The sequence below is a fragment of the Geotrypetes seraphini genome, chromosome 11, assembly GCF_902459505.1.
Source record: "Geotrypetes seraphini chromosome 11, aGeoSer1.1, whole genome shotgun sequence".
NCBI classification, from domain to species: domain Eukaryota; kingdom Metazoa; phylum Chordata; class Amphibia; order Gymnophiona; family Dermophiidae; genus Geotrypetes; species Geotrypetes seraphini.
The window spans coordinates 39,333,011-39,405,099 of NC_047094.1; the positions used below are offsets into that span (position 1 = coordinate 39,333,011).

Consider the following 72,089-nt stretch of genomic DNA (forward strand, 5'->3'; position numbering starts at 1 on the left):
TTCAGCTGGAAAGTCTAAGAATACGCTTGTCCTCTAGAACAGTGTTCTTCAACCACCTGTCCATGGACCAGTACCGGTCCACAGAAATTTCCTGCTGGTTCACAGGGCCAGCATCAGGGCCAGCATCAGGCCCAAAACAGTGTTCTTCAACCGCCAGTCCACGGTGCGATCAATGCGGCGTTATCTTTGAACCAGCTCCCTCTTCCTAACAGATTCAGTGCACAAAGGCACAGGCAGTGGCTCCTATGGGCATCCTGCGCCTGAACTGGAAGCCTTCTCTCCGACGTTGCAGATGAGGCACGGGATGTGCAAGGTGCAATTAGTACTATTATGGGGGCGGTGTCTGGGGTGGAGATTGGGTAGAGATGGGCGGGGTCTGGCCCACAACTTAGCCCAGTGTTCTTTAACCGCTGGTCCACAGACCGATGCCGATCCACAGAATAATTCTTTTATTTCTGCTGGTCCATAGGTGTAAAAAGGTTGAAAAACACTGCTCTAGAACTAACACACAGAAGCTGAATTCAGAATTTATAAAGTAATGTGCTCCTGGTAAATTCAGAATAACATACTTTCATCTGATGATATCCATTTCAGTTCCAAAATGAACTTATGTGGTAACCCCCCCCCCCCCCACCCCCATTCCCTTTATCAAGCTGTGTAAGCTAAATGCCGATCTGCCCATTCTATTCCTATGGACAGCTTGACAGCACGGCTTGATAAAAGGGGGAGGGAGAAGCTCCATGTCCTGTAAGGCAACTGATTTCAGATTGTGGCTCTTAAATAGTTTTTTAAAAAAATTGTGATGAAGACACTGTTAAAATCAATAGACTGAAATACTTTTTCTACATATTAAAGAAGTTACCAACTAACAAAATGTATTCCCTGAGCTGGTAAACCTAAAGCAGCTGCTTTCTCTGTGAAAATGAGAATGTGAAATGTTCCCCTCCCCCCTTTTACCAATCCACAAAAGCAGTTTTTAGCACAGGCTGGCGAGCTGAATGCTTTGCGATGCTCCAGACGCTCATAAACAGCGCAGAGCATTCAGCACGCCGTCTGGCACTAAAAAATGCTTTCGTGGTTTTATAGAAGTGGGGGGGGGAGAATTAGCTCTAAAAAAAGTGTATTTTTCTACTGTTTGTCTACTTGATTCATTTTACATCCGTTTGTATTTGTAAATATGATGGTTACAGTTAGGGCAATAATGATCAACATCCTGGCATGAGCCGACGCAGAAGGGAATGAGACAGCAACCCGCAATGCATCTGAAATAAACCAAAAAAAAAAAACACGACAATCAGATCCATACACAATACTGGTGGCTTATTCCAGCATTTAAGACAGAGGCGGATAACCTGAATGAACCAGACGGGGGTGCAACAATTTAAGGGAGTTTTGGGTCTAAAGAACGCCAAAGGAGTATTTGACTGGATCCTTTTGGTGCTCTTTAGGCATGAAACTTCCTTAAATTGTGGCACCCTACCTGGTTCATTCTTCTCGAGACATACAAGGTTTTGGTCCCCTGAGGATAAAGTGTTTTTCGAAACACGGACCGTGTCAGGGCCAGGTTTACGACGTGAACCACTTTAGGGACAACAATGGTTTCAACATCTTGTACACTTCTCCCTCCGTATTCGCTGTGATAGGGGATTAACAGACCCGCGAATACAGAAAAGCCGCAAATAACTTTTTCATATGTTATTCGCTTTTTTCTATTAAAAAAATCGTGAATATGGTGAAACCGCGAATAACATGGTGGGAGACCTGGCCTGTTTCTGAAGGAGAGGCAAAACACGGTGAAGAAAGTGCTGGGAATCAGCGATTTTTCTCTGTAAACGCTTGGAATCAGCTATTTCTCTATGCAAGCTGATGTAATTTGGGGGGGAGGAGCCAGCAAGCTAAAAACCGCAAATAATCGAAACCGCGAATGCTGAAACCGTGAATACGGAGGGAGAAGTGTACATCATTTCTGCAGTCTCTTTTGGCTTCTTTCACCACATAAAATTCATGGGCAATTTCAGAACAGAAAAATGAAAGTCAATGAGTGCTCTTTTTTGAGGGTTTTATTGGGTTTCATAGTTTTCCTCATTTTATAAATGATAAACAGCTCTGCATTTTGTTTTTGGGGTTTTTTTTAACTCTTTTATTTTCTTAAAAACTATGGCAAAATATTTTCACAAATATTCCTAATTTTAAGTTAAGATCTACACAGCATTCACAAATAGGGTTGACGATTCTTCGGATATCCTTGAACTGACATTGAGGCCGCTATAGAATCTACACATTTGAAATTTTCTCAAAATAAAATACTCACCCAACAAGAGCTAGCCCACCACATAGAAGCCAAGTCATTAGCCCTGGAGAGCGTTCAATCCTAGTTGTGATATTTTGGCGGCATGCAGGGCAAACTGTTATCGTAGGTGTATCTGTACAATTGTATCTAACAACAACTGTTGGTACCGATGTCACCACCACTGCAGGGCCACCATAAAGAAACAATGACAATGTTATAATACATTCATTCTGTGGTGAATAGTAAACAAAATCTATTATACTGTATTTTATTTTATGTCTTGTAAATCATTGCGATTTGGTTGTACTATGATTTGACGAGCCATCAAATTTTTAAATAAACATAAACATATTAATGATTTTTGAGAAGCTCAAGCTTTAATTGAAAAGTTTTACATAAGATGATGAGGGAAGAGTTGGGACGTCCAAGTCAGGATGTTCACAGTTCGCCCAGTGTTTTTCAAAATGCTCTGCTGAAACTAGAGCCTTTTGTAAAATACACATCAGGACAATGACAGATGCCAGCCTGTACAGAGAGATCATTGATTTCTGATAGCAACGTATGCATAGACTGACCATTGTAAATAACAGCAAATAAATTTATAGGTGCTGAATTTTATTTTTTGACATCTGTGGCGCTCATTGTTAAGGCAGATGGACTTCTCAAAATGACCCTAAAAAAGTCCTTCTGCCAAAAAATGTCCAAAACGTTATTATTGAAAGGCAGAATTTGAACATTTCCTACACTACAGTTTGTCCAAATAGCAAAGGGGCATGTTTGGAGTGGGACTAGGGAGGGCCCATATTTAGGACATCCAACAGTGATGATCGAACCAGAATAAATGTCCAAATCAAAACAGAAGGGTATCCTAAGTTAGACTTGTTTCAATCAAGTCCAGGGTATAAAAAAGTGCCCTGATTGAGTAGTTAACTACTGGAGGGGTTAAGGCATGACCTCTCCTTAATCCCCCAGTGGTTACTGTCTCCCTCCCGCACCCCTGAAAGTGATACCACAAAGGGAAATTAAACTACCTGAGCATTCTGGTATTGTGGGCATTCTGAACACAGCAACAAGCAGGTCTGAACAGTAGCATAGTAAGGGAGGTGCGAGGGGGAGTCTGCACCAGGTGCCATCTCGGTGGGGGCACCGTGACCTGTCCGCCTCTCTGCCCCCCCCCATGCCGCATGCCCCTTCCCTTGTACCTCTTTAATTTTCCAGGTTTCCTGCGTTGGTGTCGGCTCTCTCTGACATCACTTCCTAGGCACGTGACCCGGAAGTGATGTCAGAGAGAGCCGACACCAACGCGGGCAACCTGGAATATTAAAGAGGGAGAGCTGACATCAAGTTCGTAATGCCGCTCAGGCTAGGAAATTTAAAGAGGTACGGGGAAGGGAATGGTGGCGTGCGCGTGCATCAGGAGAGGTCGAGAAGGAGCTGGGGAGGGGGAAGCCACCTCCCCGGGCACCACTCACCCTCGCTATGCCACTGGGTCTGAAGGGTAGTCTGGTGGTCAGTGCAGTGGACTGTAAACTAGATCTCCCTTTTTTTTTTTACCTTTAAATTGTGAGTCCTCCAGAACCAGAGATATACCCAACTACTAAAGATACCTCTAAGCGAGTGGTCTCAAACTCATGGCCCGGGGGCCATATGCAGCCCGTCAGGTACTATTTTGAGGCCCTCGGTATGTTTATCATAATCAAAAAAGTAAAATAAAACAGTTTCTTGATCAAATGTCTCTTTAGCTATAAATTACAATATTATTATTAAGACTTAGCCAAAAGGAAAGATTTATAAACTATAAAGAGTTTTACCTCATGCAAAATTGTCATTTCTTTAATGAGACATTAACTATTTTTTCTGAGGCCCTGCAAGTACCTACAAATCCAAAATTTGACCCTGCAAAGGGTTTGAATTTGAGACCACTGCTGTAACCTGAGGACTACATGGAGGTGGTACACAGTCAGGCACACTGGCCATTTCCTTGTTTCTGGAAGGTGCACCATTTAAAATAACAGAATTGCAGTGAAATTCTGCAATTGCAGTGGAATTCTGGATTAAAGTCCACTGCACTGACCACTGGGCTGACTCTCTGCTTTGCAGGGATGTCTGTGTGGCATTCATAATTTGGATGCTTTATTTTGGTTAATGGATGTTCTCATGTAGTAACGGTGAACCAAAGTTAGGCGTCCTACTGCCATCTAACTAACCAATCGGGATGCACTTAAAAAAAAAAAATAAAAAAAAGAGCTGATATGGTGAACGGTGCCTATGTTGAAGGCATTGTTCGTACGCCTACAGAAGCATCTAGGCACACCTAAGGATGCCTGAAGCCAGCATGGGGGTGGTTTATGCTGGAAGTGGCCTTAGGCGTCCTTAGGCAACCCTAGACACTTCCATAGGCACTTGACATGTGATCGGTAGCCATTTTTAGGTAGCACCGTTTATAGAACCTGGGCCTCAGGGCCTAAGAGTTCACATAATAATCCTGTTTTAATCATTTAGCATGCAGTAATGTGGCTATGCCAACTGATTTGTGCTGTTATGCTCCCTCGCTACCCCCAGAAACGCCTCCTCCCCCCCCCCCCCAAAAAAAAAATCTGAAATATATTTTAGTGTGTGGTTTGCTCTTACACAGTGGAATTTACTGCAGGATGGCTCAGCACATCCCACGATAAGCTCTTATAAGCTATAGTAAGCGCATGCTAGAATTAGTAATAGGTAGGGTTACCAGATTTTCCGTTTAGAAAATTCAGACTCCCTAGACCTGCCCCCAGGCCCTGCCTAGTCCTATCTCCACACCCAATCCCACCCTAGTCCCGCCCCAATTCCGCCCCACCCCTGCCCTGCTGCCTGTTCTCGTCAGACAGGATGTCCACGCATGCGCGGATGTCCTCCTGCCTGACGCGATGTGGAGGAAAGCTTTTCAAAACCTGGACAAAGCGCTGGGTTTTGAAAAGCCATTCAGACCCCGGGACATGTCCGCAAAAGGAGGACCATGTCCCGGGGAAATCCGGACCCTAGTAAAAGGAGCCCTAGTGTAATACGTCTGTGATGAGCATTGGAATTATAAAATGCCTGGAACATTCTTTCACAGCTAAGCCCACATACCTGTTTCATGAGGTTGCATATAAGGTGGTGGTGGAGGATATGTGGCAGCCATCCCTGTTGTGTCCATGTAAGGATATTTGTCGATATTCATCTAAAATAATGAATGCTTAGAGTGATTTCTCAATAAAAGGCTCACTGCCAGGTGTTCAAAATGGATTGTAGGTTTTTTTCCTCCTCAACAATTATCTATTAAAATATTTGGATACAATTCTTTCCTATTAGTTCCATTTTTAAGGAAATTTTTTTGTGCAAGGATGATATTTTTCCCCTAAGAAATGGAATCCTGACAGATGCTTTTGACCTGGATTGAAACAGGATACTGGGTTTGATAGGATTTAGTCCGACCCAGTATAGCTGTTCTTATATTCTGATGGAATAATTTTTGATTATAGTATTTTACACTAAGAACAATTATTTTTCTTACCAAGAACTGAAAAGCAATAAGAGAGAGAGAGAGCAGGGGTGTGGATTAAGAAGCGATTAAGCAAGATATGTTATCTAGTTCCAAGAGGGAGACATTTTGGCCAGTCCTGGTTTAATCTTACATCCTAAAACTGTGGGTACTCGTTATCCCCCATTCTACCAACTGAAATCATGTTATGTGCAATAATGCCTAATAATGGGGTGGTCAGAAATGCGGGGCTGGTCTAAAATCGCACTCCTGGAACTGGGTGACTTTCTGGGAAGCTCTACTTACTCTACAGTAGATTCCTGACTTGCGAAGGAGAAAGAAAATGCCAAGTTTCCTTGTAAGCTGAATTGTACTGATTCTTTGTTGCTTAGAACAGAAGAATAGCCTTACTGGGTCAAACCAATGGTCCATCAAGCCCAGTAGCCCATTCTCATGGTGGCCAATCCAGCTCCCTAGTACCTGGCCAAAACCCAAGGAGTAGCAATATTCCAGCATCTTAAAAAATAACAAGATTCCAGAACCCCAATGAGAGCAACATTCCAGAACTGAGATTGTGATGTCATAATGCCTCATTCCACGGTGCCTCAGAGCCAACCTCATCAGTGATGTTACAATGGCTTAATTGTCCTATACTTGGCTCACGTAAGAACATAAGAATAGCCATACTGGGTCAGACCAATGGTCCATCAAGCCCAGTAGCCTGTTCTCATGGTGGCCAATCCAGGTCCCTAACCCAAGGAGTACCAACATTCCATGTTACCGATCCAGGGCAAGCAGTGGCTTCTCCCATGTTTTTCTCAATAACAGAGTTTGAACTATTCCTCCAGGAAATTGTCCAAACCCTTCTTAAATCCGGATACGCTATCCGCTCTTACCACAACCTCTAGCAATGCGTTCCAGAACTTAACTATTTTCTGAGTGAAAAAATATTTCCTCCTATTGGTTTTAAAAGTATTTCCTTGTAACTAGTATTTCCTTGTAACCTAGTGCCCCCTAGTCTTTGTAATTTGTGACAGAGTGAAAAATCGAACCATTTGTACTTGTTCTACTCCACTCAGGATTTTGTAGACTTCAATCATATCTCCCCTCAGGCATCTCTTTTCCAAGATAAAGAGCCCTAAGCTTTTTAGTCTTTCCTCATACGAGAGCAGTTCCATCCCTTTTATCAACTTGGTCACTCTTCTTTGAACCTTTTCTAGTGCTGCTATATCTTTCTTGAGATAAGGAGTCCAGAATTGAACGCAATATTCAAGATAGGTTGCACCATGGAGCGATACAGGGGCATTATAACATTCCTAGTTTTGTTAACCATCCTTTTTTAAATAATTCCTAGCATCCTGATTGCTTTTTTTGGCCATTTACAGTGAACAATGTTGTTAAGTTATGATTCCTTTTTCTGTAATAAGTTATATTAGCATCTTTTGCAAGCAAGTGCTTTTGCTTAAGGTTTGAAGCAAGAAGTTCTGCTTTTTCTTTTGAAAGATTTAGATCAAGAGTAAGATCATTGAGCTCAGCTTGTGTAAAGGTCTCTGGTTCTGAATCTTCATCATTCACATAATCAGGATCAGATAATTCTGGATTGTGACCAGCTGCTGTATCATCATCACATTCCTCATCATGTTCACAGGAGGAACAGGGACAGGCAGTGAGTCATCATGAGGAACAGGCCTAATAGCAGAATCCAGAGTAGATTATATCATTTTGTGTTTAGTTTTAGCTGATAATCTACTTGTGTTCACAAGGCAAAAGTAGCAATCTTTAATATAGTCTCATGGTTCCTTCCATATCATTGGGATTGCCTTTTGTCGATTGTGTCAGTCACAAAGTCCGTTGGGACAACTGGTACAGATGATATGTGGAGCCCAAGACTTATCCTGGTCACCCAGTGGACATTCAAAGTACAATTTGTACACCTTCTTCAGATCTATGGTAATTGGGTGACGTTGTGCTTTCGTCATGAATGAACCACAGACGTAACAACTATATGGATGATTAGTACAATGTCTTGGCATGATAAAGACTGATATTAATCACCATAAATAATGTCTGTAGCATAAAAAAACAAAGACAACGGTCGTCAACCCTCCTTATACATTTATCCTATAAACGCATGCAGTGGCGTACCTAGCATATGTGACACCCGGGGCCCATCATTTTTTGACACCCCCCCCATCTGTACAGAAAACATGATTTTTAGTAACAAGCCACACGTCACACATGAGTACCTAGGAAAAGGCAGCATCTTATATATTGCAGTGAGCAGTACAACATCAGTACACCCATTGTAAAACTAAACAAGCCAGACTAGTACAGATCAATCCTGCAGTCAAGCCTAACAAAAAACCTTGTCTTTCGAACACACAGAACACAGAAAACACCTTCGCCTAGTATGGAATATGTCATCACAAACTAACCCCTCCCCCTTTTACAAAACTGTAGTGTGGATTTTAGCCACGGAGGTAACAGCTCTGACACTCATAGAATTCTGAGCATCAGAGCTGCTACCACCACGGCTGGCGCTAAAAAATACTCCACAGTTTTGTAAAAGGGGGGATAAAATAGAAATACATAGACAAAGGTTAAATTGAACCAGCAAGAAGCTGGACTCTGCATACAATGCTCCACAGAAACAGTGACACATGTCTCCTAAAGCAATAAATAAATAGAAAATTTTTTTCTACCTTTGTCTTCTGTGGTTTCTGCTTTCCTCATCTTCTTGTAACTCTCTTCTTTCCATCCACTGTCTGCCGTCTCTCTTCCCCTATATGGCATCTTCTCTCCTTCTATGCCCCTTCCAGAAACTGTATGCCTCCCCCTTCCATCTCTCCTTTCACCCCTATTGGTCTGGCATCTCTCTCCTCTCCTTCTCTCTCCCACACCTCTCCTCTGCAATCCCTTTCCCTTTTTTTCCTTCATTTTCCTTTTCAATTTATTTTCTGCATCTGTCTAGATTACATTCTTACTACCCTCTCATCAATGTTCTTTTTTACTGTCTACCTAAAGCTTGCCACCTCTTTACCTCACCCCTTCCAGTATCTAACTCTATCCTCGTCCCTCAATCCAGCATGTGCCCTTTTTTCTTTCTCCTCCCCACTTCCTTCCAGCGGCTGCTCCCCCTTCCCCTCACACTTCCATTCAGTGGCTGTCCCTCCTCTCCCCCACACTTCCATTCAGTGGCTGTCCCTCTCTCTACCTCTTCCATCTACTGTTCACCTTCTGCCTTGCCCCTTCCAGTCACTGCCCTCTTTGCCCTTTCCATCCAATGTCTGCCTTCTCTCTCTTCCATACATCTTCCTTCTTTCTATGCTCCTTACATAAATATCTATCCTGTGCCCCTTTTCTCCTTTGTACATGATTAATTTCAGCTGTGCCACCTCTCCATTTTTTTCTGTCACCAATCCATCCCCTATGCTCTGGCATCTCTCTCCTTTCCTTTTCTTTCATCTTTTCCTCTATGCTCTGACATCTCCCCCTTCCTTTTCCCTTAGATGGGATACCTTCCTCCTTCCCTCCAAGCCCTGGCATCTCCTTTCATTCCCTCCCTCATCTTCCTTCTCCCTCCAGCTGGGAACAGCAACACTCTCCCCTGCAGCTCTGGACTTTCCCATACCTGCTCCCCCAAAATTGCCATGCTTCGGTTCCTCTTCTTCCTTCCTCCCTCCCCCCGTGGGACTCTGCGGCACCATCAGCTCTTACTCCCCCTAACCTTGCTTGCCATGGAGAATGGAGATACCTTCTTCCTCTGCTCCCTTACAGTTAGACCCGTACATGCAGTGATCAGGCCTGTAGTTCCATTGGCACGGAAGAGCATAGACTCGTTCTGGGTTAAAGTGAAATATGATGTTCAGTAGATCCTGATTGCCCCACTTAATGGTGTTTTTATATTTTTGGTATAAAGGATAATATCATTTCTTTCCACGTCAAGCCTTCTGGTCTCATGCTATTCGGAAGAAAGAGCCACTGAGCTCCACAAGATTTCAACAATATCTTCCATTCCTGAGCATTTCCTACTGAAAAGGTGATAGGGTAGATGGTGTAGTCAAAGTCGATTCTGTGAACTTTGCCATTTTTGCAACTTCTTCTGGAGCTCGGGCGTTAAGGAATTATCTGCAAAAATGTGGAATCTAAGGCTCGTCTTACTGAACAGCAGAGCAGATTTAAGCACGGTCAAAGTCTCTTCCAGGCGCTGACCACATGCTACAATAGCTAAATGCATCCAGTTGGGCAGGGCTGCTACCTTCACGTATTTGAGAGCACTGTTTTTCCTCGGCGTATCCTTCCTCCGGCGGCTGCTCTTGCCTTTCAGACGTCGTTCTCTCCCAGGGGGAGCCCGAGCTTCTGGCAGAGGCAGCCGGCCAGTGATCGGGGAGGCGATGCCCCCGCCTGGGGCCTTCGCCGACGAGATGGCAGCCGGATCCGTCCACCAGACCACTTTGGGCTGCAGAAAGAACAGGACGGAGAGGGCGAGGCAGAGCAGCGGCAGGAGCAGCTTGCAGTCAAGCTTCATCCTGGGCCCCCGGGGGGGCGGGCAAGCTCTAGGCGCTGGGCTGGGCCCCCGGGGGGGGGCAAGCTCAAGGCGCTGGGTCGGGCCCCCAGGGGGAGCAAGCTCAAGGCGCTGGGCCGGGTCCCCAGGGGGGACAAGCTCAAGGCGCTGGGCCGGCCCCCGCTCCTTTGCATTGAGTTGGGGGCGGGGGCTTCAGGGGAAAGAGGAGGGCCGGGGGCAGCCTCTAAAGCCGTCCTTGCAAGGCAAGGAGTGCATGGTAAATGTTATGGCAGCCGCGGCACTATATCCATCAGAGGAGACTTCTAACCTCGGCCTGCCCCGGAACTCTTCCTGCAACAGTGACTTCCTGTTCCTAGGCGGGAACAGGAAGTCACTGTTGCAGGAAGAGTTCCAGGGCAGGCCGAGGTTAGAAGTCTCCTCTGACGGATACAGCGCCACGGCTGCCATAACATTTAAAAAATAATAGCGATCGGGGGGTGGGGGAACAGGTGTGGGGAAGTCTGGAGCTGCAGGGCCGGCATTAGAAGCAGTGAGAACAGCCGGTTGTGCACCCCCACAAGGCGTGCACCCGGGGTGGATTTCCCCCCCCACGGTACGCCACTGAACGTATGATATATCGCCCAATTAACTTTTATAATTACAGTCAAACCTCGGTTTGCGAGTAACCCGGTTTGCGAGTGTTTTGCAAGACGAGCAAAACACTCAGCAAACTTTCGTCTCGCAAAACAAGTGTTGACTCACTACATGAGCTCTCACTAGGTTGGCCCAGGGGTGGGTGGGTACCTGTCTGTGGGTGCTGCAGCCCTTGCAGCGTGGTAGTTTCCTTTCCCTGAGGTCCCCATGCGGCTCTCCTCCCTCTTCGGCGATGCCTTTGCCTTTAACCAGTGCCTCCCGGCTTCCGATTCAAGCCGGCCATCCTCCAGACGCATGCGCAGAACCTCTGCACTCCCCTGTCAAGCCGGCGCCGTTCCAACAACACGCGCACCACGTACAAGCACGCAGGATGTCCTGTATTGTTGTATTGTCCACTGTATTGTTGGAGCGTATTGTATTGTTGGAGGTACCACTGTGTTGTTGGAGCGGCGCCAGCTTGACGGGGGAGTGCAGAGGTCCTGCGCATGCGTCTGGAGGATGGCCGGCTTGAATCGGAAGCCGGGAGGCGCTGGTTAAAGGCAAAGACATCACCGAAGAGGGAGGAGAGCCACACGGGGACCTCAGGGAAAGGAAACCACCACGCTGCAAGAGCTGCAGCACCCACAGAGAGGTACCCACCCACCCCTGGGCCACCATAGTAAACCTTGGTTGTGGAACAAATTGTTTCAGTTTACATTGTGGCCTACGGGGACATGTGCTTTGATATACGAGTACTTTGGATTACGAGCATGCTTCTGGAACGAAATATGCTCGTAAACCAAAGTACCACTGTATATATAAAGAGCCTCATTACAAAAATGTGACATGCTAGTGAAAAACTAAACACAGATTTGAAATCCGCATGAAAAATACTACAAACCCCACCCAACATTAACTCTGATGAAAATGTATTTAGCCGCAGCTATCAATGTATAATTCGGAAAGGCTGAATATACATCTAACTTGGAACAAGCAGATTAGATGTATCATTGCACATGCAATTTTTGTGGCCTGCCTAAATGTTTAGACAGTTACCTCATCATTGTATATACTTGCAAGCCCGACTTGATGATTAGTGTGTAAAGTCGCATGCCCAAGCGGTAGAATAAGGACAGTTACGTACATATCTTAATTGAATAATTAGATGCTTATTGCCTTTAACCAATTACTAGCTATAATTGGTATTAATATGTGCTAATTAGCAATTATGCATGTATTCTACATATTGTGTGCGCGATTTCTATAGTGTGCAACTGCAAGTGGACATGGGCGGTTCAAGGGTATGCTTGGCACTTATGTGTGCATCATATAAAAAATTGTGGTTGTGGTAAGAGTGGATAGCGTAGCTGGTTTTAAGAAAGGTTTGGACAAGTTCCTGGAGGAAAAGTCCATAGTCTGTTATTGAGAAAGACATGGGGGAAGCCACTGCTTGCCCTGGATGGGTAGCATGGAATGTTGCTACTCCTTGGGATTCTAGAATCTTGCTACTCTTTGGGATTCCGGAATCTTGCTACTCTGAGATTCTGGATTGTTGATACTGCTTGGGTTTTGGCCAGATACTAGTGACCTGGATTGACCACCGTGAGAACGTGCTACTGGGCTTGATGGACCATTGGTCTGATCCAGAAAGGCTATTCTTATGTTCTTGCAGTTATGCACCTAACCGCTTAGAATTAGGTGCAAGCATATAAACCAGCCATTAACTAGCACGAGGACTTGTGTCTAAAGTTAGAAACATAGAAAAAGCGGCAGAAAAGGGCTATAGCCCACCAAGTCTGCCCATTCCAAGTATCCCCCCCCCCCTGAGTTTACTCCCTTAAAGATCCCACGTGAGTATCCCATTTTCTCTTAAAATCCGTCACGCTGCTGGCCTTTATCACCTGGAGTGGGAGTCTGTTCCAATGATCCACAACTCTCTCGGTGAAGAAATACTTCCTGAAGTCGCCATGAAACTTCCCTCCCCTGATTTTCAGCGGATGCCCTCTGGTGGTCGAGGGTCCCATGAGCTGGAAGATATCATCTTCTGACTCGATGCGTCCCGTGATATACTTATACGTTTCAATCATATCTCCCCGTTCTCTTCTTTCCTCAAGTGAGTACAGCCGCAATTTCTTTAGTCTTTCTTCATACGTGAGATCCTTGAGCCCCAAGACCATCCTGGTGGCTGTTCGCTGTACCGACTCGATTCTCAGCACGTCCTTTTGGTAGTGAGGTCTCCAAAACTGAACGCAGTACTCTAAGTGAGGCCTCACCATGGCTCTGTACAACGGCATCATAACTTCAGGTCTCCTGCTGACAAAACCTCTGCGGATACAGCCCATCATTTGTCTTGCCCTGGAGGAAGCCTTCTCCACTTGATTGGCAACCTTCATGTCCTCGCTAATGATCACTCCTAGATCGCGTTCCGCTGTGGTCCTAACCAAGGTCTCACCATTTAGTACATAAGTTCTACGCGGGTTTCTCTTTCCCAGGTGCATTACCTTGCATTTTTTAGCATTGAAGCCAAGCTGCCAAGTAGTTGACCATTGTTCCAGCAGCAGTAGATCGTGTGTCATATTATCAGGTAATAAGTTTCTGCCTACTATGTTGCATAGTTTGGCGTCGTCGGCGAACAGCGATACCTTTCCCCTAAGTCCTTGCGTCATATCTCTTATGAATAAGTTGAATAGAATCGGACCCAGGACCGAGCCCTGCAGCACTCCACTTATCACGTCCGATGCTTCAGATGGGGTACCGTTCACCACTACCCTTTGATGTCTGCCGCTCAGCCAATCCCCAACCCATGTAGTTAGAGTGTCTCCTAATCCTATTGATTTTAGCTTGTTCAGTAATCTTCGATGAGGGACGCTATCAAATGCTTTACTGAAGTCCAAATACACTACGTCCAGTGACTCTCCAGCATCCAGTTGCGCAAGTTAGGCGCATAACTGCAGACTTACACTAATGGCAATTATAGATGAGTATCCTAATGGTTAGTGCGGTGGGCTGAGATCCTGGGGAAATCTTGAGACCCTAGGCAAGTCACTTAAACTTTCAGCCCCGCTAGTGCTACACTAGCATTGTGGCTTCCATTTGGAACATGTAATTTTTATGGATATTTAATTTACTTCACGATGCTCACTTGAGTTATATATTATAGTATCAATTTATTGCACACGCCAGCAGTGTCCTATTAGAGAATGACACGGTGACAAAATTCATCACCGTTCCCGTCCCCGCGGGAAACCGTCTTCATGTCATTCTTTAAGGAGAGAGGGAAGAATCAGAGTATGAATGGCCACAACCACTGACCCTCAAGCTTTGCTTTGAAGAATGCTGGTGTAGAAGGACTGAGGTTGAGATAGACACTACAGAATGACAGTCTCTGGTATCCAGAGCAGATATTGTGATGTCATAATGCCTCATTCCACCAGTGCCTAAGAGCCAATCACATCAGTGATGTCACAATGGCTTCATTATCCTTGGCTCACATAAGCACAGCCACTGACCAGCAAGCTTTGCTTTGAAGAATGCTGGTGTAGAAGGACTGAGGTTGAAACAGACACTACAGAATGACAGTCTCTAGTATCCAGAGCAGATATTGTGATGTCATAATGCCTCATTCCACCAGTGCCTAAGAGCCAATCACATCAGTGATGTCACAATGGCTTCATTATCCTTGGCTCACATAAGAATCAGAGTATGAATGGCCACAAGCTTTGCTTTGAAGAATGCTGGTGTAGAAGGACCGAGGTTGAAATAGACACTCGAAAATGACATGGGATTATTTCCCGCGGTTATCCGCGGGGACGGGAACGGTGATGAATTTTGTCACCGTGTCATTCTCTACCTATGATGGTGTGCTGGGCCAAAATGTTAAAACTTTATGTTTCTGGGGTCCGTGGTAATTAAGCTAAGTGCCTGCAAGTCTTCAATCTGTGGCCCTCTTAGCTTAAAATTTCACACCGTGGACACTGCCAAATAAAAATATACACTTCTCCCTCCGTATTCGCGGTTTCAGCAATCGCGGTTTCGATTATTCATGGTTTTTAGCTTGCTGGCTCCTCCCTCCAAATTACATCAGCTTGCATAGAGAAATTGCTGATTCTAACCATGTAGAGAGAAAATTGCTGTTTCCCAGCACTTTCATCACCGTGTTTTGCCTCTCCTTCAGGAACAGGCCAGGTCTCCCACCATGTTATTCACGATGGTTTTTAATAGAAAATAGCGAATAGCATATGAAAAAGTTATTCGCGGTTTTTCTGTATTTGCGGTTCTGTTAATCCCCTATCACAGCGAATACAGAGGGAGAAGTGTATGCAAATCTTGTTCTATTCAATTGCACTGTGGTCCAATTAGGGGTCTTGCGTAGGGTATGATAAATGAGTCTCTTCCCCCAGAACTCTATCTCTAGCACTCTGTCTCTAGTAAGTCTCAACAATCTTCTCTCCATTAGTCTTTCTCTGTCTCTTTTCAGCTTTGTCCAAGCCTTTCTTCGGCAATCTTCTTCTCATGTCTCAAATACTACCCCTATCCCACATCATGATAGGGAGACAGAAAGACCCTAGTGTTAGAGTGCTGAGAGATATGGTGTGACACAGAAATATAGAAACAATTATTATCCCAGGACAAGCAGGCAGCATATTCCCACATATGGGTGACGTCACCGACGGAGCCCCGCAGCGGACAGCCTCGAAAGCAAACTTGCTTGAAGATCTCGAACTTTCGAGTGCTGCACCGCGCCTGCGCGCGTGCCTTCCCGCCCGAACTAGGGGGCGCATCTCCTGAGAGGATCCTCAGTTCGTTTATTTCCGCGGAGACAAGAAGACACGTTTTCTTTCTCTGCAGCATTGCCTTCTCATCACCGCGGCTGTTTCTTTTCATTTAAAGTCGGTCGCTGTGTTCATTTTCATTTTATCTTTTCTTTTTAGTGTAATAAAAAAAAAAAAAAAAAGTTTCTTCTTTTTTTCCTTTCAGTTCGGCCGTCGAGCTTTGGGCCTAGGCCTAGGCTCCTTCGTTCGACACGGACTTTATTTTTCCATGTCCCGGCCTCTTACCGGGTTTAAACGTTGCCGACAGTGTAATCGGGTGATTTCGGTCACCGATCCCCACTGCCGTTGTTTACAGTGCCTGGGTTCCTCTCATTCCCCAGAAGATTGTCATCGCTGCTTTACTCTTACTCCACGAGCTTTTCGGCGGCGTTGTGCTCAATTTTTTCAACTTTTTGGTATGGAGCAATCTTCGGAGCCGGCCTCGACCGTGGCGGCTGCACCGGTCTCGAAGGCCTCGACTCCGACGACCTCGACACCTGTGGTCTCGAAGGCCTCGACCCAGACTCCGGCTGGAGTTTCGGTCTCGAAGGCCTCGACCTCTTCTACTTCGGTTGCCTCGAAGACGACGTCTTCCACGAAGCCTTCTACGGGGGGTAAGTCTCCGAGTTCCCTTTCAGGTGCCGTATCCAAGAAGCCACCAGAGTCCTCGGCGCGACCACTTTCAAAGCGTACCTCCAAGATAAGGGAATACTCACCTTCGAGGTCGCCCTCTTCGGAGCGTACTGCTGCACCTACGAGGTCAGAACCTTCTGTCTCGGTGCCGATGCTGGAGGACATGTTAAAATCTATCCTCACTACTCAAATTACTTCTTTGGTAGCTCAACTGGTCCCGTCCTCGACCTTGCCTCGGGCTGACCAGCCTGTTACTCAGCCGGAGCTTCCAGTCTCTCGAAGCCGATCCCGGACACCGAAAAACATTTCTTCATCGGAGTCGTCTCCGGGCTCACCTCCTCCGAAGCATCGGTCGAAGCATTCCAGACATGTAGCCTCCAAGCTTCGGAGAGAGTCTTCGACGATGGATACCGAGGCTTCTTTGTCTCGTTCTTCGAAGGCGAAGCAGGGTTCTCGACATCGAGCCTCCACTCGAAGCCCTTCTCGATCCAGAACCCCATCGAAGCCAGTCCGTCGAGACAGTTCTCCACACGCCTCGACTCATTCTCTACCACGTACACCAGGTACTTCTCCATCCAGGAGTCTAAAGAGGAAACATTCTCTTACTCCACTTCACAGTACAACTTCTTCTCCTACTGTGCGTATGGAATCAGACATTTCCACATACTCTAGAGAAAATTCTCCATCCTACTCAGTACAACATAAATCTCGCAGTGGCTCTCCTGAAGAATCATCTGACCCAAAATCAGTTTCTTTTGCCAAATTTATTTTTGACATGGGCCAAGCTCTCAAGCTAGACCTTCATTCAGACTCTAAATATACTCCTGAGTACTTGGCGGATATGGAGCTTCCCCATCCTCCTAAAGAGTCACTCAGATTGCCTATGACTCCTGTTCTACAGCAGACCTTCACTCGCAACATGGAGACTCCTTATTCTATCACTGCCATCCCCTCTAAATTGGAATCTCGTTACAGAACGGTTCCATCTAAAGGATATGAAAAGTCTCAACTTTCTCATCAATCTCTAGTGGTAGAGTCTTCATTGAAGAAAGCACATCCCTCCAAAATTTATGCTTCAGTTCCTCCTGGTAGGGAAGGCCGTACCATGGATAAATTTGGTCGACGTTTATACCAGAATTCTATGATGGCAAATAGAGTTCTAAATTATAATTACATTTTTACGTCCTATTTCAATCATTTTTTAAAGATTTTGTCTTCCTTTTACCCGGATGTCTCCACCAATCGTCTATCGGAATTTAAAAATATCCTTAAGACTCTTTCCCAATTGAGACTATTCATGCTACAAGCTTCCTATGATGCCTTTGAACTCTCGTCTAGAGTCTCGGCTTTTGCAGTAGCCATGCGTAGATTAGCATGGTTACGGATAGTGGACATGGATCCAAACCTTCAGGATAGATTGGCTAATCTTCCTTGTCAAGGAAATGAATTATTCGATGACTCTATTGAGGCAGCTACAAAGCGTCTTTCAGAACATGAGCGCTCTTTTGCTTCCCTCATCCGTCCAAAACCTAAACCTGCACCAACTAGAGGTTTCAAACAAACTCCACGTCGCTATCCACAGAAAACAACTCCTGCTTTTTCTAGACCTCCTGCTCGTCGGCCTCCTCCACAACAACGACAACAAAAGTCACAGACCCCTGCTAACACTAAGCCTGCTCAGTCTTTTTGACAATCTCCACTTGAGCATTCCAATTTCTCTGTTTCCAAATTCTCCCCTCCCCATAGGGGGTCGCCTGTCCAAATTTTATCATCAATGGGAGCTCATAACATCAGATCTCTGGGTACTTACCATTATCAGAGAGGGATACTCTCTTCGACTCCTTCAGGTGCCTCCAGATCGCCATCCAAGAGAGTGTCTTTCAAATCAGTCGCATCTTCCTCTTCTTCTTCAAGAAGCTCGGGCTCTTCTTCTCCTGCGAGCTGTGGAGGAAGTTCCTCTCTCCCAAAGGGACTCGGGATTCTACTCCCGTTATTTTCTAGTTCCCAAAAAGACGGGGGATTTGCGACCGATTTTGGATCTCAGAGCTCTCAACAAATTTCTAGTCAAAGAGAAATTTCGAATGCTCACTCTGCCAACTCTATATTCTTTGATGGATCAAGGGGATTGGATGTGCTCCCTCGATCTCAAAGAGGCCTATACTCATATCCCCATTCATCCAGCTTTTCGCAAGTACCTCAGATTCAAAGTAGGAAATCTTCATCTTCAGTACAAAGTTCTCCCCTTCGGTCTGGCTTCTTCCCCCAGAGTTTTCACAAAATGCCTTGTGGTTGTAGCTGCAGCTCTTCGCAACCAGGGTCTCCAAGTATTTCCATACCTAGACGACTGGCTCATCAAGGCTCCCTCTCTTTCAGGGGTTATTGTAGCGACCCAACAGACTATTCTCTTTCTTCAAAGTCTGGGATTTCACATCAATTTTCCCAAATCTCAACTGATTCCTTCTCAGTCTCTCCAGTTCATAGGAGCAACTCTGGACACTATCAAACTGAGAGCATACCTTCCACAACCACGTCAGGATGCACTCCTTCAAATTTCTCAACAATTCTTCCAACTTTCCACTGTTCCAGCAAGGAAAATGATGGTTCTGCTCGGTCACATGGCCTCTACAGTTCATGTGGTTCCTTTTGCCAGGCTTCATCTTCGCATTCCTCAATGGACACTGGCATCTCAATGGCAACAATCAGTGGATCCACCAACTCGACTAATTTCCATCACTCCTTCATTAAAGAAGTCTCTCCGTTGGTGGATGCTCTCTTTGAATCTTTCAAGAGGTTTAATGTTTTACCCTCTTCCTCATCAGAAGGTCCTCACAACCGACTCGTCAATGTATGCCTGGGGAGCCCATGTGGACGGTCTTTGCACTCAAGGGCTCTGGACCCAAGCAGACCGGAGGTGTCCTATAAATCTGTTGGAACTCAGAGCGATATTCTATGCTCTCAAAGCTTTTCAGCATCTTCTTCACGGCATGGTGATTCTAGTACGTACCGACAACCAAGTAGCCATGTATTATGTAAACAAACAGGGAGGGACGGGATCTCACTCCCTCTGTCAAGAGGCTCTGAAATTGTGGCAGTGGGCGATTCTCCACAACATTTTCCTCAGAGCAGTTTACATTCAGGGTCAACACAACTATTTGGCGGACAAATTGAGCCGTCTTCTACAACCTCACGAATGGACACTCAATTCTCCTACTCTTCGCCAAATTTTTGCTCGTTGGGGGACTCCGCAGATAGATCTGTTTGCGTCACCTCTCAACTTCAAACTGCCTCAATTTTGCTCCCGCATCTATACTCCTCAACGTCTCGAAGCGGATGCGTTTCTACTGGACTGGAGGAATCAGTTCCTTTATGCTTTTCCTCCGTTTCCTCTGATTCTCAAGACTCTAGTCAAGTTGAAATCAGACCGGGCCACCATGATTCTGATAGCTCCTCGGTGGCCCAGGCAACCTTGGTTCTCCCTTCTACTTCAACTCAGCACCAGGGAGCCCCTACTTCTACCAATATTTCCTTCTCTACTCACGCAGAATCAAGGATCTTTGCTTCATCCCAATCTACAGTCTCTACATTTGACAGCTTGGTACCTTTCTCTGTAACAGACTTTTCTCAATTCTCTCCGTCTGTACAAGATATTTTACTTGCTTCTAGAAAACCATCCACTAGGCCAGGGGTCTGCAACCTTTAAGACATAAAGAGCCACTTGGACCCGTTTTCGAAAAGAAAAAAAAACTTGGAGCCGCAAAACCATTATAAAACAAATCTAACACTGCATATATTGTTTCTTATCTTAATGCTATATACAGGATCACTAAATTGAAAATAAAATCATTTTTCCTACCTTTGCTATTTGGTGATTTCATGAGTCTCTGGTTGCACTTTCTTCTTCTGACTGTGCATCCAATCTTTCTTCCTTTCTTTCAGCCTCCTGTATGTTTCCTCTCCTCCAGACCTCATTCTCTCCCCCAACTTTTTCTTTCTGTCTCCCTGTTCCCCCTTCTTTCTGTCTCCGTGCCCTCCCCCAAGCCACTCGGTTTGCTGCCACCGCAATTGGGGAACAGCCCCCAAGCCACCGCCGTCCCAAGCTTTCCCTGCAGAAGTGTTGCGCTGACCAGCATTCCGCTCCCTGACGTCAATTCTGACGTAGGAGAGGAAGTTCCGGGCCAACAAGGCATTTCTCCTCATTCCATCCAGCCTGAGCCCCATCTCTCCTTGATCCCTTCTGTGTCTGTCAGAATTACCATTCCACCTATTTTCCAGCATCACCCTTCTTTGTGTCCATCTCACCTATATCCCTATCTCACCACTTTTTCAGAATCTTCATTTGTCTCTGTCCTTATCTTTACGCCATGTTCACCATTTGCCCTTTCAATGTCTTTATCTCCCCCCCCCCCCCCCCCCACTTTTTCAGCATTACTTCTATGTCTCTATTTCACCTCCTCTTCATGTCCCCTCTGTATCTCTATCCTTATTCAGTAGGTCCTGCTTACCCTTTCTCTTCTTTGTGTCACTATCTCCATTTTCAGCTTCCCCCCCCCCCTTTTCCTTTGTTACTGCACCCTGTAGCTAGAATCTTTCCACCCTCCCTCCACTCCGGCCCAGCCCAGTATGAAAGATTTCCTTTTGTTTCCCTCCCCTCTCTCTTTCTCTCTCTCTTCTCCTCCCTCACCCACGAGTCCTGCATCTGGCCCTCTCCCTTCTACCTGCACCTGGCAACACTCCCCTGCTCCGCGGCTCTCTTCAGCAACTCTTCAGCAGTGATCAAGACAAGCTGCCGACATCGAGGCCTTCTCTCTACGAGTCCCGCCTTTGTGGAAAAAGGAAGTTGAAACAAGCGGGACTCGCAGAGGGTAGGCCCCGACGTCAGAAGCTGCTGCTGAGTTGCCGAAGAGAGCCGCGGAGCAGGGGATGTGGCCGGAAGCAGGTAGAAGGGAGAGTGAGATAGGAAGGCTGTAGATCTCCGGAGCATGACACCGACCCCGGCCAGGATGATTTCTTTTTCAGGCACCTTACAACTCCAGCGTCGCGGCGGGAAATAGCCATGCTGAGCAGGAGCTCAGCACTACACAGATGAAAGCCTTGCTTGCTGATTGGTCCGGCGGCACGGCGGGGCGGGGCCGCCGGACCAATCAGCAAGCAAGGCTTTCATCTGTGTAGTGCTGAGCTCCTGCTCAGCATGGCTATTTCCCGCCGCGACGCTGGACTTGTAAAGTGCATGCCTGCGTGACACACTACCGGAGCCGCAGCAAAGGTGGAAAAGAGCCGCATGCGGCTCTGGAGCCGCAGGTTGCCGACCCCCGCACTAGGCAATGTTATGGTCAAAAGTGGACAAGATTTTCTGCTTGGTGTTCTACGCATAAATTACCACCCAGATCTGCTTCATTGACATCAGTTCTGGACTATTTACTTCATTTGTCACAATCTGGACTTCAGACTACATCTATCCGAGTCCATCTTAGTGCTATAGCTGCTTTTCATCAGCCTTTGGAGGGCAAATCCCTTTCTGCACATCCTATGATTTCTCGTTTTATGAAAGGACTTCTCAATCTACATCCTCCTCTTAAACCACCTCCTGTGGTTTGGGATCTCAATGTTGTTTTAGCTCAACTTATGAAATCTCCTTTTGAACCACTTGACAAAGCTCATCTCAAGTATCTCACTTGGAAAGTTGTGTTCCTGATTGCTCTCACTTCTGCTCGTCGTGTCAGTGAGTTACAAGCGCTAGTGGCTGATCCACCTTTCACAGTTTTTCACCATGACAAGGTTGTTCTCCGTACTCATCCTAAATTCTTGCCTAAAGTCGTTTCAGAATTTCACATCAATCAGTCTATTGTTCTACCTGTATTTTTTCCAAAGCCTCACTCTCACCCAGGAGAGGCGGCTCTTCATACCTTGGACTGTAAACGTGCTTTGGCTTTCTACTTGCAACGCACTCAGATTCACAGAACGTCTCCTCAACTTTTTATATCCTTTGATCCAAACAGGTTGGGTCGTCCTATATCGAAGCGTACCATCTCCAACTGGATGGCTGCTTGCATTTCTTTTTGTTATGCTCAGGCTGGTCTTCCTCTGCAAGGTCGAGTGACGGGCCATAAAGTTAGAGCTATGGCGGCATCTGTAGCTTTCCTCCGATCAACTCCTATTGAGGAAATCTGCAAGGCTGCCACTTGGTCCTCGGTTCATACTTTCACCTCTCATTATTGTCTGGATACTTTATCCAGGAGGGATGGCCATTTTGGCCAATCTGTTTTGCATAATCTTTTCTCGTAAATTGCCAACTTCCCTCCATCCCTTTTTACTTAGCTTGGAGGTCACCCATATGTGGGAATATGCTGCCTGCTTGTCCTGGGATAAAGCACAGTTACTTACCGTAACAGTTGTTATCCAGGGACAGCAGGCAGATATTCCCACAACCCTCCCACCTCCCCTGGTTGGCTTCTTGGCTAGGTATCTGAACTGAGGATCCTCTCAGGAGATGCGCCCCCTAGTTCGGGCGGGAAGGCACGCGCGCAGGCGCGGTGCAGCACTCGAAAGTTCGAGATCTTCAAGCAAGTTTGCTTTCGAGGCTGTCCGCTGCGGGGCTCCGTCGGTGACGTCACCCATATGTGGGAATATCTGCCTGCTGTCCCTGGATAACAACTGTTACGGTAAGTAACTGTGCTTTTAAGTGACAAGTGGGAGTGTGTGGTGTAGTGTTTGGAGCTACAGCCTCAGCACCCTGAGGTTGTGGGTTCAAATCCTGCACTGCTCCTTCTGACCTTGGGCAAGTCACTTAATCTTGCAACAAAATGGATCTTCACTCTGTAGGAAAATTCTTTCCAGAGCTGAAACTCTTCTTTATCATAAATCCAGACAGGACACACGGTGATTCTTAATCTTTATCTTTATTATTCTTAGAAATTGCTTGCCCCAACATTATGGCCCGACGGGACCCGTTTCGCCTCACAGGAGGCTTTCTCAAGGGTTCCAGCTGCTCCTGCCCTGTGAGTGAGAGAACGCTAATGGAGTGCTCCCCCTGGAACCCTTGAGAAAGCCACTGTGTGTCCTGTCTGGATTTCTGGATTTATGATAAAGAAGAGTTTCGGCTCTGGAAAGAATTTTCCTACAAAGTGAGGATCCATTTTGTTGCAAGATTGTATATCACCTCACTTTCCGTCTTCACCATCCTTGCTCAAGTCACTTAATCCCCATTGCCCCAGGTACATTAGATAGAGTGTGAGCCCGCCGGGACAGTTAGGGAATAATGCTTTAGTACCTGAATAATTTGTAATCCGCATAGAATTGTAGGATAGGCGGAATGTAAATTATTAAAAAAAAAAAAAAAGCTGACGTCATCTTACACTCTTTTATCCCCAGGCAACCAGGGTCTCCTTATCTGCTTTCTGAATTCCATGGCTCCATTTATTCCCACCCCGTAAAACAACAATTCTGGTTGCACTTCCTGTGGAGAGTTTTCACAGCAAACAAATCTGCTACACGGAAAGTTTAAACAACAACGCCCAGACTAAGCCAGTTTCAGACACGGCATAGCACAAACCCTCATCTGTTCTCATTTTTGTTTGGGCTTTCATCTTTGTTTCCTGGTATCTCCGTGCTCTCTCCACCTATCTTCTGGTCTGAAACCAGCTTTCTAAACCACACATAACTTTCCAGCACTGTCTCAAAATGTGCTTGATTTTATGTTAGAGGTGACCTTGTGGCTACTGCTGGTTGAGATACGCCTAGAACTACTACTGTTTATTATTTCTATAGCGCTGAAAGGCATACGCATTTTAGCATAGACTAGACAGTCCCTGCTCAGAAGAGCTTACAATCTAATTTAGACAGACAGGACATCTCAGGGTGGGGAGATTATGGTAGAGGAAATGATACAGTGGGTATAGGTATATAACAGCAGTGAGTGGGAGTTAAGAGTTAAAAGCAATTTCAAAAAAAGTGGGCTTTTAGCTTGGATTGGGAGGCTAGTGCTAGCTGGGATACACTTAGAACAGGGGTGTCAAAGTCCCTCCTCGAGGGTCGCAATCCAGTCGGGTTTTCAGGATTTCCCCAATGAATATGCCTGAGATCTATTAGCATACAATGAAAGCAGTGCATGCAAATAGATCTCATGCATATTCATTGGGGAAATCCTGAAAACCAGACTGGATTGCGACCCTGACCTAGAACAACTGGATGTATGGTAAAAAGGGAAGTTACATAAACAATGAGCAAATTAAAGCAATTGAAATGTGGTGACCCTCCAAACTCGTATAGCTGGCTCACTAGCACATTTTTGGTAAATGAAAGTTTATCCATTGCAGAAAAGGAATGGGATTCGGATGTGGAGTGCTGACTTAACAGGGTGGGCACAGAAACCAACTAGGCCAGGGGTAGGCAATTCCGGTCCTCGACAGCTGGAGCCAGGTCAGTTATTCAGGATATCCACAATGAATATGTACGAGATGGATTTGCATGCACTGCCTCCTTGAGATGCAAAATCTATCTCTTGCATATTTATTGTAGAAATCATGAAACCATGACCTGGCTCTGGCTCTCGAAAACCGGAATTGCCTACCCCTGACCTAGGCCTATGAACCAAAAGGCTGGGCAGATGTGAACTGCGAGGCACAATGTTGTCACACACATGGAACTCAGTGGTCTCACATTTACAAAGTGATCTAACACAACTCAGGTTGTCCAAGATTTAGAATGTATACCCACATCGTTTATAGGGTGTTTGCCTTTTTTTTTGGGGGGGGGTCATCTATATGATTATGTTTATGTAGAAAATAAAACCCCAAAAGTTTCTCTGAATGTCCAGTCAGTATGATTGACAGTAAAGCTAATTAAGCTGGTCCTCTGAGTATACAGATATTTTATCTGTACAAAGCTATAGGTATCTTCAAGAGTGGTGAAATATGGATATGGAAAGCTGCTGAATTTCACCACTCTGGACTAGCTTTAGTAAAAGGCATCCAAATTTGGGTACTGAAATAATGAGCACCAAGTGCTATTCTGTAAATCGTCACCCATTTTCTGGCACAAGGATTTATACTAGCTGAAACCTGGTGTACAGTGCTCCCCCGGTCATTCACGTTCGGCAATTCGCGATCCCGGTCATTCGCAGTATTTTCCGACCACAAATGACCAGGCAGGAGAGGGCAGCCAGAGAGGCAGGAGAGAGCAGCCAGAGCGCCAGCGAGTGAAGGAAATCACTCGCGGTATGCTCCGACCACCTCTTCCTGCACTAAAGTCAGGCCTCACCAATCAGGAGCTGCTTTGACGCGCTCTGGCTGCTCTCTCCTGCCTTTCCATCTGCCGTCTCCAGTCTTCCCCACTAAAAACCGTATTTGCAGTTTTTCAAGATTTGCGGGGGTTCCATTCCTGGAACCCCCGCGATTATCGGGGGGAGTACTGTAAATCCTCACATCTAAATTAGATATGGATCCCCCAAATTCTAAAATACTGCTTGCCTCTCTAGTGAACACCTTTGACCCGCCCATGCCCTTCCCATGGCCACACCCCTTTTTCAGTTGCACACTGAAAAATTGACATGCACATCTTTATAGAATAGTGCCTAGCAAGATGCCTATGTAAATTCATATTGTTGGCAAGGGCTGGGCAGTGGGGGCTGTCCATAAGGGTGCAGACAGATGGGAGGGGGGAGCAGTTGTGGGGCCTCGGTCCATGAACATGCGGCTATCAGCTCTACTGCCTCCCTCCCCCCTCTGCCATCAATTTCCTGTTCTAGGGCAGGGGACCGACAGAGCCAATGGCCGCACACCTGTGGACCATGGCCTGCAACTGCTCCATGCAACTCCCTCCCCCCCACTTCCTGGAGGAGGGGGGTGCTCTGCCCCATATGACTGCCAAGCCAGGTATGCCACTGCCATTAATCATTAGAACACTGTGATGGCATCATGCCATCACAAACCTGAACTCCAAAGAGAGCAAAACATGACTAAAATATGCCCTTGAGCAAGGCTGTAGTGATGCAAACAGCAGGACACTAGCTCAGTAAAGGGTGAGCAAGGAGTTGCATGGATGATAATGCCTAGCCCAAGTTATATAATAATCTTGTTTATAGGAACAGAACTATGAAACATTTACAGTCAGGATATCAATACTCGTAGTGGGAAAGTGTGGCGCATGGTTAAACATAAGAACATAAGAAATGCCTCCACCGAATCAGACCATTGGTCCATCCAGTTCGGTGACCCGCACACGCGGAGGCCAATCCAGGTGTTCCCTGTTTACGTCCTAGGTGTTCCCTGATGAAGACCCTGTTTTCCCGTATCCCTCAATGTGATGTGCAAGCAGGTGTGCGTCCAACTTGCACTTGAATCCCATAATGGAGATTTCCGTCACCACCTCCTCTGGGAGTGCATTCCAAGCGTCCACCACTCGCTACAGCTTCATCACCCTGAGGTTGTGGGTTCAAACCCATGCTGCTCCTTGGACAAGTCACTTAATCCCCCACTCCCTCAAGTGCATTAGATAGATTGTGAGCCCACTGGGACAGACAAGGAAAATATTCAGTACCTGAATAAATTCATGTAAACTGTTTTGAGCTCCTTGGGGAAAATGGTATAGAAAATTGAATAAATAAATAGTGTGAAAAGTTTCTCTCTGGTAACCAGAGCTGATATTGTGATGTCATAATGCCTCATTCCACCAATGCCTAAGAGCCAGCCTCATCAGTGATGTCACAATGGCCTGATTGTCCTATACTTGGCTTACTACATTATGATTTATAGAGCGGTGCAGTGGTTAAAGCTGCAGCCTCAGCACCCTGAGGTTGTGGGTTCAAACCCATGCTGCTCCTTGTTACCCTGGGCAAGTCACTTAGGCCCAAATTCTGTAACCAGCGTCTATTTTGGAGGCGTCCAACTAGATAGGCGCCTATCTAAATTGAATAAGCTCAATTAAGCATTTTAATCAGCACTAAATGAAACATTGGCACCTCAAAATTTAGGCGGCCTTTCAAAAATTAGGCGCGATGCATGTTAGACGTGGGCGTGGCCACTTGTTGGGCATTTTGTTACAGAATCGCTGCTCTTAAGCGTGCGTAAGCGCTCGCGGGGCCGCCTATCTTTTAGTTGTGCCTAGAGCTGTCCTATTTATTAAGCGCCTTCAAAATAGGTGTCCAATTAGGTGCCGCTCAGCGCGATTCACCTAAACGGCAGCCAACTGTGCCTATATTGGTGCCTAACTTTTGGGTGCTTCTTATAGAATTTTCCCCTTAATCCCCCCATCACCCCAGGTATATTGTGAGCCCACCAGGACAGACAGATAAAAATGCTTGAGTACCTAAATAAACTCAAGTAAACTGTTCTGAGCTTTCTTGGGAGAACAGTATAGAAAAGTGAATAAATAAAAAATTACACTGTATTACAAAATACATCCTATGACACTGCCATGAATAGTTATGACAATTACAGCACAGGTGTCATAAAACTTGACATCACAGATTACGGAATAGGGGCAGCAAAAGCTGGTCCAAGGAGGAACAACCAAAGTTGAAATCGTATTGGTTTTATTGAAGCTGGACCCAACTTGGCCAGGTTTCAGCAAATGCCGTTGTCGAGGGTCGTCAAATTCTTCCCAAAGTACTAAAGGGACACAGATATTCACATATAATAATAATAATAATAATAATAATTTTATTCTTATATACCGCCATACCCAGCGAGTTCTAGGCGGTTTACATTAAATTAGATTAGGATCCGCATAGACTTGTAGATTTACAACAAATTTATCGGATTTACAACAACTGTCGCCAAACTTGGCAGATGAAAAAGGGAAATTTACAACAAATTTAGCCAACTTCGTAGATGAAGAGGGCAGAATTGCAACAAATTTATCGGATTTACAACGGATTTGGTCAGACATTGGTGGATGAGGAAGGAAGTGGGTAGGAGAAGCAGGGGGAACACTGCCGAAAAACAATAGTAATAACCACTCTCAAAGGCAGATGCTATTGTTTTTCGGCAGTGAGACTATACATGTGAATATCTGTGTCCCTTTAGTACTTTGGGAAGAATTTGACGACCCTTGACAAAGGCTTTTGCTGAAACTAGGCCAAGTCGCATCCAGCTTCAATAAAATCTTTATGGTTGCAACTTTGTTTGTTCTTCCTCCTTGGACCTACTTTGCTGCCCCTATATTTTGCTTCATTTGCCAAAGGTTATAGTCCTGTTTTCGGTGACAACATTGATTAGACAGACTAAGATGACTCATTTCAAGGATGACTGTGCTGGAATGTGAATTTCTGTCTCACTTATTTGGCTTAGGAGAACAGTTCCGCAAGAAAGAGAGTGATAGGTATGGCAAAAATTATTTTTTAAAAATCTAGAGAAATTCTGTACTCTTTTTTTTTTTTTTTTTTTTAATTCTTTATTTATTTGATTATTCATTACAATATCTCAGTAATAAACATTCATGTATGAGCACAAAAAATGCAAATGTAAATTCCATACAAGGAACAACAAAAATATTTAAGGAAACTAATCAACCATGTCCTAGTCCACATTATTGCTGATCGCCAGTATTTAAAAAATAAAACATCAAATCAAATCTATCTGTCCACTATCTAAGAACAGGCCAATGGCTTTTATATATATCATACATCATCCTCCAAAAGTAAAATCAATATTAGAAATTAAACTTTCAGCAAAGGTTTCTCTTTAATAAAATCTTCCAACTGGACTGGATCAAAAAACACATATTTATCACTACGAGATCAGGCATTTGCATGGAAATTTCAAAAAGAAAGTTGCTCCAACTGCCAAAACCTTGGGCTTTAGCTGAAGGAACTGTTTCCTCTTAAACTGAGTTTGTCTAGAGACATCTGGAAAAATTGTCACCCGTTGACCACAAAACATCTCTTGTTTTTTCAGGAAATATAATTTTAAAATATCTTGTTTTTCAAGCTCTGTCTTAAAGGTCACGAGAAGAGTTGCTCATTTATCAATTATGTCTTTAGATGACTCCAAAAACTGTGATACATTCAAACTATCAGGTAACACTATTCTATCCATTCCACCTTCATCTGCCTTTTCCTTGGAGTCTCTTGAGATGTAATATAGGTTATCAACCTCAAAGATCTCCACTTTAGTATAAAGTAATATCTCCCTCAAATACATTCTCAAGAGCTCCATCGGAGACAGATAATGTGTAATTGGAAAATTTAACAAACGAAGATTTTTAACTCTGATAGAATTTTCCATTTTTTCTAATTTAGCATGTATCATCATACTATCCTTTATATTAGAAACAGCACTAGCTTGTAAAGTACCTGATCTAGCTTTTCAACCTTCACAGCTGTTTCTCCAATTTTAATATCTTGCTCTTTAATTTTCACAGTTACATCAGATGAGAATTGACATAAGTTCAAATCGGTTTTTTGCAATGATGACTCTATTCTATTAATGCTAAGCCAAACATCATTTAGAGTGATCACTTTATCCCTGGGGAGAGCGTCCGATCCTTGCCCAGTAATCATCTGTACTGGGGTTAGTTCTTTAGCTTGCCCCAAGGATTGTCCTGAAACCTCCAGTCCAGATAATAAGGATAGTTGAGGGGAAGAAGAAATTATTCCTTCCTTAAAAGGGGAAGGAGATTTTTCTAACCGTGAAGAATATAATGGTTGAGGAGGTGGTGTTGGTTCCCCAGAGGATAAAGAGACAGCTTGAATGTTAGAGGTTACCTGTTCTTCAACATGTGGAAAAATAGGAACCACAAGATGGCGATCCATCGGGCCTGTTGTTCCGGCAGATGGTATTGCTTTAGTTTTCCTCTTACCCATGTTGAAGATTCGATAGCCCTACTCCCTACTCCTCTTGGGCTCCGAAGGGGCTCAAAAGGGGCAAGCCCCTTTAGCCATGCCCCTTTAGCCATGCCCCTTTAGCCATGCCCCTTCAGCTCATGGCCTGAGGCTCACAACCACGGGCCGCGTACCGTGGCTGGACCGTTGTTAAAGAGTCTCCCAAGGACCCTCTCAGCTGGCTGGTTCGGGTAGCAGCGGGACTGCCTGTCCGGTTTTTGTGGAGTGCTAAACAGCACTAGCGACAGGCTCCCTCGCGGCTGGACCGTTGTTGAAGAGTCTCCCAAGGACCCTCTCAGCTGGCTGGTTCGGGTAGCAGCGGGACTGCCTGTCCGGTTGTTGTGGAGTGCTAAACAGCACTAGCGACAGGCTCCCTCGCGGCTGGACCGTTGTTAAAGAGTCTCCCAAGGACCCTCTCAGCTGGCTGGTTCGGGTAGCAGCGGGACTGCCTGTCCAGTTGTTGTGGAGTGCTAAACAGCACTAGCGACCGAAATTCTGTACTCTTAATCATTTGGCATTGACCTCAGGACCTGTCTAGCCAGAGTGATTTTCAGAATGTTCACAAAAAACCAAAAAACTCTGTGGAGTGACGATGTTCCCAAATGGACTTTATTTGAAAGTATCAAAGTTCCAAAGGTACACTAAAATCATCCACATAAAATAATTCCATCCACATAAAAGTAAATCATCCACATAAGAGCCTTAAAGGACCTAGTCCGCTAGGGATACAGGACCCAACACGGACCGCGTTTCGACAAAAAGTCTTCTTCAGGGGTCCCTGAGGGTCCTATAAAGGTGAGTACGTGGGAAACAATTGTGTGGTGAACCGGAAGTGAGACACAATTGTTTCCCACGTACTCACCTTTATAGGACCCCCAGGGACCCCTGAAGAAGACTTTTTGTCGAAACGCGGACCGTGTTGGGTCCTGTATCCCTAGCGGACTAGGTCCTTTAAGGCTCTTATGTGGATGATTTACTTTTATGTGGATGGAATTATTTTATGTGGATGGAATTATTTTATGTGGATGATTTTAGTGTACCTTTGGAACTTTGATACTTTCAAATAAAGTCCATTTGGGAACATCGTCACTCCACAGAGTTTTTTTGGTTTTCGCTGGATTTTCTTCTTTGTGGATATTTTGGGGTCAATTCCTTTTGTTTTTTGCAGAATGTTCACAAAAAATATGCATGAGATATATTCTATTCACCACGTAGCACTTAACTCCTTATTATAATTATTTTATGAGGATCACCAATCACAACCTCATCAAATCCAATTTGTAGTCTCCAGCTCCTCAAAAGTACCACCTGGGCTCAAATGTTTTCACTGCCCTAGGATTTACTTCCTCACTGGAGCTAACTTTTTTTCAAATGATAATATTTTTAATGGATTCAACATGTTTCACCCAAAACTTTTTTCAAGGCTAGTCATCCCTTAATAAGTTTTACACCTCTGTATAAGATTACTGAATGTAAGGTAATTACGGTGGTGTAAAACTTATTAAGGGATGACTAGCTTTGAAAAAATTTTCAGGTGAAACATGTTGGCTCTAATATCCCTGAAAGGTAGACCACATTTCAAACTAAGTACTTTTAATATATAAGTACGCTACAATAGTGTTTAAAAATTAAAAATTATTATTATCTAAAAAAAAAGTTAGCTCCAGCGAGGAAGTAGTACTTAAATCCTAGGGCAGTGAAAACATTTGAGCCCAGGTGGCACTTCTGAGGAGCTGGGGACTACAGATCGGATATGAGGAGTCTGTGAGATATGCACTAAACATGTGTGCATTTTTTAGTGAGGTTGCGATATATTCTGCAAATATCCAAAAGCCTGAATAAATAAGGAGAGGTCAATCTCGTATGCAAACCAGTCCTAAAGACCTGCCCCTAGTACTTTGTATTCTATCTTTCCACATGCAAATCTACTCTTCAAGTGAAGGATAATTAGATTTGGATTGAGTTTTTGTATGGTAACACAGGATGACTAATCAGTTCATGGGAACTTCCTCATAATTTCATAAGGAGTTCACCTGGATATATCCTCAGTGCATGAGCACAAAAAGTGCCCTACAAGGTTTTACCCACAATCACCTTCCGTCACCCTGGAAACCTTTTAAGTGCAAAAGTGCCTTATTATATATAAAAATAATAAAGTGCCATGTGCAAATCTAGAATCAAAGAAATCATTAGTGTATCAGTAAAAACGTTCAAGTCAGACAGTTCTTCATGATAGCACTTTCCTCTACTGAATGAAATATAAAGGAAAACTTAGCTTTCATGAGTCCACAAGGAGTCCAAGCTCTTTCTTTTAGGGGGGTGCCTCAGCCGCATGCCCTACAGAGTCCCCTGTTTCGTTCTCTTCCTCAGGGGCAATGTCAAGGGCACATCCCACTACATATCTAGGGGTAATCATTAGTGATGACATGAAGGTTGCCAATCAAGTGGAGAAGGCTTCCTCCAGGGCAAGGCAAATGTTGGGTTGTATCCGTAGAGGTTTTGTCAGCAGGAGAGCTGAAGTCATAATGCCGCTGTACAGATCCATGGTGAGACCTCATTTGGAGTATTGTGTTCAATTCTGGAGACCACACTACCAGAAAGATGTGCTGAGAATAGAGTCGGTTCAGCGAATGGCCACCAGGATGGTCTTGGGGCTCAAGGATCTCACGTATGAGGAAAGGCTGAATAAATTGCAGCTGTACTCACTTGAGGAACGAAGAGAAAGGGGAGACATGATTGAAACATTTAAGTACGTCACGGGCCGTATCGAGTTGGAAGATGGTATCTTCTGTCTCATAGGACCCTCGACCACCAGAGGGCATCTGCTGAAAATCAGGGGAGGGAAGTTTCATGGCGACTCCAGAAAGTACTTCTTCACCAAAAGAGTGGTTGATCATTGGAACGAACTCCCACTGCAGGTGATTGAGGCCAGCAGTGTGTCGGATTTTAAGAGAAAATGAGATATTCACGTGGGATCTCTAAGGGAGTAAAGTCAGGGGGGCGGGTATTTGGAATGGGCAGACTTGGTGGGCTATAGCCCTTTTCTGCCGTCATTTTCTATGTTTCTATAAATATATCCTTGTCTTCTCTCTGAGATATATTCTAAATAGAGAATGACACGGGGAAAAAACCTGTTCCAGTCACTGCCCCATCACCGGACCTCCGTTCCCTTCACTGCCCTGTCCCCGCCGTCCCCTTTACCGCCCTGTCCCCATCCCCTTCACCGCCCTGTTCCTGCAGCATCCACCCTTCCCTCTGGCACCCCTCATGCGGTCCGTGCATCTCCCTCCCTCCCCCTTACCTTCATGGCACGTTTTAAGGTTTCAGTCTTGTTAAAAGCCGCCGGAGTGTTCGTGCAGTTGCGTGCGTGTGTGGGTGGAAGCTTCTCCTCTGACGCAACTTCCAGTTGCGTCAGAGGAGAAAATTCCACCCATACATGCGCGACTGCATGTACGTGCCAGCGGCTTTCAACAAGACTGAAACCTTAAAGTACCGCGAAGGTAAGGGGGAGGGAGGGAGATAGATAGATAGATTTGGGTGGGTAGGTAGGAAGGAGGGAGGGGGCCACACATGATCGGTGACCACGCACGTTCCCTCCCTTAACTGCGGGGACAAGGCCATTCACCACTCAACGGGGCGGTGGATGGCCTAGTCCCCATACCTGCGGTGAGCACCTTTCCCCCCTCCTTCATTTTGGCGGGTTACTCACAGCTACTCGTGGCTAGCCGCGGGTAACATCCACCTTGTCATTCTTTAATTCTAGATACTGTAGCTTCTTTTGTGTGTGTGTGTTGTCAGCGCTCTGGGACTCAATATCTCTCTCCCCAACACTTCTTGTTTGAAACTGTCTTAAAAACTCTTTTTTTCTCTCTCTCTCTCAAACATTTGACGACTTAGACCTTGTGGACGCCCACGGCTCCTATTCTTCCTGCTGTTTTATTCTCTTCTTTTTTCTGTCTAAACCCTCTATGCTCCCTCTCGTCTTTTTCTGCCCTCTTCAATCCTTCTTTAACTTTCTATTTCTGTCTAAACCCTCATAATTCTCTGCTCCCCCCTCTCGTCTTCCTCTGTTATTTATTTAATTTTCCATACCGTTCTCCCATGGGAGCTCAGAACGGTTTACATAGATTTACCGTATTTTCATGCATATAACGCGCACGTTATACACGATTTTACAAACCGTGCATAACCATGCGCGTTATATGCGTGAACGCGATTTACAACTTTTTTTTTACATAGTTCCCCCCCCCGACGCCCGATTCATCAACCGGAAAGACCGCTCGCACCCCCACCCCGAAGGACCGCTCGCACCCCCACCCGAAGGACCACTTGCACCTCCCACAGCCTCCCCTCCTCCCCCTACCCCTCTCGCATGGAGAAGCTGTCTACCTTGTTTCCGGATGCCAGTGAGCCCAACTGCTTCCTCTGCCGGCGGTCCTGCCCCTTCTCTGAGCCCTGCGCTGCGCTGCTTCCTCTTCTGGTGGTCCTGCCCTTTCTCTGATGTCAGAGAAAGGGCGGGACCGCCAGAAGAGGAAGTAGCGTAGCGCAGGGCCCAGAGAAGGGGCAGGACCGCCGGCAGAGGAAGCAGCTGGGCTCACTGGCATCCGGAAACAAGGTAGACAGCTTCTCCATGCGGGAGGAGGAGGGGGAGGGGGGGAGGCTGTAGGGGTGCGAGCGGTCCTTCGGGTGGGGTGCGAGCAGTCCTTCGGGGTGGGGGTGCGAGCGGTCCTGCGGGGGTGGAGGGTGAATCGGACGTGGGGGGGGCATCAGGCTTTCAGGGTGGGGACAGGACTTCAAGGGGGGATAGGACTTCAAGGGGGAGAGGAGAGTCGTGGCGGGCGAAAGGAGAGTCGGGGCGGCCAGAGAAGAGTCGGGGCAGGCGAAAGGAGAGTCGGGGCGGCCAGAGGAGAGTCGGGGCGGGCGAAAGTAGAGTCGGACGGTGATGGGAGAGTCGGGGCGGCATGCGTGGTATACGGGTGTGTGCAGTAATTTCTCTACATAAATTACAGTTTCCCGCACGCTATACCCGTGTGCGCGTTTTACACAGGTCCGCGGTATATGAGTGAAAATACGGTATTCAGGTACCCAAGTATTTTTTCCTGTCTGTCCCGGTGGCCTCACAATCTATCCAATATACCTGGGGCAATGGAGGACCAAGTGACTTGCCCAAGGTCACAAGGAATAGTGTAGGTTTGAACCCTCGACCTCAGTGTGCTGACGCTGCAGCTCTAACCCCTGCATCACACTCTTAGATATAGTATAGTAGAAGACAGCATGGCAAACATTGTCTGACAGAGATGGCAAAACAGTTAACAAAGCAAGGTAAAGTAATATGACAAATCATGGCACAAGGGTCATTTCATAAATAATGCACACTATTTTTTTTTTTTTTTTTTTTTAATTTACTTGGTTTACTTTTTTTCAAGTATTTCTTTACAGTCCTTAAATATGGTCTCCCTGTTTTGCAATGACCGGGAAGCTTCATTATTCCATCCAAGACACTGTTTTAGTTCAGTTGCCGAATGGCTCGGGTACCGGTGGAAGAAAGCTCTTCTAGAGATGCAAAACGATGTTCACGTATAGGTTGTTTCAACTTTGGAAAAAGTTCGAAGTCTGGTGGACTCATGTCTGGACTGTAGGGAGCATGAGGTAACGCCTCCCAGCCGTATTGGTGTAGTTTTGCATTTCTGGAAGAACTTTCTTCTGCCGGTACCCGAGCCATTTGGCAACTGAACAAAAATGATGTCTTGGATGGAATAAGGAAGCTTCCCGGACATTGGGACTCAGTCATTGCAAAGCAGGGAGACTATATTGAAAGATTGTAAAGAAATACTTGAAAAAAAATAAAACATGGAATTAAAAAAAACCTAGTGTGCATACGATGAGACATTTCATGGCGAGCATAGTACCGCAAAACATAGCACGGCACGCATAGTATTACAAAGCTTGGCTAACATATTATGACACGACTTGGTAAAAATGGTAAAGCCAGTGTGCATGACGAAACATAGAAAATTCTCTTCTATCCTTCTTTAATTTTATTTTTCTGTCTAGACTCTTACTTCTTTGCTCCCCCATCTCTTCATACCATTTACTGTTCCAAACTATGTAGATTCATCTGTTTTCTTTATTCTGTTCTGATGAATTGTTGGAATTCGTTTCTTATAAGTCTTATTTTTTGTTTTGCTTATAAACTGCAAAAACACTCCTTGATTTTAAATGTTTACAAAATCAAAGCTTATTGGAATTATGTTTATAAATAAGATGACAGCAAATACAAGTCCCAAAAAGCACGGTTAACAAGATCTTACACAATCGCTTGAACTTATAAGCTGCAATTGGTACAGAATTCAGACTATACAATGCAACAAAATGACCAGGTGTTCCTCAATTGTCCCTCCTTCTCCCCCCCCCCACCCCCCGGATCACCGGACATTACTGTTTGTGACTTTTTCCTTTGAGGGTACTTGAAGGACAGAGTGTACGTACCTCCACTACCCGCAACTATGGATGATCTGCAGGAACGCATCACTGAAGCTATAAATGCGATCACGCCGAATATGCTTCGGAGAGTCTGGTCCGAGCTCGATTATCGCATCGATGTTTCCCGAGTAACAGGTGGGGGCGCACATCGAGTGTATGTAACCAACAGATACCATATGAAACTTTATGAGTTGATGAAACTGTAGCTTCAAAGGTGAAAGAATATTCCAATAAATTTTGGTTCTGTAACCACTTAAAATCAAGGAGTGTTTTTATGGGTACTGGGGTTTAAGAAAGGATTGGACAATTTCCTGCTGGAAAAGGGGATAGAGGGGTATAGATAGAGGAGTACTAAACAGGTCCTGGACCTGTTGGGCCACCGTGTGAGCGGACTGCTGGGCACGATGGACCTCAGGTCTGACCCAGCGGAGGCATTGCTTATGTTCTTATGTTCCCTGTATATTAAGCCTGAATAAACACCAACAGATAAGCGGTTTATTATGCCTGAATAAACACTAACAGAAAAGTGGTATATTAAGCCAAAATAAATACCAACAGAAATGCACTATCTCCATTGTACTCAGGTGTATCTCACCTAAACATATCCTGAAAACGTGGCTGCTGGGCAAGTCTCAAGAACCAGGCAGAGAACTGGTATAGTAGGTTTAGTCCCAACAAGTGTTCCAAAAATATTTTAAAATCTGCCTAGTGCCCAAATATCGCCATAACTTTAAATTTTTGAAGTTGTAATTCAAGGCAGGAGATCTGGGAGCTAGACAAAATGAAGGGTGCGCTAAGAGGAAGGCAGTGGAATGTCGCCATACAGGAAATTCAAGTAAAGAAGCTTGCCTTCCATGGCACACGCATCCATGTGGACCGAAGAGGAAAAAAAACACCACTGTCGGAGGCTTCACGTCTCCCCCGACATGTTCTGAAACTCTGGTGTAGAAAGGACACTAGAAAAGGGGACCTTTTTTACTAAGCGGTGGTGAGTCTTGTGGGCAGGTTTAAAACCACTACTGCATGGTGTGCTCACGCATCTCGCACTAGCATCCCACATGCTGAAATATACCCCCTCTTTTGCTAAGGTGCGCTAACCGAATAGCATGCGCGAAACGCTAACGCGCCCATAGACTAGCATGCAATCGATTTAGCGCACACCAAACGCTAACGCGTGCGCGTTAGCCTATGGATGCGTTAGCGTTTGGTGCGCGCTAATCGGTTAGCGCACCTTAGTTAAAGAGGGCCATAGTTTTTATATTTTAGTGCGGAAGCAGGTCTGGGACGGAGAGTATAACATTAGAACCAAGACTTCTCAGAGTAAATATCCAAAAGGGAGGTTAGATGAAATTCAGATGCAATAAAGTAAATGCATTTGTACATACACTCAGATATGTGTAATCCGACCAAGAGCCGTGGCTCCTATAGCCGAACCCACCGTCCCATCACTGTGTAGGACTATAATGCTAATATTAGGGTGCTTCTTAAATAATAAAAGTATTTTTCAGTGGCAATAAAGGAAAAACAATTCCCCTTTAGAATCACTGAGATCTGGAATAACCTCCCCTCCCCTCTCCGAACCTCAAGCTCCCTCCAACTCTTCCGCAAACACCTAAAAACCTGGCTATTCTCAAAACTGTAACACTTCCCCCCTCTTAGGCCTCTCACCCTTCCTGCCGTTATCCCTCTATCCTGGAACTCCCCAACCCCTACTTCCTCCAGATCCTCCCAAATTTTTAAACTATCCTTCCCTTCCATAAAAGGTATTTCCCATGTAGGCAAACTTGGGTCATCCCTCCCCTTTAGAATCACTGAGATCTGGAATAACCTCACCTCCCCTCTCCGAACCTCAAGCTCCCTCCAACTCTTCCGCAAACACCTAAAAACCTGGCTATTCTCAAAACTGTAACACTTCCCCCCTCTTAGGCCTCTCACCCTTCCTGCCGTTATCCCTCTATCCTGGAACTCCCCAACCCCTACTTCCTCCAGATCCTCCCAAATTTTTAAACTATCCTTCCCTTCCATAAAAGGTATTTCCCATGTAGGCAAACTTGGGTCATCCCTCTCCTTTAGAATCACTGAGATCTGGAATAACCTCACCTCCCCTCTCCGAACCTCAAGCTCCCTCCAACTCTTCCGCAAACACCTAAAAACCTGGCTATTCTCAAAACTGTAACACTTCCCCCCTCTTAGGCCTCTCACCTTCCCCCTTTACACCTAACTCTTTAATCTCTCCACTGTAGTTCCTCTCTCATCCTTCTTCCTGTAAACCGTGCCGAGCTCCGCATTCGTGGAGATGGTGCGGTATATAAACCCAAGGTTTAGTTTAGTTTAGTTTAGTTTACTTAACTTAAAGAGGGAAGTTAAGTACTAACACCTCTTTAAGTTAAGTAGGAATTGTTTTTCCTTTATTGCCACTGAAAAATACTTTTATTATTTAAGAAGCACCCTAATATTAGCATTATAGTCCTACACAGTGATGGGACGGTGGGTTCGGCTATAGGAGCCACGGCTCTTGGTCGGATTACACATATCTGAGTGTATGTATAAATGCATTTACTTTATTGCATCTGAATTTCATCTAACCTCCCTTTTGGATATTTACTCTGAGAAGTCTTGGTTCTATTGTTCTATTGTCATTGACTTTGACCTCTCAGCCCTGCATTCTTTCAGAGCGTTTTCCTCACCACCTACTATTTTTGGGACGGAGAGTAGGCATAGGCTGTGCTAATCGGTTAGCGCAAAGACATCGCATGCGCTCATACCATCTAGAAAATAGGTGTCAGTAAGCGCTCCTGTGCTAAACGCCACATGCTAATGGGGAAATTAGCCCATGGCCATTAATTTTAAAAAATGGGGCCATTTTACTGCTGCCCTAAAAGTGGCCTCAGAGCGCAGGAAAGCCCTGTACTGGGGATAGTCCTGGTCAATTTTTAGCACACCTTAGTAAAAGGGCCCCAATGTTATTAGGGGGATATACAGACAGAACAATTTCATTGACTTTTTAACATTTTATTTCAAGAAGAAAACTAAAGAAGTTATTTGCCTATGTTTTAAAAAGTATTCATATAAACTCAACCTCAAGCTGTTTTTAACTATAATCAGCTATTTTTCAAACCTCAGAGACACCACTCAGGACTCATCAAACTCATTGTCCTAACCAGAAGTTGCGTCAGAGGAGAAGCTTCCGCCCACACACAAGCGACTGCAGGCAGGAAGGCTCGGCCGGCTTGAAGAACTTACTGTACTAATGCTCTGCGAAGGTAAGGGGGAGGGTAGGGAGGGGGATAGATTCGGTAGGTAGGAAAGAGGGAGGGGGCCGCGCGCGTTCCCTCCCTTAACTGCGGGGACAAAGCCGTTCACCACCCCACGGGGCGGTGGATGGCCTTGTCCCCATGCCTGCAGTGAGCACTTCCCCCCCTCACCGTTTCGGCAGGTTACCAGTGGCTAGCTGCGGCTAGCCGCAGGTAACAGCCACTGTGTCATTCTCTAATCCACAATGAATATGCATAAACTTGATTTGCATACACTGCATCCATTATATGCAAATTTATTTCATGCATATTCATTGTGGATATCCTGAAAACCTGATTGGCAAGGGGGTACACCAGGACTGAGTTGAGAAGCACTGTTGTAGGGGAACTGCCTTGATAAAGCAGGAAGCGAAACATGTTGGCCTTCTCCCCAACTTTCAAAACACAAGCCACGTGTTTATTATTATTACAAAAAATATTGTAAAATTATTAATTATGGAGAATAATTGAACCAGTGAGGAGACGGCACATAAAGCTTAGGACAATGAGTTTGCATGAGTCCTGAGTGGTGTCTCTGAGGTTTGAAAAATAGCTGATTATAGGTTAAAAACAGCTTGAGGTTGAGTTTGTGAAACAATATATTTGTTACCTTAAGTTATAATTATACGTTGAGTCTTGTTGAGAGAAGTGATTAAAAAGTATTGATTACATATTGGATTCATGCAACTTTGACTCATTTTAGAAACTTGTGATTGATGCAATTTAGCTTGCTTCACCAAAATTTAACCGAACGCTATCCACCTCATTGTGTTCCTGAACTATATTTGACTCTTAAGAAAGAAAACAGCAGCAGCCTGGATGGTTTGTATAAGTATAAATATTGACCCAAAAAAAAAATGGCCGCCATAAGAGAGAGATTGGTGCTTTGATGGATCTATAAATCTTGTGTTGTTAGGATAGATAGATTTTATATTTTCATACCTCAAAAGTCAGGAAACACCAAATCCCTTTCCAATAAACAACTGATAAATCTAACAGAAAACAATGAGGCAAATTGAAGTTAGAAGAATCAGATTAAGGATGTGCCTGCCACTTTAAAAAGTTAGAAGAAAGAATCGATCCATTGCAGGAGTACATTCTGAAGAAATATGTCTAATTATAGGTTAACTTGTTATTTGAAGGCATTTTGCATAACAACAACATACAGCAGGCAGAAAAGCAAGAATAACCCGTATCCAGTTCTGTATTTAACTAACATCCTTAGACAGGGAACTGAGCAAAACAACATTGTCCTCATAATCAGTAGTCAGAGGCATAGGAAAAAGGTTTTACAAGCTAGTAAGAGTTTAAAACAGGCGTGAAAACAGAGATTTTAACAGGATTGATACAGATGGTCCAAAATATTTAATCACGGTGCTTGTAAAAATAAAGGCATTCTATAATCAGATTAAGTTTTTAAAAAAATATGCAATTTGTCTAGTTGGGGTTTTTTTCCATTTAAAAAAAGAAAAAACTAGTCTAAACTAATGTTCATTTGTCTTACAAAGGTATATTATTTATGAAACATTCCCATACGGCTCCACAGAATGAGAGTTTACTATTTCAGCATTTCAACATACAAGGTGTCAGTATCTAATAGAATTTACAAAACCATTTCAAAGACTGAACTTGTTAAGTATGTTTACCTACGACTTTATAAAGTAGCAGACAGAATCCTACCTGTACGACTGAGATCCTGCTCCTGCACTGGAAAACCTGGATAGGAAGTCTTATGGGCTGGTTATATACGACTGGGAAAAAGGCAGTGTCCACAGTGATGCAGGGTTAGGGGAGGATCAGAAAACACTGTTCACAGAAGATTTTAAAATAAACTGGATTGGGGAGTGAGGATGTTGTAATGTAGAGCAGTGTTTCTCACACGTGGAATGCATGCCTTTGGGGGTACATGAGCCGCATGTTGGGGGTACGTGGCACTGGCTACCACCGAGGATATTGCCTGCTCGTCCATCTGCCGAAGATGCCGCTGGGGTTCCCCCATCCTTCCCACTCATAGAAACATAGAAAAAAGCAGCAGAAAAGGGCTATAGCCCACCAAGTCTGCCCATTCCAAGTATCCCCTCCCCTGAATTTACTCCCTTAAAGATCCCACGTGAGTATCCCATTTTCTCTTAAAATCCGTCACGTTGCTGGCCTTTATCACCTGGAGTGGGAGTCTGTTCCAATGATCCACTACTCTTTTGGTGAAGAAGTACTTCCTGGAGTCGCCATGAAACTTCCCTCCCCTAATCTTCAGCGGATGCCCTCTGGTGGTCGAGGGTCCCATGAGCCAGAAGATATCATCTTCTGACTCCATGCGTTCCGTGATGTACTTATATGTTTCGATCAGATCTCCCCGTTCTCTTCTTTCCTCAAGTGAGTACAGCCGCAATTATTTTTTAATCTTTCTTCATACGTGAGATCCTTGAGCCCCAAGACCATCCTGGTGGCCGTTCGCTGAACTGACTTGATCCTCAGCACGTCCTTTCGGTAGTGTGGTCTCCAAAACTGAACACAGTACTCCAAGTGAGGCCTTACCATGGCTCTGTACAACGGCATCATAACTTCAGGTCTCCTGCTGACGAAACCTCTGCGGATACACCCTATCATTTGTCTTGCCCTGGAGGAAGCCTTCTCTACTTGATTGGCAACCTTCATGTCCTCACTAATGATCACCCCTAGGTCACGTTCCGCCGTGGTCCTAACCAAGGTCTCACCATTTAGTACATAAGTTCTACGCGGATTTCTCTTACCCAGGTGCATTATCTTGCATTTTTTAGCATTGAAGCCTAGCTGCCAAGTGGTTGACCATTGTTCCAGCAACAGTAGGTCGTGTGTCATATTATCAGGTAATAAGCTTTTGCCTACTATGTTGCAAAGTTTGGCGTCGTCAGCGAACAGTGATACCCTTCCTCTAAGTCCTTGCGTCATATCTCTTATGAATAAGTTAAATAGAATCGGGCCCAGGACCGAGCCCTGAGGCACTCCACTAATCACGTCCGATGCTTCGGATGGGGTACCGTTCACCACCACCTTCTGAAGTCTACCGCTCAGCCAATCCCCAACCCATGTAGTTAGAGTGTCTCCTAATCCTATCGATTTCAGCTTGTTCAGTAATCTTCGATGAGGGACGCTATCAAATGCTTAACTGAAGTCCAAATATACCACGTCCAGTGACTCTCCGGCGTCCAGTTGTCTAGTAACCCAGTCAAAAAAGCTAATCAGATTAGATTGGCAGGATCTACCCTGGGTGAACTCGTCTGCCAAAGCTATCACCAGGGATCCCTCCTTCCTGCCCATCAGAGGAAAGTCTTCCAGGGTGGGGGGGGTGTGTCCCAGTTACCTCCTTCAGTGGCACTGGGGGGAGATGCATAGGCAGTGGTTCACTTCACATGCTGCAAGTAGCTGACCTGGTAACTTTCTGTCTGACATCAGAGGGAAGGCTTGTGTGAAACGCTGCCTGTGCATTCATTCTCCCAACAAGTGCCGCTGAAGGCAGAAAGAGCAAGTGCAGCTCAAACAAGTAAGGGCACATAATCTGGAACAAAGAGAGAAAGGGGGAGAGGAGTGCGTTGGGACATGTGAGGGGCACGATTTGGGGACACAGGGGAGGTGGGCACACTCAACACAGAAGGAAAGGAGGAGACATGAATATGGGACACAGAAGGGGGCACAAACTTGGGACATATAAGAAAAGGAGAATATTGGGCATGAGTAAGTGAGTGAGAGGGAAAGAGATAGTGCACATGGGGAAAGGAAGAAAGGAAAATTGATCAGAGAGAGGAGAGGGAGATGCATGGGGAGAGAAGGATGAGAGGGAGAAATGTTGGATATGGTGGTGGAGAGGAAACAGAGGGACAGATTGAAGGGGATTGCAAGGGGAGGAATGTTAGACATAATGATAGAGGGAGAGATGTGGAATTGTGCTGGAGAGAGGTGATAGAAGTGGGCATGAGGGATGAGAGAGAGAGAAATGTTAGATGTGGTAAAAGAGGGGGTTGGAAAGATGCCTGGATCTCTCAAGACAGATAGACTGTGTGTGTGTGAGAGAGAGAGAGGGAAACATGTTGCCAATAGGGGTGGAGGAGAGAGGAAGAGAAGTTGGTCTCATGGAGGGACAGAGAGAGAGAGATGTTGATTTGGGAAGAAAATGAGGTCCAGAGGAGAGGAAGCGTGCAGGAGACAGAAAGAAAGTAATATTGGATGCACAGTCAGAAGGAAGTGCAACCAGAAACTCATGAAATCACCAGCAACAAAGGTAGGAAAAATGATTTTATTTTCAATTCAGTGATCGCAATGCGTCAGTTTTAAGAATTTATATCTGTTGTCTATATTTTGTACTATATTTTTCTATTTTTCTATAGTTGTTACTGAGTGACATTGCATATTTTAAAGTCATCTGCCTTGACCTCTTTGAATTCTTGCCCAATATAAATGATAATTAACATTTTCTGTGTGTACAGTGTGTTTTGTGTTTTTATAATTTTTTGGTTACCATTATGTATTAATAAGATTACATTGGGGGAATACCGCGCGTTCAACCGCCTGCCGCGCTAGTCGCTAATGCCTTCATTGATGAGGCGTTAGTTTTTTGGTGTGCCGCGGGGGTTAGCGCATGATGAAATGTCCGACGCGCTAACCCCCGTAATGCACCTTGATAAAAGGAGCCCTAAATCTGTTAGTGCGCCTTGTATGTATATGAAAAATGGATGGAAGAAATTGCATTACAATTAGTACTATTATTATGGGGGTGGGGTCAGGGTTGGAGCCTGGGTGGGTCTGGGGCGGTTGATATTTGTTAGACTTAGGCCCAGATTCACCAACCTGCCTGATCAGGCCCGATATGGGCAGGTCCAACAAATTCTGCAGAACAAAATATGTAGATAGGGGGTGATCAGAGGAACGCCCCCATCTGCAGGCATGGATCACTGTATGTAGACCATCTGTAGATGGTCTGTGCATGCACTAGACCTCTGGCCCGGCATAGATTTTTTTTCTTCTTTTTTTAATGTTAGGAGCTCATGGTTTTAACCCTCTTAAAGCCCGCAGGTTAAAACCACGGGCTTGCACTGCGGGGAAGGGTGGGAGTTGGGGCAGGCAGGCGATCCGGGGCAGTGGAAGAATCAGGGCTGCAGGAAGCTTTCAGGGCCGGTTTATTTTTATTTTTTAATTTTTTTAACTTTAATTTTAATTTTTTTAACATCGGGGCAGAGCAGGCAGGAGAAGAGCGTCGGAGCGGCAGGCAGGAGATATTTGGAGCAGCAGAGAGCTGGGCGTGCAGAGAGCAGGGCTGGAGAATCGGAAAGATGTTTTTGACTGGTCCCCAGCAGTTGCTGCTTGAGATGATCAGCCAGCCCAATCATATCGTGAAAAAAATGTTGTATGCGTTTCTCCTCATTTGCATGCGTGGATTTGAATTGGATCGCAGGAGGGGTTAGTGAATGGGGCTCGAGGGAAATCTGGTCGCAAAGGGGTTGCAAACCGATCGGTACACGATCGGTTTGCTTTGTGAATCTAGCCCTTAGGCGGTACTTGGCTTGAAGAAGTTGAGAAACACTTGTAGAGCTGCCATGTAACCAAGCATTAGGAAGAAAACATTTACCCACATATGGGTTTAGCACTTATGTCCCATTGATTCTTCATCTGTTCTATAAAGGGTGCTATTTTTCTTAGAATTCTTAGAATAGCACCCTTTATAGAACAGTATGTCTTTTGTATGTTTGATATATGGTACCCCTTGAATGTTGTAAATTTTTTTTTAGCTATGTTCATTGCTTAGAAGTATGATTAAACAATTTATCAAATTTTAAATAAAACTTGAAACTAGGTGTGTCCCAGAACCAGGTTGAGAATCCCTGCTTTATAGAGTACTAACTTAACCAGATATATGTAGGAAGCGCTCAAGACAATCTGCTGCCCGAGGTGAGGGATAAGCTGGCACACCTCTCCTCATACCCCCCCCCCCCCCCACGAGCAACCAAAATGGGAGTGCGACATGAGCTGCCCCAACTATTCAGCTTTCTGCTTTCACTCTTCTCCCTCATCAGCATTTTTCCCATTCCACCCCCCCCCCCCATACATCTATTTTCAATTTGTTGTAAAAGTTGCCAGGCATAAGAACATAACATAAGAACATAAGCAGTGCCTCCACTGGATCAGACCCAAGATCCATCGTGCCCAGCAGTCCGCTCACGCGGCGGCCCAACAGGTCCAAGACCTGTGTAGTAATCCTCTATCTATACCTCTCTATCCTCTTTTCCAACAGAAAATTGTCCAATCCCTTCTTGAACCCCAATACCGTATTCTGTCCTATCACGTCCTCTGGAAGCGCATTCTAGGTGTCCACCACACGTTGGGTGAAGAAAAACTTCCTAGCATTTGTTTTGAATCTGTCCCCTTTCAACTTTTCTGAATGCCTTCTCATTCTTGTAGTTTTCGAAAGTTTGAAGAATCTGTCCCTCTCCACTTTCTCTATGCCCTTCATGATCTTGTAAGTCTCTATCATATCCCCTCTAAGTCTCCTCTTCTCCAGGGAAAAGAGCCCCAGTTTCTCCAATCTTTCAACGTATGAAAGGTTTTCCATACCTTTTATCAGACAAGTTTCAAGTTTCAAGTTTATTTGGATTTGATTAATCGCTTTATCTTAATTCAAAGCGATGTACAACTCAAAATTACAAGTTAAAAGTAATACAGGTTAAGAGTGTGGACAAAACAAACAAAACTTTTTTGACAATACCAGAAACAATTACGGTAAGGGAGGGATAGAAGTTACATTTTCATAAAAAGGTGGGTAAAACATTTAGGGAAAGTACATAAGGGAAGGAAAAGAGCATAATCTTGAAGTTATTTTATAGTAAAATTATTGTTGACTTACAAAGGCGTCAATAAATAAAAAAGATTTCAGGTTACTTTTAAATTTTTCTAGGTTAGATTCTTGTCTTAAATAATAAGGTAAAGAATTCCAGGTTTGGGGTGCGGTAACAGAGAAAATATATTGACGTCGTGTGTTTATAATTTTGAGAGATGGAATTGTTAACAAATGTTGATCAGTAGATCTAAGAGTCCTATTTGTTATGTAAGGGATTAGAAGATTATAGATAAAGGCCGGAGTTTTAAAAGATAAGGATTTGAAAGTAAGAAGGCTAAGTTTGTAGATGATTCTGTGAGCAACAGGAAGCCAATGAGCTTCCTTGAGAAGTGGAGTTACGTGATCAAATTTTTTTGCTTTGAAAATGAGCTTAACAGCGGTATTTTGTATAATTTGTAAGCGTTTAATTTCCTTTTGGGCTATGCCTTTGAACAGAGCGTTACAGTAATCTATTTTTGAGATAATGAATGAGTGGATGAGAATATTGAGGGATTTATTATTAAGAAACTGAGCAACAGATCGAATTTGGCGAAGCCTAAAAAAAGATGATGATATAATATAGCTAATATGATTATGAAAGGAAAGTTTATGATCAAAAATAACTCCTAGTATTTTTATATTTATTACTTCTTGTAAGGAATGATTCTTGATAATAATAGGGAATTTAAGTTTGGGATTGTCTTTCCACGGAAACAGCAGTACATTAGATTTATTAGTATTTAGAGCGAGCCTATTTGTATCTAACCAAGTGTGAATTTTCTCTAATTTCGCATTAATTTCTGAGGTATTTGATGGATTATCGATATCAATAGGGTGCAAGAGTTGGATGTCGTCAGCGTAAGCGAAGACATTGAAACCAATAGATTGGCATAACGTTAATAAAGGTGCAAGAAATATATTAAATAAAAGAGGAGACAGTATGGAACCTTGTGGGACGCCATTTACAGTAGAAGAAACATTAGAAGTAGAGTTATTGAAGCAAACTGAGGAGGAACGATCTGAAAAATAAGATTGAAACCAAGAGAGCACTTGGTCAGTAACTCCTATTGATTGAAGTCTGTGTAGTAATAATACGTGATCGATGGTGTCGAAGGCTGATGAGAGGTCTAATGATATTAACAGAACAGATTGATGATGATCTAGAAAATAATGTCGCTCTCCTCTGAACCCTCTCGAGTATCGCCATATCCTTCTTAAGGTATGGCGACCAATATTGGACGCAGTATTCCAGATGCAGGCACACCATCGCCCAATACAATGGCAGGATAACTTCTTTCGTTCTGGTTGTAATACCTTTCTTGATTATACCTAGCATTCTATTCACTTTCTTAGCGGCCGCTGTGCACTGTGCCGTTGGCTTCATTGTCTTGTCCACCATTACCCCAAGTCCCTTTCTTGGGTACTCTCATTCAATAACATCCCTCTCATCGTACCTTGGGTTTCTGCTTCCCACATGCAATACTTTACATTTCTCTACGTTGAACTTTATCTGCCAACTCATCGCCCACTCCTCTAGTTTGTTCAAGTCCCTTTGTAATTCTTTGCAGTCCTCTTTAGTCCGAGTACCACTAAATAGTTTGGTGTCGTCTGCGAATTTTATTATTTCACACTTCGTCCCTGTTTCTAGACCATTTATAAATATATTAAATAGCAGTGGTCCGAGCACTGACCCCTGCGGAACACCACTCGTGAACCCTCCTCCAGTCCGAGTAGTGGCCCTTCACTCCTACCCTCTGCTTCCTTCCCGCCAACCAATTTCTGATCCATCTATGTAAGTCTCCTTCTACCCCATGGTTTTTCAGTTTCCGAAGTAGACGTTCATGGGGTACCTTGTCAAAGGCTTTTTGGAAATCTAAATATACGATGTCTATATGGGTCCCCTTTGTCCATCCGTTTGTTAATTCCTTTGAAGAAGTGCAATAAGTTCGTTAGGCATGATCTCCCCTTGCAGAAGCCATGTTGGCTGGTTATCAGAAGTTTATTTCTTTCAAAATTCTCATCAATGTTGTCTTTTATCAGTGCTTCTGTCATTTTCCCCGGAACTGAGGTCAGACTCACCGGTTTGTAGTTTCCCGGGTCACCTTTTGATCCCTTTTTAAAGATGGGCATAACATTGGCTATCTTCCAATCCTCCGGGATCACGCCTGATTTCAGGGATAGATTGCAAATTTGTTGCAGTAGTCCCGCTATTTCCTCCTTTAGTTCTTTCAGAACCCTTGGGTGAATTCCGTCTGGGCCCAGCGATTTGTCAGTTTTTAATTTTTCTATCTGCCTGCATACGTCTTCAAGGCTTACTTCTATGGATGTTAATTTTTCTGCTTGGTCTCCTTTGAAGATTTGTTGGATGTGTCCTCTTTTGTAAATACAGATGAAAAGAACATGTTTAGTCTTTCTGCCACTTCTTTCTCCTCCTTCACGTCTCCGTCGTCCAGCGATCCCACCTCCTCCCTAGTTGGCTGTTTCCCTTTAACATATCTGAAGAACGGTTTGAAATTTTGTGCTTTTTTGGCTAGTTTCTCTTCATATTCTCTTTTGGCTTTTCTAACCACAAGGTGACATTCTTTTTGATACTTCCTGTGCTCTTTCCAGTACTCCTCAGTTTTGTCCTTTTTCCATTTCCTGAATGAATTCTTCTTATCGCCTATCGCTTTCTTCACTTCTTTAGTTATCCATGCCGGGCCTTTTGTTTGACCCTTTTTGCACCCTTTCCTGAATCTGGGGATATACAGATTTTGCACCTCGCTCACCATGTCTTTGAAAAAAGACCAGGCTTGCTCTACCATTTGCTATTTCTTGGAGGTGTTCCTATGTTTCTTCCTTACCATTCTCCTCATCGCTTTGTAATTTCCTTTCTTGAAGTTGAAAGTTGTCGCTATGGTTCTCTTTCCCTTCGGTATTCCTACTTCAACTTTGAACTTAATCATATTATGATCGCTGTTTCCCAATGGTCCCACTACTTTCACTTCCTTCCCAGGTCCTCTTAACCCATTTAGGATTAGATCCCAAGTGGCATTTCCTCTCGTCGGTTCTCTGACAATCTGCTCCATGAAGCAATCCTGTGTAGCCTCCAGGAATCCTGTTTCCCTAGTGCATTTTGAGCTTCCAAGACTCCAGTTTATCCCGGCAGCAGTAGGTATTTGCAGAGCTACCCTGCTGCTGGTCCTGGCGTCTTCTCTCCACTGCAGCCGTCCCAGCGGAAACAGGAACTTGTCAGAGAGGGCGGGCCCCAGTGGAAAGAAGATGCTGGCAGCTATCGCCACCCAGCAACTTTTATGACAAATTAAAGGTAGATCAGGGGAGGGGGAGAGGAAAATTGCTGGGGGGGGGAGAAAAGTGAAAGCATTAGATTCCGGGAAGGGGAGTGGCAGAGAGAGTCGACCAGCAGGTAGGCTGGCTGACAGCAACATGCTGCTCTCTCAACAGTGCCGCCTCAGTGGGCCTCATAGGGCAACCCCTGAATATATGTGTGAGTATGTATTTAATGCGGTAATATGTTATAAGACTCCTAAAAATGGTGGTTTCTAATAAATTGTCTCACAAACATAATAAATTATGCAATTTATACTGCTTTTCATACATTCAGAATTATGTAATTCGACCAAGAGCCAAAGCTCCTATAGTCGAACCCACCACCCAATCACTGTGTATGAAATGGTGAAGAACTGTGAATTCAAGTGCTATTCAAAAATTAAAATCTAAATACTCAATGTCAAAAAAGAGTGATTTATAAAGCTAAGTAAATCACTCTTTTTTGCCATTGAGTATTTAGATTTTAACTTTTGAATAGCACTTGAATTCACAGTCTTCACCATTTCATATACAGTGATTGGGTGGTAGGTTCGACTATAGGAGCTTTGGCTCTTGGTCAAATTACACAATTCTGTTACTCTGTGTGCATGAATGTGCATCCTGTCCATGCTATGCCCAGGTATATGCACATCTGCAAAGTATATGTTATCAAAAATAAGAACATATATATAGAATAGTGTGTAATCAGATATTGTCATTGCACACATGAATTCACATACATGCTTAAATGATTAGAACACTGACATTCAAACATGTATCTCTCACCTAATTTAAGGCAGGTTCCATATAGAATGACCTCCTACATGCTTGTTCAAACAGACTTTTGTGTATTTTAGCCTCTCAAATATTTACAAATGTACTTCCTTCATGCAGGGAGCAAGTACTATCAGAGCAGGTGGCTGGTACAACCTTTGCAATGGTAAAGCCTTGTTTAAGATGGAAAGATTATGTTCTTACCTTGGTAATCTTTCTTGTAAACCCTCACTCAATTCCAACCCTCACTGTATTCCAATTCATGTGATCTCTTGTAGGAAGCCTCATTAGCGTAGCTTTTTGCTCCTCCTCTCTTACCTCTAGACTGCCCTCTAGCTTTCAGTATGTGACAAAGCAGACCGCCATATCTGTAGAGCAGAGTTTCTCAACATGTGGTATGTGTACCCCAGGGGATATGTGTACCAGTGGCAGGGGGTACACGGCACCATCACCTCTTGCCCTCCTGCCACAGCCAATACCACTCCCACCGCATCCTCCTGCCCGTCTGCAGATGTCTCTGTGGCTGTCATTTTAGCTCCTGTAACCCTCCTGGACTAGCAGCCTCAGCCGTGTCTCTTTCTTAAGAACATAAGAACATAAGAAGTTGCCTCCGCTGAGGCAGACCAGAGGTCCATCTCGCCCAGCGGTCCGCTCCCGCGGCGGCCCATCAGGCCCATTGCCTGAGCAATGGTCCCAGACTATCCCTATAACCTACCGCTACTCCTATCTGTACCCCTCAATTCCTTTATCCTCTAGGAACCTATCCAAACCTTCTTTGAAGCCTTGTAACGTGCTCCGGTCTATCACAGCCTCCGGAAGCGCGTTCCATGTGTCCACCACCCTCTGGGTGAAAAAGAACTTTCTGGCATTTGTTTTAAACCTGTCCCCTTTTAATTTCTCCGAGTGCCCTCTTGTACTTGTGGTTCCCCATAATCTAAAAAATCTGTCCCTGTCTACATTTTCTATACCCTTCAGGATCTTGAAGGTTTCTATCATGTCTCCTCTAAGTCTCCGCTTTTCCAGGGAGAACAGCCCCAGCTTTTTCAGTCTGTCAGTATATGAGAGGTTTTCCATACCCCTTATCAGTTTAGTTGCTCTTCTCTGGACTCCCTCAAGTACCGCCATGTCCTTCTTGAGGTACGGCGACCAGTACTGGACACAGTACTCCAGATGCGGTCGCACCATTGCACGATACAGTGGCAGGATGACCTCCTTCGTCCTGGTCGTGATACCCTTCTTAATGATACCCAACATTTTGTTAGCTTTTCTTGAGGCTGTGGCGCACTGTGCCGACACCTTCAAAGATGTGTCTACCATCACTCCCAGGTCTCTTTCAAGGTTACTTACCCCTAGCAGTGATCCTCCCATTTTGTAGCTGAACATCGGGTTCTTTTTCCCTACATGCATGACCTTGCATTTCCCTACGTTAAAGTTCATTTGCCATTTTTTGGCCCATTCTTCTAGCGTCGTTAGGTCCCTTTGGAGATCTTTGCAGTCTTCCATGTTTTCAACCCTGCGGTAGAGTTTGGTGTCATCCGCAAATTTAATAACTTCGCAATTTGTTCCCGCCTCCAGGTCATTAATAAATATATTGAACAGGAGCGGTCCCAGCACCGACCCCTGCGGAACTCCGCTCGTGACCCAATGCCAGTCTGAGTAATGGCCCTTTACTCCAACCCTCTGTTTCCTGTCTGCCAGCCAGTTTTTGATCCATCGGTGGACCTCCCCTTGCACCCCGTGTTTCCACAGCTTTTTAAGCAGTCTTTCGTGCGGTACCTTGTCGAAGGCTTTTTGAAAGTCAAGGTAAATGATGTCAATGGATTCCCCTTTATCCACCTGTCTGTTTACCCCTTCAAAGAAGTACAATAAGTTTGTGAGGCATGACCTACCCTTGCAGAAGCTGTGCTGGCTCGACTTTAGCTGTCCATTGTTTTCTATGTGTTCACAGATACTGTCCTTAATCAGCGCTTCCATCATCTTTCCCGGGACCGAGGTCAAGCTCACCAGTCTGTAGTTTCCCGGGTCCCCCCTTGAACCCTTCTTGAAGATGGGTGTGACATTTGCAATTTTCCAATCCTATGGGATCTCTCCAGTTTTTAAGGATAGGTTACATATTTGGTGAAGTGGCTCTGCTATTTCGTTCCTTAGTTCCTTGAGTACCCTTGGGTGAATGTCGTCCGGACCTGGCGATTTGTCGCTCTTTAGTCTGTCTATCTGCCTGAGGACATCCTCCTGGCTTACCTCTAGTTGGACCAGCTTTTCATCCCGATCCCCATTTAAGATGTCCTCCGGTTCCGGAATATTGGATGTGTCCTCCCTCGTGAAGACTGACGTGAAGAACTTATTTAACCTGTCTGCTATCTCTTTTTCCTCTTTTACCACTCCTTTTTTGTCTCCATCATCCAATGGCCCCACTTCTTCCCTTGCCGGTTGCTTCCCCTTCACATATCTGAAGAACGATTTGAAGTTTGTTGCTTCCCCTGCTAGTCTCTCCTCATATTCTCTTTTAGCTTTCCTAACCACACGGTGACACTCCCTTTGGTGTTCTTTGTGCTCCTTTTGGTTGTCCTTTGTTTGGTCCTTTTTCCATTTTTTGAACGATGCTTTCTTGTCACTTATCGCCTTTTTCACTGCAGTTGTTATCCACGTTGGGTTTTTTGTTCGGTTTTTTTTGCACCCCTTCCTGAATCTGGGGATGTACAGGTTCTGTGCCTCTTGCACCGTGCCCTTGAGTAGGGACCAGGCTTTTTCTACAGACTCCATCTTCCTTGCGCTACCGTTGAGTTTCATTTTCCTCATGCCATCATAATTCCCTTTTTTGAAGTTGAGTGCTGTTGCTGTGGTTCTTTTCATCTTTGATGATCCAATTTCCAGCTTGCACTGGATCATGTTGTGATCGCTGTTTCCTAGGGGTTCTAGCACCGCCACCTCCTTTGCAGGTATCCCTAGCCTGTTGAGGATTAGGTCGAGAGTGGCATCCCCCCGTGTTGGTTCCGTGACCAGCTGCTCCATGAAACAGTCCCTCGTGGTTTCCAGGAATTTGGTCTCCCTTATGCAGTTTGGGTGTCCAATACTCCAGTCTATCCCAGGGTAGTTGAAGTCTCCCATCACCATCACGCTTCTGCTTTTGCATATCTGCCTCAGCTCAGCCTCCAGGTCCTGGTCGAGTGCTTCCGGTTGTCCAGGTGGGCGATAGTACAGGCCCAATTTTATGTCTGCTCCAGTTCCTCCAGGTAGCTTAATCCATAGTGATTCCAAGTCGTCCGCCCTTACTGTTGTTTCCATCCTGGTTGAAGGTATGGAGTCCTTTATATAAAGCGCTATTCCTCCACCCTTCTTGTGTGTCCTGTCCCTCCTGTAGAGTTTGTACCCTGGTATGGCTACATCCCATTTGTTGTCATCAGTCCACCACGTTTCTGTGACTCCTATTATGTCCAGGTCCTTTGTACTGGCTATGACTTCTAGTTCTCCCATTTTGGCTCTTAGGCTCCTAGCATTAGTGTATAGGCAATTTAAGTCCTGGTTGTTTGCCTTTTCCGCTGATTCTCCTCGTGGTTTGGCGCCCCTGCCAACCTCCTCATGGGTTGCTAGCCCCCGAGCATTGTTGTGTTCATCCCCATCCTGCGGTGTGTCTGTGTTGTCCTCAGCCTGCTTCCCCATGTTTGGATGACCCTCTGGCTCCTGTTGTTCTCTCTTAATCCTGTTTGCTAGGTTCGTTTGTACATTGGCTCCCTGTATTGCGTCCTTGTGTCCTTTTCCCAAAAGTTCCTTCTCAGTCCCGAGCCCTCTTTTGCAAATTTCTGGTTCAGTATCCTTGTATCTTCCTGCCCTCCAGCCAGACACAACCCTCCACAAAGCTGTGTGTAGTCTCCCAGCATGCTGCCGAAGCCGACCTGGAAGCCTTCCCACTGTCAGAGGGAAGGCTTTCGAGTCAGCTACGTGCAGTGTGCAGGAGCTGCTGCCCGCGGCCCTACAAAGAAGTAAGTGTGGCCGAAGGCAGGAAGAAGGCCCACCTGGATGACCCTGAAGGAAGCATCTGAGCAAGTTGGGATAAGTAAAGGGAGAGAGAGGACATGAATGTGGGACATAGAAAAGAAGGAGGGAGGGAGAAGGAGCACCTTGGGACATGCCAAGGGCATGAACTTGGGGCAAAGGCTGGAAGGAAGGAGGAAGTAGAGCACAAACTCGAGACACAGAAGAGAGGGGGTATGAACCTGGAACACAGAAGGGAGGGAGAAAGGGGGCATGAACTTGGGAGATAGGAGGGAGAGAAAGAGATGCTGAGGTGGGGGAGAAAATAAAAAGGGAGCCTCTCACCCTTGCTATGCCACTAGGCAAGAGCAAACATTCACCCAAGAGAGAACATCACATCTCTGTCTCTTCTCACACATGCAATGAGGGAAGATACGTATGAAAGGATGATACCGGTAATTATCTAAAGCTAGCCCCAAATGTATTGAGTTAGTCTATATCAGGGATCTCAAAGTCCCTCCTTGAGGGCCGCAATCCAGTCGGGTTTTCAGGATTTCCCCAATGAATATGCATTGAAAGCAGTGCATGCACACAGATCTCATGCATATTCATTGGGGAAATCCTGAAAACCCGACTGGATTGTGGCCCTAAAGGAGAGACTTTGAGACCCCTGGTCTATATGGTAATATGACTGAGGGTGTGGCTTGGATCTGTCCCGGACACAGTCATACACACAGAGTTTGCAAACAAAAGGGAAGTATTTTATTGCTATGTTTCAACCTATGCACCCCTGTTGTGTCACAGGGTTTAATCCAGCACAAGTACAGTCTCTTTACTTCTCTCTCTGGCTCCTCACGTATCATATCACACTATTAGCACTCTCTAGGGTTGGCTTCTGGCCTAGTCCAACACAATGTCTTTTAAAGCCTTCTTGGATTCCTTCTGGACATACAAGAAAAGCAAGCACTTTCCAATACAGTTCAAAGTTGTTTACCACCTAGATGTTATTCCCACACAAAGATATTTGAGCCACACAGTTTCCTTGCTCCTCTCCTCAGGTATTATAGCTCAACTCCGACAGGAGTCCTCTTGTTTGGGGCCTCTTTGAACTACACAGCCTCAGGACATGGTGACAGAATTTGTCACCGTCCCTGTCTCCATGAAGTACCGCAGTAAACCATCCCGTGTCATTCTTTAGTGTCTCTCTCAACCTCAGTCCTTCTACACCAGCATTCTTCAATGCAAGACTTGAGGGTCAGTGGTTGTGCCTATTCATACTCTGATTCTTATGTGAGACAAGTATAGGATAATGAAGCCATTGTGACATCACTGATGAGGTTGGTGGAATGAGGCTTTATGACATCACAATCTCAGCTCTGGAGTGTTGTTACTCTGGGTTGCTGGAAGGTACTTGTGACCTGAATTGGCTACTGTTAGAAACTGGCTTGATGGACCTTCGGTCTGTCCCAGAATGGCAACACTTATGGTCTTATGTTCTAACCATCTAGTGTCATTCTTTAGTGTCTCTCTCAACCTCAGTCCTTCTACACCAGCATTCTTCAATGCAAGGGTCAGTGGTTTATATCAGACTCTGATTCTTCCCTCTCTCCATAAAGAATGACACGGGGATGATTTCCCATTGTTATCCTCAGGGACGGTGACGGTGACAAATTCTGTCACCGTGTCATTCTCTAGCCCTCCCACCTACCTTCCTCTTCATATCTATAAGCTGGTGCCCGTGCTGTAAGGTAAGAATTGCAATATCAGTGAGGGAGTGCTCTTCACTATACCACCTACTCCCTCACAGTCTAATAGGAAGGTATCACCCATAATGTGTTTATTGACCCTTATTTCTATGCAAACGTATTTGAGCAAGTCATCATATTCAGTGCCTCTACTGCTTCAATGTGTTACTTTTCCTCTTTTCTCAATGAAACATAATTATATTGGATGAAGAGAGACACCATTTGTTGGTTCTCTTCATTGGTAGAGGTAGATCCTTTATCTGAAATCCTTGGGATCAGGTATATTTTGTTTTTTGAAACTTTATAGATTTTCGAATGGTAACGTTAAGTCAGAAAAAGACATACGATAAGACCATAAAATTGCCACCAAACTTTTTTTTATTTCAAAATAAGGCAAACATTAAAACACTTCAAGCAGTTCAAACACAAACATGGGACAGGCGCAATGCCTTCAAACATAAATGAAGTTCAACATGTCTTTCCTTTCTTGCCAGGATCTTAGAAAATGATTGAAAATCTATCTTTTTGATAAATTTGTATAATGATCTGCTAATTTTAATGAATGTGTGATTTTACTGACAATGTAATTTGATGTTTCATCGCTGTGTTTGCACAGGTTTTTTTTTTCTTGTTGCGAACCACATTGAACTGCGAGGTATTTCGGTCTACAAATAAGGTTATTATTATTATTTCTTATCATCTTCCTTTTCTGCTTCTCACTGCCACCCTGAGTAAAATCTGCATCTGTCTTTGTCATTTTTCCAGCCCTCCCACTTGAAGTGCACAGAGAACAGGAAAAACACATGCACCTGCGTTGGTTTCAGTGTGTTGTCACTTTGGGGACATTGCGTACTTCAGGTTTGAGTTAAATTTCGGTTTTCAGAGATTTGGGGATTTCAGATAAAGGATCTTGTACCTGTACCTCTAGACCAGGGCTAGGCAATTCCAGTCCTCGAGAGCCACAAGCAGGCCATGTTTTCAGGATATCCATAATGAATATGTATGAGATGGATTTGCATGCACTGCCTCCTTGAGAGGCAAATCTATCTCATGCATATTTATTGTGGATAGCCTGAAAACCTGGCCTGCCTGTGGTTCTCGAGGACCAAATTTGCCCACCCCTACTCTAGACATTTTCATGCTTTAGAATTTCAGGTCATCCCTTCTTCTGACTCTTCCCCCCCCCCCCCCTTTAACTATTTCACCTTTCAAAGCTGGATGCTTTATAGTCCACATTTTAGTCCCTTTATTGATGGACAATGACCATGTTATGCCAATAGAGGTCTCTGTTTTCTACATCATGGACAGTATAAAGTTATCCAGGTACCTGGCTGAATATCGCTGATACCTGGATACATTCAGGTGATGAAAACAAGGAAAAAAAAAACTGCAGATGTGATGTACAAGGTACAAAATCTTTATTGGAGAAAATACAATGTAGCAATCCAAATAATGGTTCTCATAGGTGAAGACACAGGTCCCGACACAGTCCATGTTTCGGAAAACACTCCTTCCTCAGGGGTCCAAGATGTTATGGTACACAAATGTAGAGAACCTTATTTTAAAAACCAATAACATGGGTAATCTGTGAATGACAGGCAACGTAGATCTCCTGTCCTGCTGCAACTCAGATATCCGTGTCGGGTCCTGTGTCTTCACCTATGAGAACCATTATTTATCCAATAAAGATTTTGTACCTTGTACATCACATCTGCAGGGGGTTTTTTTTCTTTGTTTTCGTCGTATGCGTCTTCACTGCAGAATCATTGGATTGTTCTTTTGTTTTGTACATTCAGGTGACCACATTATACCCAGATACTCAGTGCCAGTATTCAGGTACAGCCCAGCACTGAATATCCAGCTAAAAAAAAAACAACTGACTACTATGGCAGAATATTGTGCCTGAAATGCTTGAAAACAAGAGCATGAATCATAGTAGATATTCAGGGTCCAAAAGATTCCTTAGAGAGTGAATTCACCAGACAGAGAAAACAAATGAACCACAAATGAGATCTAATTGTTGAATGTTAGAAGAGGGTCAAAACACATGCCAGGAAGAGTGACTCACTCAGAGACTGGGAAATCATTAATTTGATCTTTGGTAGCAGGGAGAGGCGGTGGTAGCTTCCTATTATTCCAGATTGCTTCAGATTTGGAAGAATTCAGAACTGGATGATAACTCAGCAACCAGAAAGCTATTGCATCTAATAATTATTCAGAGAAACAAGATCAAGATTTATAGTGAATGTGGTGAAAGCAGTTAGTTTAGCAGAGTTTAAAGAAGGTTTGGATGATTTCCTACAAGAGAATTCCATAAGCCATTATTACCCATTAGTACCCATGCTTGTTTTATCATTCCCTCTGTGCGAAATTCCTTATTTGTCCTGTTTGTTTTAATTAGATTGTAAACTCTGTTGAGCAGGGATTGTCTCTTATATGTTTTGTTTTGGGGTTTTTGGAGGAGGTCCACAGCAAGGGGTGCTTGGGAATCCCCATCAGCCACAGAAAGGGTCAGCAAGTACTCCAACACTGGAGAAATAAAACCAGAGGTGCATTTCCTTTTCTATTGAACACAATACAAAAGACATCTGCTATATATATTTCCCAAAGCTAACATATTTCAGTCAATAAATTCCTTTTTTTAACTTTGTTGTCTGGAGATTTATTTTCCTGTCAAGTTTGTTCCAGTTTCTCTTTTTTTCTGCTTTCCTGTCTTCTGCAAATTCTTCTTCAAGTGGTTGCTGACCATTGGTTCCTCCCACCATGGTCCACATTTTTCTCTTCACTCCCTCCACACAGCATCCATACTCCTTTCTATGCTGGATCATTTTCCCTCTTTTTATCCCTCCCCACTCCACCCCCATGTGCAACATGTCTCCCTCTCTCTCTCTCTCCTTCTATTACCCCTCTCCAGCACCATGCCACATCTCTCCCTCCATTCCCTCCACCACTATGTCCAACATTCCTCCCTCTTGCATCCCTTTCAATCTGTCTCACTGTTCCCTCTCCACCACCAAAATCCAGCATTTCTCTTTCTCATCCTTCTCTTTCCCATGCATCTCTACCTCACTCCTCTGCCTCTCCCTTCCTATGCCCAACAATTCTCCTCTTCTTCCTTTCCCCATGTGCACCATGGTTATGCGGGATATGAATGTTTAAATAAATAAATAATTAATGACCCTGGTACCTCCTTCCGATTGGCTTCTTTATCTCTGGCCGCAGCGGTATTAGCTCCGATGCTCATAGAAATTCTATGGGCGCCGGAGCTAATACTGCTGCGGCCTGCGATAAAAAAGCCTAACACAGCTTCATAAAAGGAGCCCTTCATTTCTTATTGCGTTATATGTTATTTTATGCTTTTACTGTAATTCATCCCAGTGTTAAACTGGTTTCTTATAAGTACTCCACTTTGAAACTTGTGGGAGAGGGAGGCCTAGAAATACTCAAGATTAAATGAGATAATGCTCTCAAGAGGTCAACTCTAAGGTTCTTTTTTATTATTACATATGACACTGTAGACCTGATATAACACAGATTCATTTATAATATGGCCAAATTTCTTGCACCCCAATGCTGGTATTATATGAGGCCTTCAGTGTAATTATGAAGGAAAGATAATGTTATAAATTACCCTCAAATATTTTGGGTTAGTCCACTGGTTTTCAACCCAGTCCTTGGGACATAGCCATCTAGGTTTTCAGGACATACACAACTAGTTAGGTTTTCAAGATATGCACATTGAATGTGCAAGAAACAGGTTTGCACGTTCCTCCTTCATTACATGCAAATCCCTTTCTTGCATATTCATCATGTTAGGTGCCATCGACTCGTGTTCAAGTCCTAGCGACTTGATGAACATCATCAAGTTTTCGTGGCAGAATACAGAAGTAGATTGCTGGGCCTTTCTTCTGCACAGTATAAATTCAATGTTGTCACCATTGCCGCATCAAACGAGATCCTCTGCCTCCAACACTGCCCTTCTGCTGCTGCCCAGATGGGTGGTAGATAGTCTGGCATCTCCACTGAAACCTGTCTGCCTTGGGAGGCCCTGCTGGTAGTGAAACTACTGAGGGCACAGCTTTCAGCTTCTCAGATGTGTGCAAGCCTCAGTGGCATGACAAGCCCATCTGCCATGACTGGAGATATTCATCATAGATATCCTGAAAACCCTACTCATTGTTGAGAACCACTAAGTTAGTCCAATAAATAAATGTCACCTACAACTTGCTTGTTTACCATTATTTCTATGATGAAGAAACCTAGGGTTACCAGATTTTCCCGAAGGAAAATTCAGACCCATGGCCATGCCTCCAGGCCCGCCCCAGTCCGCCCCATTCTACCTGTGTCACGGCCCATTCTGCCCCTCAACCCTGCCCCCAGACAGCATCCGTGCATGCACGGATGCCCCTTCCCGATGCGATTTTGACGGGAAGCTTTTCAAAAACCGGACAAAGTGCCGGGTTTTAAAAAGCCATCCGGAGCCCTAGACATGTCCTCGAAAAGGAGGACATGTCCACCCACATCACTTTGCTCTGATCGTTCAGATGATGGTCTTACCTCAACTGGACTATTGCAACTCCGCCTACCTTGGCATCAATACTACTCTTATCCACAAACTGCGACTCATCCAGAACACAACCGTTAGACTAATCTACAAATTAAAGAAATATGATTCAATCACAACCTTTACACTGGCTCCCAATATCATCCCAAATAATTTTCAAAACTTCATGTATCCTACACCAGATTCTATATGGAAACTCAGCAGCCCCTCTCATCCAATTATCCTCTACTGTTTGGTCGACATCAAAAAGAATCCTTAACAGAATCCAATTAAACCTGCCATCCACAAAATACCTCCACTACAAGCAAATTTTGCACTCTATGCTAACATATCTGGGTGTAAAAACCTGGAATGACCTACCAGAAGCAATCAGGAAAGAGACAAACTACACCACATTCAAAGACCCACCTCTTCGACAATTAACTGTTTCAGCTTCTGTATAGCACCCCCTACTTCTAGGTCCCTCCTCTTTCTTCTCCATGCCCCCGTCCCCTACTACTTTCCCACTTCTTCTCTGATCTGTCGCCTTGAGTTTGTATAGGTTTGTGCAACTCACAAATTGAAGATTAGATTAGATTAGAAAATCCAGACATCTGGTACAAACCAGAGGGAAGCAGCAGCACAGACCAAACAGCAGAAGATATGCAGTGAAGTGGTCCCAGATGGAAACAAAAATCAGAGCTGTGGATCAGAAGAAGCAAATATTACTGGACTTGGCAGGGCCTGTGTTTCAGCTAGTTGCCTGTGTTAGGTTTTTTTGAGTAATTCGAATCAGAGGAACATCTCTTATTTCTGCATCATAAAATGGAAAAACATGGCAATCGGATTACTTTACTCAGAAATTAGAAAGTCCAAAAAAGAGCTAATACATTTAATCATTAAGGATAATTAGATAAGAAAAACAATGTCAGTTAAAACAATGTTAGTTGTCTATCAGGTCAGAAATAGCACTCCTACTTATGAGATTTCTGGTTTGGGATCGGAAAAACTCAACTGCCGTGGTATGCATTGAAACCAGTGACATAAACTAGATTAAGGGAGAGGCCTCTTTAACTAATTATAAGAAACTAGATGCCAAGATAAAGGTGAGGCTGGGATATTATTTCTGGTAATACTGCTTGTGCTAAATGCTTCACCAGAAAGTTAGAGGGCAATTTTGGAAATTAGTATCTCCTCCACTGAGAAAAATGGCCATTTAAACCTACCCTCTGTTTTCTGTCCGATAACCAATTCCTAATCCACAACTGAACATTGCCTCTTATCCCATGACTCTTTAATTTTCTCAGGAGCTTCTCATGAGGAACTTTGTCAAAAGCTTTCTGAAGATCTAGATACACTATATCAACCGGCTCACCTTTATCCAAATATTTATTCACACCTTCAAAGAAATCAAATTCGGGAGGCAAGACCTCCCTTGACTGAACCCATGCTGACTCTGCCCCATTAAATCATGTTTGTCTACATGTTCAACTATTTTATTTTTTATAATTGCCTCCAATATTTTGCCCTGCACTGAAGTCTGACATATACCGGTCTGTAATTTCCTGGACCTCCCCTGGAACCCTTTGAAGAATTTCCCACCCTCCATTCTTCAGGTACTACCGATGATGTTAGTGACAGGTTACAGATTACTAACAGATCAGCAATTTCATGTTTCAGCTTTTTCAGTACCCTGGGATGTATACCATTTGGCCCAGGTGATCTATCGCTCTTCAACTTGTCATTTTGGCTTAGTACATCTTCCAGGTTCACCAAGATTTCTTTCAGTTCCTCTGCATCATCACCCTTGAAAATCTTCTTGATGAAAAATAGAAGTAGCTCCCTTCCTGCAATTCAAAATCATATCGACTTTACGCCGAAAACATTCAATTCTTTTTCCCGATAGAGGGAGATTTTAATGCGGCATCATCGCGAATGCAGTCGGCGATAGAGGTTATTAAGAAGTGGATGGACTGCAAAAGGCTTAAATTAAGCATCCAGAAAACGAAGATGCATCGGGAGGTCACTACATTTTGATGTTCCAGTTGCTCTTGATTTATTGGATGAAACTGTGCCGGTAGTGCAGGAGGTGAAATATCTAGGTGTTCTTGTGGACTCAGGGCTCACATTTAAGGGGCAGGTGCAGGCAGTAGTGCGGAAGGTGTTCTTTGAACTCCATCTGGTAAATGGTCTTCGACCCTATTTGTCAGCCCATTTGTTTAAAATAGTCCTGCAGACTATTCAGTTCCTGATTACTGTAGTTTGGTACTCCTGGGTGTACCGGGGTCGGCATCATGTGCACTCCAGGTAGTCCAAAATTCAGTGATCAGAACTTTGTTTAGGTTGGTGAGACAAGAACACATGACAGAATATTATGTGAGTTTGTATTGGTTGAAGTTGATGGACAGGATTCGCTTTAAGCTATTGCTAACTGTTTATATGTGCTTGCAGAACTTGGCTCCTAAACACCTTGTTGAGAGTATTCTGCCACATGTTCCATCTCGTCCACTTCGATCTGCAGAACAATTAGAAATGCAAATTCCATCTGTAAAAGAGCTGAGGCTAACATTATCTAGGGATCGTATATTCCATTGTATAGGGCCTAGGGCAGGGGTGCCCAAAAGGTCGATCGTGATCGACCAGTAGATCGCGAAGGCAATGTGAGTCGATCTTGGAGCCCATCCCGGGCTCTGTGATAGACTCACGTTGTCTTTGCATTCTCCCTGCTTTCCAATGCCGTAAAGAGGACGCAGAAGTGCCGGGCCGACCAACCTTCCCCACCCAACGTCAATTCTGACTTCGGAGAGGAAGTTCCGGGCCAGCCAATCGCTGCCTGGTTGGCCCGGAACTTCATCTCTGATGTTAGAAATGACGTCGGGTGGGGAAGGCTGGTTGGCCCGGCGCTTCTGCGTCCTCTTTACAGCGTCGGGAAGCAGAGAGAGCTCAGAACTCGGCAGCGGTGGCTTGGGGGCCTAAACCCTGAAAGCGGCGGTGGTGGTTTGGGGGAAAGAAAGAAAGGGGGCAGGCAGGGAGACACAAAGAAAAAGGGAAACAAAAAGAAAGGGGAACAGACAGAAAGAAAGGGGGCATGGAGAGAGAAAGACAGAAAGAAAGACAGACAGAAAGAAAAGAGGCATGGAGAGAGAAAGAAATGGGGCATGGAGAGATCATCTTTGTATAACTTCAGTATAAATATATGTTAATTGTGATTCATATGTTGCTTTTTAAGACTTTATAAGAATGAAAATATGAAAATTTGGCATTTTCTTGCATTAAATAGGTAAACTGAAAAATTTGACTATCCTGGTCATAAAAGCAAAGTTTTATGGAAATAACAGATATTTTCTATACTTTTTAGGCATAAGCAATTAGAAATTACACTTACTGCCCAGAAACAAAAATTGTGTTACATAGTGCTATTGATGCAAAGCCCATGGGAAAAATAATAATGATGGACTTTGCATCGTGCAAGTAGTTTGATCATTGCTCAAGAAAGTTAAAGATACAATCTGTGAGATCATTGTGTCTGTTCTTTCTAGCAAATGAAATCAACTCATAAGTCATTAATGAAGCCATTTCTGGATATTGCTAATGAAATTAATCCTCCTACGTTCCTTCCTGACTAGTTGGTGTAGCATATTAGGGAATAAGGAAATAAAATGCTGGAGTACAATAGCCTAGATCTTGAAGCCACCTCAGCTGGCTGCCAGAGATTCCAAAATTGCACAATAAGTGTCCATGCTCTGAAGGTAACCTCTTGGTTGCAATTTGCGAAACAGCATTATAATTATTATTTTAGTTTCCTCAGTTGTACTTACTATTAACTTGTGATTCGTCATTCAGGTGCAGCCATGGAATCGAGGGTGAAATACTCACGTGGATTAAAAACTGGTTGGCGGATAGGAAACAGAAAGTGGGGGTAAATGGACAATACTTGGACTGGAAAAGCGTCATGAGTGGAGTGCCGCAGGGTTTGGTGTTTGGGCCCGTGCTCTTCAACGACCTGGAAATTAGTACAACGAGTGAGATGATTAAATTTGCGGACGATATGAAGCTATTCAGAGTAGTGAAGACGCGGGAGGATTGCAAAGACCTGCAACGTGACATAAACACGCTAGAGAAATGGGCCGCGACATGGTAAATGAGGTTTAACGTGAATAAGTGTAAGGTGATGCATGTCGGTAACAAAAATCTTATACACGAATACAGGATGTCTGGTGCGGTACTTAGAGAGACCACCCCCCAGGAAAGAGTCTTGGGAGTACTGGTCGACAAGTCGATGAAGCCATCCGCGCAATGCGCGGTGGCTGCGAAAAGGGCGAACAGAATGCTAGGAATGATTAAGAAGGGGATTACGAATAGATCGGAAAAGGTTATCATGCCGCTGTACCGGGCCATGGTACGTCCCCACCTGGAATACTGCGGCCAGCACTGGTCGCCGTACATGAAGAAGGACACAGTATTACTCAAAAGGGTCCAGAGAAGAGCGACTAAAATGGTTAAGGGACTGGAGGAGTTGCCATACAGAGGTTAGAGAAACTGGGCCTCTTCTCACTTGGAAGAGGAGACTTAGAGGGGACATGATCAAAACATTCAAGATAATGAAGGGAATAGACTTAGTAGATAGAGACAGGTTGTTCACCCTCTCCAAGGTAGAGAGAACGAGAGGGCACTCTCTAAAGTTAAAAGGAGATAAATTCCGTACAAACGTAAGGAAGTTCTTCTTCACCCAGAGAGTGGTGGAAAACTGGAATGCTCTTCCGGAGGCTGTTATAGGGGAAAACATTCTCCAGGGATTCAGGACAAAGTTAGACAAGTTCCTGCTGAACCGGAACGTAAGCAGGTAAGGCTAGTCTCAGTTAGGGCAATGGTCTTTGACCTAAGGGCCACCGTGGGAGAGGACTGCTGGGCACGATGGACCACTGGACCCAGCAGTGGCAATTCTTATGTTCTTAAAAAGCTTGCAACAGAAGGGAAGAAATTCAGCAAGACAGTTTTCCTTAGCACAATCACTAAACACTTCTGCATTCTATTCCTCTGTGATTCTATGTAAGATTCTCATACTACCGTGTGGTAAAGCAACACATTACTGGTTAATTGTACCATTTTTCTGCTGAAAAATTGCATGGTTGCCATAGTTTAACTATTCCGTGGTTCTCCATACTGAATTGCTGCAGCAGTGCAAGGTCGCAAGTTCCAATCCCGGGCTCATCATCCTTTAAAAGGGTCAGCAAGAAGAAAAAAAAGAGCTTCTACTCTATTACTCTTCTGGTGGTTATGAAGGTAAGGCCATGTCCAGTCTCCCTACATCCCCAGCAAATAACTTAACTGTTTAAAACCAATATTACCATAAGTCCATTCCCCCCCTCCCCCGAACTCAGCTCTCACCCTCAGAATCTTTCCCATACCTACCCAGCTGTTCCTGGTAAACTGCTGAGGACATGATTAGGAGGTGGTTCCAGGGGAGAGCACTTTTATTATTTTCAAAAAGTGTAGGGTTTATGGTGGGAGAGCAATACCTTAGAAACATTTAACCCTCCCCCCATTTTTATGAAGCCACGTTACACTTTTTTATCGCCAACCACGGATGTATTAGCTCTGACATTCTTAGAATTCCTTTGAGCGTAGGAGCTAATACCACCATGGTCGGCAATAAATAAAGCCTAAAACAGCTTTGTAAAAAGGGGGGGGAGGGTTTAGTTACAGTGTAGGGAGGCATCTTTATATTTTACAACAAGCAGAGAAGTGAGGTCTGAAAGGAGGAAGGAAAATTCAAGGAGTCAAATTCTAAGAGTAGCCATCTTTGTTTATTTCAGATAAAAAGTCCAAAAGGTGCTCATCGCTTTCACAATACAAATGCCGTGACTCACATGGAGTCAAAACTTATGGCTAACCTTCTGCTGGGAGTAAGAATAATAACAATCACAATAATAATTACTCAGTATATAATACATTTATTTCATTGTTATAGATCCTCAGTAGGCTCTTAATCCATTTTCAAATTTTTCATGCTGTCGTCTTCACCGGATCCTTTTATTGATACTGCATGAAAAATTTGCATAAAATTAAATATATATATATATATATATATATATATATATATATATATATATATATATATATATATATATATATTTAATTTTATGCAAATTAAAATAAATTTAAAATTCACAGATAAATTTAAAATTCACTATATTGTTGATACTGCATGAAAAATTTGCATAAAATTAAATATATATATATATATATATATATATATATATATATATATATATATATATATATATATATATATATTTAATTTTTATGCAAATTTTTCATGCAGTATCAACAATATAGTGAATTTTAAATTTATCTGTTTTTTTTCAATCAGGGCCTCCCTGATTGAAAAAAAACACATACGTTTAAAATTCACTGTATTGTTGTCTATCCCCAAAGTTGCAGTGGGGCTTGAAGTAGGGTTACCAGATGTTCAGATTTACCCAGACATGTTTTCTTTACAGAGGACTGTCCAGACATCCGGACAGGTTTTCAAAACCCAGCAGTATGGCCGGATTTTAGGCTGCTAAGAACAATGCATAATGAAACAAAAGTATAGGAGAACCCATGCCCCAGCCCTTTGTCCTAAGCACCCTCTTAATGAGACATTAACACCTTTTAGCTAATCATGATTTAATCAGGGCTATTTCTGCATTCCCATGCCAGAGTCAGATTGATATAATTTCCCATAGGCCTCTGCTGACACCAGTTATGCCAACCGAAAATGCTGATTGCCAGCAATAGCTATGCTGACATTTTCCATATTCTTTGAAATGAAAGCAAGCTTGTGGTACCCTTAGCCAGTCTGCATTTCTTGCCTCGCTTATCTCCAACAGTATATCAGCATGTCCCCTGTCCTGCAGAATCTCCAAGCTATGAAGATAAACAGTTCCCATTATGAGTTCAAACCTCTGTCTTAGGTGGTATAGGCCATCAACTGGGCGGGGATCCCAGTATGCTTATATCTTACCTGTTATTGAGCGAATGAACGGTGCATAAGGGATGTAGGAAACTTCCTCAGGAGGACTTGATAAAATATTTATCCACTCTACAGCAAAGGAGAATCATAACAATACTTAGCAAAATTTGTAGAATAGTTAAGATAGGGTGAATTAAAACATTAAATACGTGGTTTGCAGTGGGCGAATACTCAAAGAAAAGTTCCCAAACTTGAGACATGAGCATCTCGGAGCAAATTTTCTATGGTTTGTGCAATCTGTCCATTTTCAAAAGCGATAGTATGATTCACTTCTTTGGAGGTTTTCTTAAGTTGTTCAATAAAGTTCAGCAGCTTATGAAATGTCTCATTGCCCATACCAAGAGGTAGTAGATGTACAGCATATGAAATAAAGTCTGGAATGTCCATAGCAGTAAATAATTTGAAATGTACAGCAAAGCATTCTTAGGAAAGTGGCTATCATGAATCCATAGATCAGCGAACAGGAAACATTGTGTACAGCATGTGTGAGAAGGTAGAGAAGTCTTTGCAGTCAGGGTGCAGGAAACTGAATTAGTTCAGCAGGAACCGACCCTCTCTTTAAACTGGTGAGATGCACACTTAGGATGGAATGATGTCTGTGTATACAGGGATGGATACACCGGCTTGACATTCAGCAGCTGTACTCCAGTGTGATCCAAATAAGAGATAGAAAACGGGAGAGAAACCATGTTGCCTGTACTGAATGTAGAGAGAGAGAGAGAGACCAGGTTGCCTGTACTGAATGTGGCAACATGTGACAATATTAATGCATTTACTTGTTATAGTGTTCAGAGCTGAACTTATCTTATCTTATCTTATCTAAATAAACACATTGTTATAGAAAAGATGAACACATGAGTAAAGTATATGGACAAATAATGCATAGCATAACCATCTCATATTTAGAAAAGCTAATGTCTCTTTGGATCGTCTTTATCTCTGCAGTGACAAAGAGGATCCCTGGAAAACACCAGAAATATCCTTGTGCCAAAACTGGGATGGCTATGTATATATCCGAACTGCTGCTAAGAAAAAGAAAAGAAAAAACATTTTAATTTTGCAACATCCTAATTTCAGCTAAAACAATAGGAAGGAATTTTTTCCAATTCACAAATGTGCCAGCTGTGGCTTTCCAGATTTTGTCTTTAATAGTTCTGTTCATGCGTTCGACAATACCGGAACTCTGTGGGTGATATGGGAGATGAAATTTCAATGCGGAGTGCGATAGCTAAATCTTTGCATACTCTGGCAGTGAAAGCAGGACCATTATCTGAGCGTGGGACATTCCCACCTAGGGATGATTTCGCAAAGTAAAATGTTCACCATAGTCTGAGCAGTTTCATTTGTAGTGGGGAAAAAACTTCAGGTTATCGGGAGAACATGTCAACAATAACAAGGGCAGCAGGTATACAGGGTTTCCCCTCTTTGCACCAAAGTCCGTCCGAAGGGCGGCTTTGGGCACTGGCCAGAAGGGCATTGATTAAGCCAGTGACCAGGGTCTCCACAATTAAAACATCCAGTACTTCTGGATGGATTATTACCACCTCGATCGGAGGCAGGGGCCCGCCCCCTACGAAACCCACGACCCCTTCTACCGCAAGGAGCGGACAGACGCAGTCCCCAGGTGGGTAGCTGGCCCTGATAATGCAGGATTTCCCGAGGCTTAGAGATCTCAAAGCGTAGGAGAGTGTTGCGTAGTGGTTAGTGCTACAGCCTAAGGAACCTGAGGTTTGGGGGTTCAAACCCCGCACTGCTCCTTTTTCCAATAATTTATTCTGAAATTCTGTACGAGAACTAGTGGGCCATTCTGAAATCATTTGTTTAACCAGAATCTGCAAAGGAGAACGGAGGTTAGAAAGGAAAGTCTGAATAAGTAGGGAATACATATTTGCGTGGGCACTAAGACCTGCCTCTTGGGTCCAGGTTTCATTAAACCTTTTCAACACCTATCAAGCTCTGTCTGCAATCCTGATCAAATTGGATCATTGGATTCCTGTTGCTCATCGCATTACCTTTAAAATCCTACTTTTAGTTTTTAAAACACTGTCTTTGAACGAACCCCAATTCATTAATAACTACTTATTCCCCATAGTATATCACGTTCTTTAAGGTCCATTAATCAAAAACTCTTAACAATTCCATCACTGAAAATTATCGTAACTCGTCGTCATGATATCTTCTCTGTAATGGCCCCACAATTATGGAACACCTTACCTCAGCATTTAAGAAAAGAAAATGACCTAAACCATTTTAAAGGCAATCTGAAGAGCTTCCTTTTTAAAGACGCCTTTAATTTATTTATTCCCCATTGCTATTGTTTTCACCATTCATGTCTTCTTTTGTGCTTTATTAATACAATTGTAGTTCTGCCCTTTTTTCCTTATGTATCTGTTAGTTTGTATGTCAATATGTCAAACTCATGTAATTTACTATAAATAAGCTTATGTGTACACCTTTTGTTTTTATTTGTAAATCGCTTAGCAAATTAAATTAAGGTATTCAATAAGCTAAAAATAAACTTGAAACTTGAATCTCACAAATTTCCATATTTTTCTTGCTCTATCTGTAAAACTGATTCTGGCCCCTGTATTAATTAAAGTTAATTTATCCTGACCATCTTTGGTAGTATTAACATTGGGGCGGCCGCAAGTGTCCAAAATCAAAGGTGCCACATACCTCAAGCTGAATTCAGAGTCTGACTTCTTTCCCTTATCCTGCGTCTCCAAAATTGAGTCCACAGGAAAGTGATAGGAGTCCGGCAGGGCTGTGAAGGGTATTTGGACACAGAAAGTCAGGACATCCCTATGCACTAACGCTGTTTTTTTCTGGCTGTCAAATCACTTTTTACTCTTTCCAATTCTATCTGCATTGTATCTCGATCCTGTTGCAATGCATTATATAAAGGCATCACTAAGAAAGAAAGATAACGCCTCATTACACAAATGTATTTCTACCCTTATTCATTTTGTTTCGGTAAGTTCCCCAAACAAACCTGAAACCTAAAACGGAATTTTTTGCAAAAACTAAACCTGATCTATTACATATATGCAGACGACATCTCCATCCTAATCCCAGTGAACAGCATAACAAATGAAACCTCAAAATACATTACTCATATAATGACCGAAATAGAACATTGGACAAGCAACTTCAAACTGAAACTTAACACAGAAAAAAACAAAAATCTTCCTTGCAAGCCCAACGGATAAAATTACCAATTCAACGCTACATATAAAAGACCATGATTATCCAATTACCAACACAATAAAAATATTGGGAGTCACATTGGACACACACCTCACTATGATTGAATACACGAATATAGTGGCAAAAAAATGTTTCACGATGTTATGGAGATTAAAGACCATCAAAAAATACTTTGACCCACTATCGTTTAGATTACTAGTCCAATCACTAGTGCTTTCTACCCTGGACTATTGTAATATCATTTATTTGGGTATCATTCAGAACTCAGCGGTCCGCTTGATATATGGATTAAAAAAGAATGACCATGTCACCCCCCCACCACAAACCACTGCACTGGCTGTCAGTCGAGGCAAGAATATTATTCAAGTTCTCCTGCATATGTTTCAAGCTAGTTTGGGGACTAGCTCCTACGTATCTACAAACCCACTTCGCATTCCACAACCCAACAAGACAAACCAGAAACAGCTATCTTTTTGCATACCCAAGCATAACCAATTGTAAATACAAAACCTTTCTGGACAGAACCTTCATGCTCCAAGCAAATAAACAACAACATTGGCTAGACAGTCACATTAATAAAGCCGAACTGACCTACAATGCCTTTAGAAAACTCATAAAAACTACCCTATTCGACAGATACATCACCTAAACAGAAACTCACCAAGTACTCTGTTTCTTTTCACAATGCTCTCTGAAATCCTAATTCTTGCTGTTT

General features: G+C 44.0%; 1 protein-coding gene across 1 annotated transcript; it reads right to left on the reverse strand.

The window, feature by feature from the left end:
- Positions 1-1,138: 1,138 nt before the first annotated feature.
- On the reverse strand, positions 1,139-10,180 carry LOC117345670 (LITAF domain-containing protein-like). The gene is made up of 4 exons (XM_033914653.1): positions 10,048-10,180; positions 5,399-5,489; positions 2,312-2,471; positions 1,139-1,262 (listed from the first exon to the last, which is right to left on the reverse strand). The coding sequence occupies exons 2-4, from the start codon at positions 5,487-5,489 to the stop codon at positions 1,154-1,156; spliced, it is 360 nt and encodes a 119-aa protein (XP_033770544.1). The 5' UTR covers positions 10,048-10,180; the 3' UTR covers positions 1,139-1,153.
- Between the last annotated feature and the right edge of the window lie 61,909 nt (positions 10,181-72,089).

Coding starts and splice junctions, on each gene's coding strand:
- LOC117345670 (XM_033914653.1), bottom strand. CDS start 5,489: ATGAATATCGACAAATATCCTTACATGGACACAACAGGGATGGCTGCC. Junction 2,472..5,398: donor TATGCAACCTCATGAAACAG/GTATGTGGGCTT, acceptor GTGGCCCTGCAG/TGGTGGTGACATCGGTACCA. Junction 1,263..2,311: donor GGTGGGCTAGCTCTTGTTGG/GTGAGTATTTTA, acceptor GGTTTATTTCAG/ATGCATTGCGGGTTGCTGTC.